We start from the raw sequence: 72,089 nt of genomic DNA on the forward strand, positions 1-72,089 counted from the left end.
AATCCCACACACACAGCCCAATCCCACACCACAGCCCAATGCCACCAACACAGCCCAATTCCACCCTCACAGAACAATCCCACCCACACAGCCCAATCCCACACTCACAGCCCAATCCCACCAACACAGCCCAATCCCACCCTCACAGCCCAATCCCATCCCCACAGCCCAATCCCCAATCCCACCCCCACAGCCCAATCCCCAATCCCACTCTCACGGCCCAAACCCCAATCCCACTCTCACAGCCCAAACCCCAATCCCACCCTCACAGTCCAATCCCCAATCCCACTCTCACAGTCCAATCCCCAATCCCACTCTCACAGCCCAATCCCACCCTCACAGCCCAATCACAAATCCCACCCTCACAGCCCAATTACACCCCCACAGCCTAATCCCCAATCCCACCCCCACAGCCCAATACCCAATCCCAATCTCACAGCCCAATCCCCAATCCCACCCATACAGCCCATTCCCACTCTCACAGCCCAATCCCACCCACACAGCCCAATCACACCCACACAGCTCAATCCCACACACACAGCCCTATCCCCAATCACACCCTCACAGCCCAATCCCCAATCCCACTCTCACAGCCCAATCCCCAATCCCACTCTCACAGCCCAATCCGACCCCCACAGCCCAATCACCACTCCCACCCACACAGCCCAATCCCCAATCCCACCGTCACAGCCCAATCCCTCCTACACAGCCCAATCCCACCCACAGAGCCCAATCCCACCTCCACAGCCCAATCCCACCCACATAGCCCAATCCCACCAACACAGCCCAATCCCACCCCCAAAGCCCAATCCCACCCTCACAGCCCAATCCCACCCCACACAGCTCAATACAACCTGCACAACCCAATCCCACCCACACAGCACAATCCCACCCAAATGACCCAATCCCACCCTCACAGCCCAATTACACCCCCACAGCCCAATCCCCAATCACACCCTCACAGCCCAATCCCCAAACCCACCCACACAGCCCAATCCCACTCTCACAGCCCAATCCCACCCACACAGGCCAATCCCACCCACACAGCCCAATTCCACCTGCACAGCCCAATCCCCAATCACACCCTCACAGCCCAATCCCCAATCCCAAACTCACAGGCCAATCCCACCACACAGCCCAATCCCACCCACGCAGCCCAATCCCACCCTCACAGCCCAATCCACAATTCCACACTTACAGCCCAATCCCACCCTCACAGCCCAATCCCACCACACAGCCCAATCCCACCCACGCAGCCCAATCCACAATTCCACACTTACAGCAAAATCCCAACCTCACAGCCCAATCCCAGCCCCACAGCCCAATCCCCAATCCCACACACACAGCCCAATCCCACACCACAGCCCAAAGCCACCCACACAGCCCAATCCCACCCTCATAGAACAATCCCACCCACACAGCATAATCCCACCCACACAGCCTAATCCCACACACACAGCCCAATCCCACCTGCACAGCCCAATCCCCAATCACACCCTCACAGCCCAATCCCCAATCCCAAACTCACAGCCCAATCCCACCACACAGCCCAATCCCACCCACGCAGCCCAATCCCACCCTCACAGCCCAATCCACAATTCCACACTTACAGCCCAATCCCACCCTCACAGCCCAATCACACCACACAGCCCAATCCCACCTACGCAGCCCATTCCACAATTCCACACTTACAGCACAATCCCAACCTCACAGCCCAATCCCAGCCCCACAGCCCAATCCCCAATCCCAGCCCAAAGCCCAATCCCACCCTCACAGCCCAATCCCCAATCCCACTCTCACAGCCCAAACCCCAATCCCACTCTCACAGCCCAAACCCCAATCCCACCCTCACAGCCCAAACCCCAATCCCACTCTCTCAGCCCAATCCCCAATCCCTCTCTCACAGCCCAATCCCACCCTCACAGCCCAATCCCAAATCCCACCCTCACAGCCCAATCCCACCCCCACAGCCCAATCCCCAATCCCACCCCCACAGCCCAATACCCAATCCCAATCTCACAGCCCAATCCCCAATCCCACACCCACAGCCCAATCCCACCACTCAGCCCAATCCCACCCACGCAGCCCAATCCACAATTCCACACTTACAGCCCAATCCCACCCTCACAGCCCAATCCCAGCCCCACAGCCCAATCCCCAATCCCACACACACAGCCCAATCCCACACCACAGCCCAATGCCACCAACACAGCCCAATCCCACCCTCACAGAACAATCCCACCCACACAGCCCAATCCCACACTCACAGCACAATTCCACCCACACAGCCTAATCCCACTCTCACAGCCCAATCCCACCCTCACAGCCCAATCCCACTCTCACAGCCCAATCCCCAATCCCACTCTCACAGCCCAATCCCACCCTCACAGCCCAATCCCAAATCCCACCCTCACAGCCCAATTACACCCCCACAGCCTAATCCCCAATCCCACCCCCACAGCCCAATACCCAATCCCAATCTCACAGCCCAATCCCCAATCCCACCCACACAGCCCATTCCCACTCTCACAGCCCAATCCCACCCACACAGCCCTATCACACCCACACAGCTCAATCCCACCCACACAGCCCATTCCCACTCTCACAGCCCAATCCCACCCACACAGCCCTATCACACCCACACAGCTCAATCCCACACACACAGCCCTATCCCCAATCACACCCTCACAGCCCAATCCCCAATCCCACTCTCACAGCCCAATCCCCAATCCCACTCTCACAGCCCAATCCGACCCCCACAGCCCAATCCCCACTCCCACCCTCACAGCCCAATCCCCAATCCCACCGTCACAGCCCAATCCCTCCTACACAGCCCAATCCCACCCACAGAGCCCAATCCCACCTCCACAGCCCAATCCCACCCACACAGCCCAATCCCACCAACACAGCCCAATCCCACCCCCAAAGCCCAATCCCACCCTCACAGCCCAATCCCACCCCACACAGCTCAATACAACCTGCACAAGCCAATCCCACCCACACAGCACAATCCCACCCAAATGACCCAATCCCACCCTCACAGCCCAATTACACCCCCACAGCCCAATCCCCAATCACACCCTCACAGCCCAATCCCCAAACCCACCCACACAGCCCAATCCCACTCTCACAGCCCAATCCCACCCACACAGCCCAATCCCACCCACACAGCCCAATCCCACCCCCACAGCCCAATACCCAATCCCAATCTCACAGCCCAATCCCCAATCCCACACACACAGCCCAATCCCACCTGCACAGCCCAATCCCCAATCACACCCTCACAGCCCAATCCCCAATCCCACCCTCACAGCCCAATCCCAATCTCACAGCCCAATCCCACCCACACAGCCCAATACCACCCACACAGCCCAATCCCCAATCCCACTCTCACAGCCCAAACCTCAATCCCACTCTCACAGCCCAAACCCCAATCCCACCCTCACAGCACAATCCCCAATCCACTCTCACAGCCCAATCCCAAATCCCACCCTCAGAGCCCAATCCCACCCCCACAGCCCAATCCCAAATCCCATACCCACAGCCCAATACCCAATCCCAATCTCACGGCCCAATCCCCAATCACACCTCCACAGCCCAATCCCACTCTCACAGCCCAATCCCACCCACACAGCCCAATCCCACCCCCAAAGCCCAATCCCACCCTCACAGTCCAATCCCACCCCACACAGCTCAATACAACCTGCACAACCCAATCCCACCCCCACAGCACAATCCCACCCACACGACCCAATCCCACCCTCACAGCCCAATCCCACCCACACAGCCCAATCCTACCCTCACAGCTCAATCCCACCCTCGCAGCTCAATCCCACCCACACAGCCCAATCCCACGCTGACAGCCCAATCCCACTCACACGGCCCAATCCCACCCACACAGCCCAATCCCAACAAGACAGCCCAATCCCACCCTCACAGCCCAATCCCATCCACACAGCCCAATACCACCCGCAAAACTGAATCCCACCCACACAGCCCAATTCCCAATCCCACCCACACAGCACAATCCCATCCTCACAACCCAATCCCACTCGCACAGCTCAATCCCACTCACACAGGCCAATCCCACCCACACAGCCCAATCCCACCCACACTGCCCAATCCCACCCTGACACCCCAATCCCACCCACACACCCCAATACAACTCACACAGCCCAATCAGATCCGCAATGCCCAATCCCACACACAGAGCCCAATCCCACACTCACAGCCCAATCCCATCCACAGAGCCCAATCCCACCCACACAGGCCGATCCCGCACGCACAACCCAATCCCACCCACACAGGCCAATCCCACCCTGACAGCCCAATTCCGCCCTCACAGCCCAATCCCACTCAAACAGCCCAATCCCACCCTCACAGTCCAATCCCAGACGCACATCGCAATCCCACAGAGCCCAATCCCACCCTAACAGCCCCATCCCACCCACACAGCACAATACCACCCTCACAGCACAATCCCACCCTCAACACCCAATCCCACCCACACAGGCCAATCACACCCCCACAGCCCAATCCCACGCACAGCCCAATCCCACCCTCACAGCCCAATTCCTCCCGCAAAACCCAATCCCACCCACAGAGCCCAATCCCACACTAACAGCACAATCCCACCAACACAGCCCAATACCACTCACACAGCCCAATCAGATCCGCAATGCCCAATCCCACCCTCACAGCCCAATCCCAAACTAACAGCCCAATTCCACCCACACAGCCCAATCCCCCAGAGTCCAATCCCACCCTGACAGCCCAATCCCACCCTCAAATCCCAATCGCACTGCACAGCCCACTCCCACCCTCACAGCCCAATCCCACCCTCACAGACTAAACCCAGCCACAAAGCTCAAACCCACCCCCACTACCCAATCCCACCCACACAACCCAATCCCGCCCTCACAGCCCAATCCAGCCCACACAGCCCAATCCAGCCCACACAGCCCAATCCGACCCTCACAGCCAAAACCCACACCAGCAATGCAATCGCACCCACACAGTCCAATTCCACCCGCACAACCCAATCCCACCTACACAGCCCAATCCAACTCACACAGCCCAATCCGACCCTCACAGACCAATCCCACTCACACAGCACAATCCCACTCACACAGCCCAATCCCACCCTCACAGCCCAATCCCACCCTCACAGCCCAATCCCACCCACACAGCCCAATCCCACCCACACAGCCCAATCCCACCCACACAGCCCAATCCCACCCACACAGCCCAATTTTACCCACACAGACCAATCCCAACAACACAGCCCAATTCTACCCACATAGCCGAATCCCACCTACACAGGCCAATCCCACCCACACAGCTCAATCCCACTCACACAGGCCAATCCCACCCTCACCGCTCAATCCAACTCACACAGTCCATTCCCACCTACACAGCCCAATCCCAACCTCACAGCCCAATAACACCCTCACAATCCAATCCCACCCTCACAGACCAATCCCACCCACAAGCCCAATCCCACCCGCAGAACCCAATCCCACCCACACAGCCCAATCCCACCCGCAAAACTGAATCCCACCCACACAGCCCAATTCCCAATCCCACCCACACAGCACAATCCCATCCTCACAACCCAATCCCACTCGCACAGCTCATTCCCACTCTCACAGCCCAAACCCCAATCCCACCCTCATAGCCCAATCCCCAATCCCACTCTCACAGCCCAATCCCTAATCCCACTCTCACAGCCCAATCCCACCCTCACAGCCCAATCCCAAATCCCACCCTCAGAGCCCAATCCCACCCCCACAGCCCAATCCCAAATCCCATACCCACAGCCCAATACCCAATCCCAATCTCACGGCCCAATCCCCAATCACACCTCCACAGCCCAATCCCACTCTCACAGCCCAATCCCACCCACACAGACCAATCCCACCCCCAAAGCCCAATCCCACCCTCACAGCCCAATCCCACCCCACACAGCTCAATACAACCTGCACAACCCAATCCCACCCACACAGCACAATCCCACCCACACGACCCAATCCCACCCTCACAGCCCAATCCCACCCACACAGCCCAATCCCACCCTCACAGCTTAATCCCACCCTCACAGCTCAATCCCACCCACACAGCCCAATCCCACGCTGACAGCCCAATCCCACTCACATGGCCCAATCCCACCCACACAGCCCAATCCCAACAAGACAGCCCAATCCCATCCACACAGCCCAATACCACCCGCAAAACTGAATCCCACCCACACAGCCCAATTCCCAATCCCACCACACAGCACAATCCCATCCTCACAACCCAATCCCACTCGCACAGCTCAATCCCACTCACACAGGCCAATCCCACCCACACAGCCCAATTCTACCCACACAGCCCAATCCCCACAACACAGCCCAATTCCACCCACATAGCCGAATCCCACCTACACAGGCCAATCCCACCCACACAGCTCAATCCCACTCACACAGGCCAATACAACCCTTACCGCTCAATGCATCTCACACAGCCCATTCCCACCCACACAGCCCAATCCCAACCTCACAGCACAATACCACCCTCACAGTCCAATCCCACCCTCACAGCCCAATCCCACCCACAAGCCCAATCCCACCCGCAGAACCCAATCCCACCCACACAGACCAATCCCACCCATACAGCCCAATTCCCAATCCCACCCACACCTCCCAATTCCATCCTCACAGCCCAATCCCACCCTCACAGCTCTATCCCACTCACACAGTCCAATCCCACCCTCAGTGCTCAATCCAACTCACACAGCCCAATCCCAAGCACACAGTCCAATCCCACCCTCACAGCCCAATCCCACCCGCACAACCCAATCCCACCCACGCAGCCCCATTCCCAATCACACTCGCACAGCCCAAACCCACCCACACAGCCCATTCCCAATTCCACCCGCACAGCCCAATCCCACCCTCAGAGCCCAATCCTACCCTCACAGCCCAAACCCACCCCCCACAACCCAATCCCACCCACACAATCCAATCCCACCCTCACAGCCCAATCCAACCCACACAGCCCAATCCCACCCACACAGTCCAATCCCACCCACACAGCCCAATCCCAACCAAACGGACCAATCCCATTCACACAGCCCAATCCCACGCACACAGCCCAATCCCACCCTCACAGACCAATCCCACCCGCAAAGCCCAATCCCACCCATGAAGGCCAATCCCCAATCCCACCCACACAGACCAATCACACCCTCACAGCCTAATCCCACCCACACAGGCCAATCCCACCCACACAGCCCAATCCAACTCACACAGCCCAATCCCACCTACACAGGCCAATCCCACCCACACAGCTCAATCCCACTCACACAGGCCAATCCCACCCTCACCACTCAATCCAACTCACACAGCCCATTCCCACCCACACAGCCCAATCCCAACCTCACAGCCCAATACCACCCTCACAGTCCAATCCCACCCTCACAACCCAATCCAACCCACAAGCCCAATCCCACCCGCAGAACCCAATCCCACCCACACAGACCAATCCCACCCTCACAGCCCAATCTCACTCACACAGTCCAATCCCACCCACACAGCCCAATCCCACCCACACTGCCCAATTCCCAATCCCACCCACACATCCCAATCCCATCCTCACAGCCCAATCCCACCCTCACAGCTCAATCCCACTCACACAGTCCAATCCCACCCTCACAGCCCAATCCCACCCGCACAACCCAATCCCACCCACACAGCCCAATCCCACTCACAAGGCCCAATCCCACCCACACAGCCCAATCCCAGCAAGACAGCCCAATCCCACCCTCACAGCCCAATCCCACCCGCAAAACTGAATCCCACCCACGCAGCCCCATTCCCAATCACACTCGCACAGCCCAATCCCACCCACACAGCCCAATTCCCAATTCCACCCACACAGCCCAATCCCATCCACACAGTCCAATCCCACCCTCACAGCCCAATCCCACCCACACTGCCCAATCCCACCCTCACAGCCCAATCCCACCCACACTGCCCAATCCCACCCTGACACCCCAATCCCACCCACACACCCCAATACAACTCACACAGCCCAATCAGATCCGCAATGCCCAATCCCACACACAGAGCCCAATCCCACACTCACAGCCCAATCCCATCCACAGAGCCCAATCCCACCCACACAGGCCAATCCCACCCTCACAGCCCAATCTCACTCACACAGTCCAATCCCACCCACACAGCCCAATCCCACCCTCACAGCCCAATCTCACTCACACAGTCCAATCCCACCCACACAGCCCAATCCTACCCACACAGCCCAATTCCCAATCCCACCCACACATCCCAATCCCATCCTCACAGCCTAATCCCACCCTCACAGCTCAATCCCACTCACACAGTCCAATCCCACCCTCACAGCCCAATCCCACCCGCACAACCCAATCCCACCCACACAGCCCAATCCCACTCACAAGGCCCAATCCCACCCACACAGCCCAATCCCAACAAGACAGCCCAATCCCACCCTCACAGCCCAATCCCAGCCGCAAAACTGAATCCCACCCATGCAGCCCCATTCCCAATCACACTCGCACAGCCCAATCCCACCCACACAGCCCAATTCCCAATTCCACCCACACAGCCCAATCCCATCCACACAGTCCAATCCCACCCTCACAGCCCAATCCCACCCACACTGCCCAATCCCACCCTCACAGCCCAATCCCACCCACACTGCCCAATCCCACCCTGACACCCCAATCCCACCCACACACCCCAATACAACTCACACAGCCCAATCAGATCCGCAATGCCCAATCCCACACACAGAGCCCAATCCCACACTCACAGCCCAATCCCATCCACAGAGCCCAATCCCACCCACACAGGCCAATCCCGCACGCACAACCCAATCCCACCCACACAGCCCAATCCCACCCTGACAGCCCAATTCCACCCTCACAGCCCAATCCCACCCAAACAGCCCAATCCCACCATCACAGCCCAATCCCAGACGCACATCCCAATCCCACAGAGCCCAATCCCACCCTAACAGCCCCATCCCACCCACACAGCATAATACCACCCTCACAGCACAATCCCACCCTCAACACCCAATCCCACCCACACAGGCCAATCACACCCACACAGCCCAATCCCACGCACACAGCCCAATCAGATCCGCAATGCCCAATCCCACCCTCACAGCCCAATCCCAAACTAACAGCCCAATTCCACCCACACAGCCCAATCCCCCAGAGTCCAATCCCACCCTGACAGCCCAATCCCACCCTCAAATCCCAATCGCACTGCACAGCCCACTCCCACCCTCACAGCCCAATCCCACCCTCACAGACAAAACCCAGCCACAAAGCCCAAACCCACCCCCACTACCCAATCCCACCCACACAACCCAATCCCACCCACACAGCCCAATCCAACTCACACAGCCCAATCCGACCCTCACAGACCAATCATACTCACACAGCACAATCCCACCCTCACAGCCCAATCCCACCCTCACAGCCCAATCCCACCCACACAGCCCAATCCCACCCACACAGACCAATCCCACCCACACAGCCCAATCCCACCCTCACAGCCCAATTCTACCCACACAGCCCAATCCCAACAACACAGCCCAATTCTACCCACATAGCCGAATCCCACCTACACAGGCCAATCCCACCCACACAGCTCAATCCCACTCACACAGGCCAATCCCACCCTCACCGCTCAAACCAACTCACACAGTCCATTCCCACCCACACAGCCCAATCCCAACCTCACAGCCCAATAACACCCTTACAATCCAATCCCACCCTCACAGCCCAATCCCACTCAAACAGCCCAATCCCACCCTCACAGTCCAATCCCAGACGCACATCGCAATCCCACAGAGCCCAATCCCACCCTAACAGCCCCATCCCACCCACACAGCACAATACCACCCTCACAGCACAATCCCACCCTCAACACCCAATCCCACCCACACAGGCCAATCACACCCCCACAGCCCAATCCCACGCACAGCCCAATCCCACCCTCACAGCCCAATTCCTCCCGCAAAACCCAATCCCACCCACAGAGCCCAATCCCACACTAACAGCACAATCCCACCAACACAGCCCAATACCACTCACACAGCCCAATCAGATCCGCAATGCCCAATCCCACCCTCACAGCCCAATCCCAAACTAACAGCCCAATTCCACCCACACAGCCCAATCCCCCAGAGTCCAATCCCACCCTGACAGCCCAATCCCACCCTCAAATCCCAATCGCACTGCACAGCCCACTCCCACCCTCACAGCCCAATCCCACCCTCACAGACTAAACCCAGCCACAAAGCTCAAACCCACCCCCACTACCCAATCCCACCCACACAACCCAATCCCGCCCTCACAGCCCAATCCAGCCCACACAGCCCAATCCAGCCCACACAGCCCAATCCGACCCTCACAGCCAAAACCCACACCAGCAATGCAATCGCACCCACACAGTCCAATTCCACCCGCACAACCCAATCCCACCTACACAGCCCAATCCAACTCACACAGCCCAATCCGACCCTCACAGACCAATCCCACTCACACAGCACAATCCCACTCACACAGCCCAATCCCACCCTCACAGCCCAATCCCACCCTCACAGCCCAATCCCACCCACACAGCCCAATCCCACCCACACAGCCCAATCCCACACACACAGCCCAATCCCACCCACACAGCCCAATTTTACCCACACAGACCAATCCCAACAACACAGCCCAATTCTACCCACATAGCCGAATCCCACCTACACAGGCCAATCCCACCCACACAGCTCAATCCCACTCACACAGGCCAATCCCACCCTCACCGCTCAATCCAACTCACACAGTCCATTCCCACCTACACAGCCCAATCCCAACCTCACAGCCCAATAACACCCTCACAATCCAATCCCACCCTCACAGACCAATCCCACCCACAAGCCCAATCCCACCCGCAGAACCCAATCCCACCCACACAGCCCAATCCCACCAGCAAAACTGAATCCCACCCACACAGCCCAATTCCCAATCCCACCCACACAGCACAATCCCATCCTCACAACCCAATCCCACTCGCACAGCTCATTCCCACTCTCACAGCCCAAACCCCAATCCCACCCTCATAGCCCAATCCCCAATCCCACTCTCACAGCCCAATCCCTAATCCCACTCTCACAGCCCAATCCCACCCTCACAGCCCAATCCCAAATCCCACCCTCAGAGCCCAATCCCACCCCCACAGCCCAATCCCAAATCCCATACCCACAGCCCAATACCCAATCCCAATCTCACGGCCCAATCCCCAATCACACCTCCACAGCCCAATCCCACTCTCACAGCCCAATCCCACCCACACAGACCAATCCCACCCCCAAAGCCCAATCCCACCCTCACAGCCCAATCCCACCCCACACAGCTCAATACAACCTGCACAACCCAATCCCACCCACACAGCACAATCCCACCCACACGACCCAATCCCACCCTCACAGCCCAATCCCACCCACACAGCCCAATCCCACCCTCACAGCTTAATCCCACCCTCACAGCTCAATCCCACCCACACAGCCCAATCCCACGCTGACAGCCCAATCCCACTCACATGGCCCAATCCCACCCACACAGCCCAATCCCAACAAGACAGCCCAATCCCATCCACACAGCCCAATACCACCCGCAAAACTGAATCCCACCCACACAGCCCAATTCCCAATCCCACCACACAGCACAATCCCATCCTCACAACCCAATCCCACTCGCACAGCTCAATCCCACTCACACAGGCCAATCCCACCCACACAGCCCAATTCTACCCACACAGCCCAATCCCCACAACACAGCCCAATTCCACCCACATAGCCGAATCCCACCTACACAGGCCAATCCCACCCACACAGCTCAATCCCACTCACACAGGCCAATACAACCCTTACCGCTCAATGCATCTCACACAGCCCATTCCCACCCACACAGCCCAATCCCAACCTCACAGCACAATACCACCCTCACAGTCCAATCCCACCCTCACAGCCCAATCCCACCCACAAGCCCAATCCCACCCGCAGAACCCAATCCCACCCACACAGACCAATCCCACCCATACAGCCCAATTCCCAATCCCACCCACACCACCCAATTCCATCCTCACAGCCCAATCCCACCCTCACAGCTCTATCCCACTCACACAGTCCAATCCCACCCTCAGTGCTCAATCCAACTCACACAGCCCAATCCCAAGCACACAGTCCAATCCCACCCTCACAGCCCAATCCCACCCGCACAACCCAATCCCACCCACGCAGCCCCATTCCCAATCACACTCGCACAGCCCAAACCCACCCACACAGCCCATTCCCAATTCCACCCGCACAGCCCAATCCCACCCTCAGAGCCCAATCCTACCCTCACAGCCCAAACCCACCCCCCACAACCCAATCCCACCCACACAATCCAATCCCACCCTCACAGCCCAATCCAACCCACACAGCCCAATCCCACCCACACAGTCCAATCCCACCCACACAGCCCAATCCCAACCAAACGGACCAATCCCATTCACACAGCCCAATCCCACGCACACAGCCCAATCCCACCCACACAGCCCAATCCCACCCTCACAGACCAATCCCACCCGCAAAGCCCAATCCCACCCATGAAGGCCAATCCCCAATCCCACCCACACAGACCAATCACACCCTCACAGCCTAATCCCACCCACACAGGCCAATCCCACCCACACAGCCCAATCCAACTCACACAGCCCAATCCCACCTACACAGGCCAATCCCACCCACACAGCTCAATCCCACTCACACAGGCCAATCCCACCCTCACCACTCAATCCAACTCACACAGCCCATTCCCACCCACACAGCCCAATCCCAACCTCACAGCCCAATACCACCCTCACAGTCCAATCCCACCCTCACAACCCAATCCAACCCACAAGCCCAATCCCACCCGCAGAACCCAATCCCACCCACACAGACCAATCCCACCCTCACAGCCCAATCTCACTCACACAGTCCAATCCCACCCACACAGCCCAATCCCACCCACACTGCCCAATTCCCAATCCCACCCACACATCCCAATCCCATCCTCACAGCCCAATCCCACCCTCACAGCTCAATCCCACTCACACAGTCCAATCCCACCCTCACAGCCCAATCCCACCCGCACAACCCAATCCCACCCACACAGCCCAATCCCACTCACAAGGCCCAATCCCACCCACACAGCCCAATCCCAGCAAGACAGCCCAATCCCACCCTCACAGCCCAATCCCACCCGCAAAACTGAATCCCACCCACGCAGCCCCATTCCCAATCACACTCGCACAGCCCAATCCCACCCACACAGCCCAATTCCCAATTCCACCCACACAGCCCAATCCCATCCACACAGTCCAATCCCACCCTCACAGCCCAATCCCACCCACACTGCCCAATCCCACCCTCACAGCCCAATCCCACCCACACTGCCCAATCCCACCCTGACACCCCAATCCCACCCACACACCCCAATACAACTCACACAGCCCAATCAGATCCGCAATGCCCAATCCCACACACAGAGCCCAATCCCACACTCACAGCCCAATCCCATCCACAGAGCCCAATCCCACCCACACAGGCCAATCCCACCCTCACAGCCCAATCTCACTCACACAGTCCAATCCCACCCACACAGCCCAATCCCACCCTCACAGCCCAATCTCACTCACACAGTCCAATCCCACCCACACAGCCCAATCCTACCCACACAGCCCAATTCCCAATCCCACCCACACATCCCAATCCCATCCTCACAGCCTAATCCCACCCTCACAGCTCAATCCCACTCACACAGTCCAATCCCACCCTCACAGCCCAATCCCACCCGCACAACCCAATCCCACCCACACAGCCCAATCCCACTCACAAGGCCCAATCCCACCCACACAGCCCAATCCCAACAAGACAGCCCAATCCCACCCTCACAGCCCAATCCCAGCCGCAAAACTGAATCCCACCCATGCAGCCCCATTCCCAATCACACTCGCACAGCCCAATCCCACCCACACAGCCCAATTCCCAATTCCACCCACACAGCCCAATCCCATCCACACAGTCCAATCCCACCCTCACAGCCCAATCCCACCCACACTGCCCAATCCCACCCTCACAGCCCAATCCCACCCACACTGCCCAATCCCACCCTGACACCCCAATCCCACCCACACACCCCAATACAACTCACACAGCCCAATCAGATCCGCAATGCCCAATCCCACACACAGAGCCCAATCCCACACTCACAGCCCAATCCCATCCACAGAGCCCAATCCCACCCACACAGGCCAATCCCGCACGCACAACCCAATCCCACCCACACAGCCCAATCCCACCCTGACAGCCCAATTCCACCCTCACAGCCCAATCCCACCCAAACAGCCCAATCCCACCATCACAGCCCAATCCCAGACGCACATCCCAATCCCACAGAGCCCAATCCCACCCTAACAGCCCCATCCCACCCACACAGCATAATACCACCCTCACAGCACAATCCCACCCTCAACACCCAATCCCACCCACACAGGCCAATCACACCCACACAGCCCAATCCCACGCACACAGCCCAATCAGATCCGCAATGCCCAATCCCACCCTCACAGCCCAATCCCAAACTAACAGCCCAATTCCACCCACACAGCCCAATCCCCCAGAGTCCAATCCCACCCTGACAGCCCAATCCCACCCTCAAATCCCAATCGCACTGCACAGCCCACTCCCACCCTCACAGCCCAATCCCACCCTCACAGACAAAACCCAGCCACAAAGCCCAAACCCACCCCCACTACCCAATCCCACCCACACAACCCAATCCCACCCACACAGCCCAATCCAACTCACACAGCCCAATCCGACCCTCACAGACCAATCATACTCACACAGCACAATCCCACCCTCACAGCCCAATCCCACCCTCACAGCCCAATCCCACCCACACAGCCCAATCCCACCCACACAGACCAATCCCACCCACACAGCCCAATCCCACCCTCACAGCCCAATTCTACCCACACAGCCCAATCCCAACAACACAGCCCAATTCTACCCACATAGCCGAATCCCACCTACACAGGCCAATCCCACCCACACAGCTCAATCCCACTCACACAGGCCAATCCCACCCTCACCGCTCAAACCAACTCACACAGTCCATTCCCACCCACACAGCCCAATCCCAACCTCACAGCCCAATAACACCCTTACAATCCAATCCCACCCTCACAGACCAATCCCACCCACAAGCCCAATCCCACCCGCAGAACCCAATCCCACCCACACAGCCCAATCCCACCCGCAAAACTGAATCCCACCCACACAGCCCAATTCCCAATCCCACCCACACAGCACAATCCCATCCTCACAACCCAATCCCACTCGCACAGCTCAATCCCACTCACACAGGCCAATCCCACCCACACAGCCCAATCAGACTCGCACAGCCCAATCCCACTCACGCAGCCCAATTCTACCCACACAGCCCAATCCAAACAACACAGCCCCATCCCACCCACACAGCTCAATCCCACTCACACAGGCCAATACAACCCTCACCGCTCAATGCATCTCACACAGCCCATTCCCACCCTCACAGTCCAATCCCACCCTCACAGCCCAATCCCACCCACAAACCCAATCCCACTCGCAGAACCCAATCCCACCCACACAGACCAATCCCACCCTCACAGCATAATCCCACCCACACAGCCTAATCCCACACACACAGCCCAATCCCACCTGCACAGCCCAATCCCCAATCACACCCTCACAGCCCAATCCCCAATCCCAAACTCACAGCCCAATCCCACCACACAGCCCAATCCCACCCACGCAGCCCAATCCCACCCTCACAGCCCAATCCACAATTCCACACTTACAGCCCAATCCCACCCTCACAGCCCAATCACACCACACAGCCCAATCCCACCCACGCAGCCCAATCCACAATTCCACACTTACAGCACAATCCCAACCTCACAGCCCAATCCCAGCCCCACAGCCCAATCCCCAATCCCACCCCCACAGCCCAATCCCACCCTCACAGCCCAATCCCCAATCCCACTCTCACAGCCCAATCCCCAATCCCACTCTCACAGCCCAAACCCCAATCCCACTCTCACAGCCCAAACCCCAATCCCACCCTCACAGCCCCATCCCCAATCCCACTCTCACAGCCCAATCCCCAATCCCACTCTCACAGCCCAATCCCCAATCCCACTCTCACAGCCCAAACCCCAATCCCACTCTCACAGCCCAATCACCAATCCCACTCTCACAGCCCAATCCCCAATCCCACTCTCACAGCCCAATCCCACCCTCACAGCCCAATCCCAAATCCCACCCTCACAGCCCAATCCCACCCCCACAGCCCAATCCCCAATCCCACCCCCACAGCCCAATACCCAATCCCACTCTCACAGCCCAATCCCCAATCGCACCCACACAGCCCAATCCCACCCACACAGCCCAATCCCACACACACAGCCCAATCCCACCCACACAGCCCAATCCCACCTGCACAGCCCAATCCCCAATCACAGCCTCACAGCCCAATCCCCAATCCCACCCTCACAGCCCAATCCCCAATCCCACACTCACATCCCAATCCCACCCCCACAGCCCAATCCCACCCTCACAGCCCAATCCCCAATCCCACTCTCACAGCCCAAACCCCAATCCCACTCTCACAGCCCAAACCCCAATCCCACCCTCACAGCCCAATCCCCAATCCCACTCTCACAGCCCAATCCCTAATCCCACCCTCACAGCCCAATCCCAAATCACACCCTCAGAGCCCAATCCCACCCCCACAGCCCAATCCCAAATCCCATACCCACAGCCCAATACCCAATCCCAATCTCACGGCCCAATCCCCAATCACACCTCCACAGCCCAATCCCACTCTCACAGCCCAATCCCACCCACACAGCCCAATCCCACCCCCAAAGCCCAATCCCACCCTCACAGCCCAATCCCACCCACACAGCCCAATCCCACCCTCACAGCTCAATACCACCCTCACAGCTCAATCCCACCCACACAGCCCAATCCCAAGCTGACAGCCCAATCCCACTCACACAGCCCAATCCCACCCACACAGCCCAATCCCAACAAGACAGCCCAATCCCACCCGCACAGCCCAATCCCATCCACACAGCCCAATACCACCCGCAAAACTGAATCCCGCCCACACAGCCCAATTCCCAATCCCACCACACAGCACAATCCCATCCTCACAACCCAATCCCACTCGCACAGCTCAATCCCACTCACACAGGCCAATCCCACCCACACAGCCCAATTCTACCCACACAGCCCAATCCCCACAACACAGCCCAATTCTACCCACATAGCCGAATCCCACCTACACAGGCCAATCCCACCCACACAGCTCAATCCCACTCACACAGGCCAATACAACCCTTACCGCTCAATGCATCTCACACAGCCCATTCCCACCCACACAGCCCAATCCCAACCTCACAGCACAATACCACCCTCACAGTCCAATCCCACCCTCACAGCCCAATCCCACCCACAAGCCCAATCCCACCCGCAGAACCCAATCCCACCCACACAGGCCAATCCCACCCATACAGCCCAATTCCCAATCCCACCCACACCTCCCAATTCCATCCTCACAGCCCAATCCCACCCTCACAGATCAATCCCACTCACACAGTCCAATCCCACCCTCAGTGCTCAATCCAACTCACACAGCCCAATCCCAAGCACACAGTCCAATCCCACCCTCAAAGCCCAATCCCACCCGCACAACCCAATCCCACCCACGCAGCCCCATTCCCAATCACACTCGCACAGCCCAAACTCACCCACACAGCCCATTCCCAATTCCACCCGCACAGCCCAATCCCACCCTCAGAGCCCAATCCTACCCTCACAGCCCAAACCCACCCCCCACAACCCAATCCCACCCACACAATCCAATCCCACCCTCACAGCCCAATCCAACCCACACAGCCCAATCCCACCCACACAGTCCAATCCCACCCACACAGCCCAATCCCAACCAAACGGACCAATCCCATTCACACAGCCCAATCCCACGCACACAGCCCAATCCCACCCACACAGCCCAATCCCACCCTCACAGACCAATCCCACCCGCAAAGCCCAATCCCACCCATGAAGGCCAATCCCCAATCCCACCCACACAGACCAATCACACCCTCACAGCCTAATCCCACCCACACAGGCCAATCCCACCCACACAGCCCAATCCAACTCACACAGCCCAATCCCACCTACACAGGCCAATCCCACCCACACAGCTCAATCCCACTCACACAGGCCAATCCCACCCTCACCACTCAATCCAACTCACACAGCCCATTCCCACCCACACAGCCCAATCCCAACCTCACAGCCCAATACCACCCTCACAGTCCAATCCCACCCTCACAACCCAATCCAACCCACAAGCCCAATCCCACCCGCAGAACCCAATCCCACCCACACAGACCAATCCCACCCTCACAGCCCAATCTCACTCACACAGTCCAATCCCACCCACACAGCCCAATCCCACCCACACTGCCCAATTCCCAATCCCACCCACACATCCCAATCCCATCCTCACAGCCCAATCCCACCCTCACAGCTCAATCCCACTCACACAGTCCAATCCCACCCTCACAGCCCAATCCCACCCGCACAACCCAATCCCACCCACACAGCCCAATCCCACTCACAAGGCCCAATCCCACCCACACAGCCCAATCCCAACAAGACAGCCCAATCCCACCCACACAGCCCAATCCCACCCGCAAAACTGAATCCCACCCACGCAGCCCCATTCCCAATCACACTCGCACAGCCCAATCCCACCCACACAGCCCAATTCGCAATTCCACCCACACAGCCCAATCCCACCCACACAGTCCAATCCCACCCTCACAGCCCAATCCCACCCGCACAACCCAATCCCACCCACGCAACCCCATTCCCAATCACACTCGCACAGCCTAAACCCACCCACACAGCCCATTCCCAATTCCACCCGCACAGCCCAATCCCACCCTCAGAGCCCAATCCTACCCTCACAGCCCAAACCCACCCCCACAACCCAATCCCACCCACACAATCCAATCCCACCCTCACAGCCCAATCCAACCCACACAGCCCAATCCCACCCACACAGTCCAATCCCACCCACACAGCCCAATCCCACCCACACAGCCCAATCCCACCCTCACAGACCAATCCCACCCGCAAAACCCAATCCCACCCATGAAGCCCAATCCCCAATCCCACCACTCACAGACCAATCACACCCTCACAGCCCAATCCCACCTACACAGGCCAATCCCACCCACACAGCTCAATCCCACTCACACAGGCCAATCCCACCCTCACCACTCAATCCAACTCACACAGCCCATTCCCACCCACACAGCCCAATCCCAACCTCACAGCCCAATACCACCCTCACAGTCCAATCCCACCCTCACAACCCAATCCAACCCACAAGCCCAATCCCACCCACAGAACCCAATCCCACCCACACAGACCAATCCCACCCTCACAGCCCAATCTCACTCACACAGTCCAATCCCACCCACACAGCCCAATCCCACCCTCACAGCCCAATACCACCCTCACAGTCCAATCCCACCCTCACAACCCAATCCAACCCACAAGCCCAATCCCACCCGCAGAACCCAATCCCACCCACACAGACCAATCCCACCCTCACAGCCCAATCTCACTCACACAGTCCAATCCCACCCACACAGCCCAATCCCACCCACACTGCCCAATTCCCAATCCCACCCACACATCCCAATCCCATCCTCACAGTCCAATCCCACCCTCACAGCTCAATCCCACTCACACAGTCCAATCCCACCCTCACAGCCCAATCCCACCCGCACAACCCAATCCCACCCACACAGCCCAATCCCACTCACAAGGCCCAATCCCACCCACACAGCCCAATCCCAACAAGACAGCCCAATCCCACCCTCACAGCCCAATCCCACCCGCAAAACTGAATCCCACCCACGCAGCCCCATTCCCAATCACACTCGCACAGCCCAATCCCACCCACACAGCCCAATTCGCAATTCCACCCACACAGCCCAATCCCACCCATACAGTCCAATCCCACACGCACATCCCAATCCCACAGAGCCCAATCCCACCCTAACAGCCGCATCCCACCCACACAGCACAATACCACCCTCACAGCACAATCCCACCCTCAACACCCAATCCCACCCACACAGGCCAATCACACCCACACAGCCCAATCCCACGCACACAGCCCAATCAGATCCGCAATGCCCAATCCCACCCTCACAGCCCAATCCCAAACTAACAGCCCAATTCCACCCACACAGCCCAATCCCCCAGAGTCCAATCCCACCCTGACAGCCCAATCCCACCCTCAAATCCCAATCGCACTGCACAGCCCACTCCCACCCTCACAGCCCAATCCCACCCTCACAGACAAAACCCAGCCACAAAGCCCAAACCCACCCCCACTACCCAATCCCACCCACACACCCCAATCCCGCCCTCACAGCCCAATCCAGCCCACACAGCCCAATCCGACCCTCACAGCCAAAACCCACACCAGCAATGCAATCGCACCCACACAGTCCAATTCCACCCGCACAACCCAATCCCACCCACACAGCCCAATCCAACTCACACAGCCCAATCCGACCCTCACAGACCAATCCCACTCACACAGCACAATCCCACCCTCACAGCCCAATCCCACCCTCACAGCCCAATCCCACCCACACAGCCCAATCCCACCCACACAGCCCAATCCCACCCACACAGCCCAATTTTACCCACACAGCCCAATCCCAACAACACAGCCCAATTCTACCCACATAGCCGAATCCCACCTACACAGGCCAATCCCACCCACACAGCTCAATCCCACTCACACAGGCCAATCCCACCCTCACTGCTCAATCCAACTCACACAGTCCATTCCCACCCACACAGCCCAATCCCAACCTCACAGCCCAATAACACCCTCACAATCCAATCCCACCCACGCAACCCCATTCCCAATCACACTCGCACAGCCTAAACCCACCCACACAGCCCATTCCCAATTCCACCCGCACAGCCCAATCCCACCCTCAGAGCCCAATCCTACCCTCACAGCCCAAACCCACCCCCACAACCCAATCCCACCCACACAATCCAATCCCACCCTCACAGCCCAATCCAACCCACACAGCCCAATCCCACCCACACAGTCCAATCCCACCCACACAGCCCAATCGCACCCACACAGCCCAATCCCACCCTCACAGACCAATCCCACCCGCAAAACCCAATCCCACCCATGAAGCCCAATCCCCAATCCCACCACTCACAGACCAGTCACACCCTCACAGCCCAATCCCACCTACACAGGCCAATCCCACCCACACAGCTCAATCCGACTCACACAGGCCAATCCCACCCTCACCACTCAATCCAACTCACACAGCCCATTCCCACCCACACAGCCCAATCCCAACCTCACAGCCCAATACCACCCTCACAGTCCAATCCCACCCTCACAACCCAATCCAACCCACAAGCCCAATCCCACCCACAGAACCCAATCCCACCCACACAGACCAATCCCACCCTCACAGCCCAATCTCACTCACACAGTCCAATCCCACCCACACAGCCCAATCCCACCCTCACAGCCCAATCTCACTCACACAGTCCAATCCCACCCACACAGCCCAATCCTACCCACACAGCCCAATTCCCAATCCCACCCACACATCCCAATCCCATCCTCACAGCCTAATCCCACCCTCACAGCTCAATCCCACTCACACAGTCCAAACCCACCCTCACAGCCCAATCCCACCCGCACAACCCAATCCCACCCACACAGCCCAATCCCACTCACAAGGCCCAATCCCACCCACACAGCCCAATCCCAACAAGACAGCCCAATCCCACCCTCACAGCCCAATCCCACCCGCAAAACTGAATCCCACCCACGCAGCCCCATTCCCAATCACACTCGCACAGCCCAATCCCACCCACACAGCCCAATTCCCAATTCCACCCACACAGCCCAATCCCATTCACACAGTCCAATCCCACCCTCACAGGCCAATCCCACCCACACAGCACAATCTCACCCACACAGCCCAATCCCACCCTCACTGCTCAATCCAACTCACACAGTCCATTCCCACCCACACAGCCCAATCCCAACCTCACAGCCCAATAACACCCTCACAATCCAATCCCACCCTCACAGACCAATCCCACCCACAAGCCCAATCCCACCCGCAGAACCCAATCCCACCCACACAGCCCAATCCCACCTGCAAAACTGAATCCCACCCACACAGCCCAATTCCCAATCCCACCCACACAGCACAATCCCATCCTCACAACCCAATCCCACTCGCACAGCTCAATCCCACTCACACAGGCCAATCCTACCCACACCGCCCAATCAGACTCGCACAGCCCAATCCCACCCACACAGCCCATTTCTACCCACACAGCCCAATCCCAACAACACAGCCCAATTCTACCCACATAGCCGAATCCCACCTACACAGGCCAATCCCACCCACACAGCTCAATCCCACTCACACAGGCCAATACATCCCTCACCGCTCAATGCATCTCACACAGTCCATTCCCACACTCACAGTCCAATCCCACCCTCACAGCCCAATCCCACCCACAAACCCAATCCCACCCGCATAACCCAATCCCACCCAAACAGCCCAATCCCACCCGCAAAACTGAATCCCACCCACACAGCCCAATTCCCAATCCCACCCACACAGCACAATCCCATCCTCACAACCCAATCCCACTCGCACAGCTCAATCCCACTCACACAGGCCAATCCTACCCACACAGCCCAATCAGACTCGCACAGCCCAATCCCACCCACACAGCCCAATTCTACCCACACAGCCCAATCCCAACAACACAGCCCAATTCTACCCACATAGCCGAATCCCACCTACACAGGCCAATCCCACCCACACAGCTCAATCCCACTCACACAGGCCAATAGATCCCTCACCGCTCAATGCATCTCACACAGTCCATTCCCACACTCACAGTCCAATCCCACCCTCACAGCCCAATCCCACCCACAAACCCACTCCCACCCGCAGAACCCAATCCCACCCACACAGACCAATCCCACCCACACAGCCCAATCTCACTCACACAGTCCAATCCCACCCACACAGCCCAATCCCACCCATAAAGCCCAATTCCCAATCCCACCCACACCTCCCAATCCCACGCTCACAGCTCAATCCCAGTCACACAGGCCAATCCCACCATCAGTGCTCAATCCAACTCACACAGCCCAATCCCAAGCACACTGTCCAATCCCACCCTCACAGCCCAATCCCACCCGCACAACCCAATCCCACCCACACAGCCCAATCCCACTCACACGGCCCAATCCCACCCACACAGCCCAAACCCAACAAGACAGCCCAAACCCACCCACACAGCCCAATTCCCAATTCCACCCACACAGCCCAATCCCACCCTCAGAGCCCAATCCTACCCTCACAGCCCAAACCCACCCCCACAACCCAATCCCACCCACACAATCCAATCCCACCCTCACAGCCCAATCCAACCCACACAGCCCAATCCCACCCATACAGTCCAATCCCACCCACACAGCCCAATCCCACCCAAACGGACCAATCCCATTCACACAGCCCAATCCACCCACACAGCCCAATCCCACCCTCACAGACCAATCCCACCTCCAAAACCCAATCCCACCCATTAAGCCCAATCCCCAATCCCACCCACACAGACCAATCACACCCTCACAGCCTAATCTCACCAACACAGCCCAATCCAACTCACACAGCCCAATCTGAACCTCACAGACCAATCCCACTCACACAGCACAATCCCACCCTCACAGCCCAATCCCACCCACACAGCCCAATCCCACCGTCACAGCCCAATCCCACCCACACAGCCCAATCCCACCCACACAGCCCAATTCTACCCACACAGCCCAATCCCACTCACACAGGCCAATCCCACACTCACCGCTCAATCCAACTCACACAGCGCATTCCCACCCACACAGCCCAATCCCAACCTCACAGCCCAATCCCACCCACAAGCCCAATCCCACCCGCAGAACCCAATCCCACCCACACAGCCCAATCCCACCCGCAAAACTGAATCCCACCCACACAGCCCAATTCCCAATCCCACCCACACAGCACAATCCCATCCTCACAACCCAATCCCACTCGCACAGCTCAATCCCAGTCACACAGGCCAATCCCACCCACACAGCCCAATCAGACTCGCACAGCCCAATCCCACCCACACAGCCCAATTCTACCCACACAGCCCAATCCCACCAACACAGCCCAATTCTCCCCATATAGCCGAATCCCACCCACACAGGCCAATCCCACTCACACAGCCCAATCCCACTCACACAGGCCAATCCCACCCACACAGCCCAATGAGACTCGCACAGCCCAATCCCACCCACACAGCCCAATTCTACCCACACAGCCCAATCCCAACAACACAGCCCAATTCTACCTACATAGCCGAATTCCACCTACACAGGCCAATCCCACCCACACAGCTCAATCCCACTCACACAGGCCAATACAACCCTCACCGCTCAATGCATCTCACACAGCCCATTCCCACCCACACAGCCCAATCCCAACCTCACAGCCCAATACCACCCTCACAGTCCAATCCCACCCTCACAGCCCAATCCCACCCACAAGCCCAATCCCACCCGCAGAACCCAATCCCACTCACACAGTCCAATCCCACCCACACAGCCCAATACCACCCATACAGCCCAATTCCCAATCCCACCCACACCTCCCAATCCCATCCTCACAGACCAATCCCACCCTCACAGCTCAATCCCACTCACACAGGCCAATCCCATCATCAGTGCTCAATCCAACTCACACAGCCCAATCCGAAGCACACTGTTCAATCCCACCCTCACAGCCCAATCCCACCCGCACAACCCAATCCCACCCACACAGCCCAATCCCACTCACACGGCCCAATCCCACCCACACAGCCCAAACCCAACAAGACAGCCCAATCCAACCCTCACAGCCCAATCCCACCCACAAAACTGAATCCCACCCACGCAACCCCATTCCCAATCACACTCGCACAGCCCACACCCACCCACACAGCCCAATTCCCAATTCCACCCACATAGCCCAATCCCACCCTCAGAGCCCAATCCTACCCTCACAGCCCAAACCCACCCCCACAACCCAATCCCACCCACACAATCCAATCCCACCCTCAGAGCCCAATCCAACCCACACAGCCCAATCCCACCCACACAGTCCAATCCCACCCACACAGACCAATCCCACCCAAACGGACCAATCCCATTCACACAGCCCAATCCCATGCACACGGCCCAATCCCACCCACACAGCCCAATCCCACCCTCACAGACCAATCCCACCCGCAAAGCCCAATCCCACCCATGAAGCCCAATCCCCAAACCCACCCACACAGACCAATCACACCCTCACAGATTAATCTCACCCACACAGGCCAATCCCACCCACACAGCCCAATCCAACTCACACAGCCCAATCCGACCATCACAGACCAATCCCACTCACACAGCACAATCCCACCCTCACAGCCCAATCCCACTCTCACAGCCCAATCCCACCCACACAGCCCAATCCCACCCTCACAGCCCAATCCCACCCACACAGACCAATCCCACCCACACAGCCCAATTCTACCCACACAGCCCAATCCCAACAACACAGCCCAATTCTACCCACATAGGCGAATCCTACCAACACAGGCCAATCCCACCCACACAACTCAATCCCACTCACACAGGCCAATCCCACCCTCACCGCTCAATCCAACTCACACAGCCCTTTCCCACCCACACAGCCCAATCCCAACCTCACAGCCCAATACCACCCTCACAGTCCAATCCCACCCTCACAGCCCATTCCCACCCACAAGCCCAATCCCACCCGCAGAACCCAATCCCACCCACACAGCCCAATCCCACCCGCAAAACTGAATCCCACCCACACAGCCCAATTCCCAATCCCACCCACACAGCACAATCCCATCCTCACAACCCAATCCCACTCGCACAGCTCAATCCCACACACACAGGCCAATCCCACCCACACAGCCCAATCAGACTCGCACAGCCCAATCCCACCCACACAGCCCAATTCAACCCACACAGCCCAATCCCAACAACACAGCCCAATTCTACCCACATAGCCGAATCCCACCTACACAGGCCAATCCCACCCACGCAGCTCAATCCCACTCACACAGGCCAATACAACCCTCACCGCTCAATGCATCTCACACAGCCCATTCCCACCCACACAGCCCAATCCCAACCTCACAGCCCAATACCACCCTCACAGTCCAATCCCACCCTCACAGCCCAATCCCACCCACAAGACCAATCCCACCTGCAGAACCCAATCCCACCCACACAGACCAATCCCACCCTCACAGCCCAATCTCACCCACACAGTCCAATCCCACCCACACAGCCCAATCCCACCCATACAGCCCAATTCCCAATCCCACCCACACCTCTCAATCCCATCCTCACAGACCAATCCCACCCTCACAGCTCAATCCCACTCACACAGGCCAATCCCATCATCAGTGCTCAATCCAACTCACACAGCCCAATCCCAAGCACACTGTCCAATCCCACCCTCACAGCCCAATCCCACCCGCACAACCCAATCCCACCCACACAGCCCAATCCCACTCACACGGCCCAATCCCACCCACACAGCCCAAACCCAACAAGACAGCCCAATCCCACCCTCACAGCCCAATCCCACCCGCAAAACTGAATCCCACCCACGCAACCACATTCCCAATCACACTCGCACAGCCCAAACCCACCCACACAGCCCAATTCCCAATTCCACCCACACAGCCCAAACTCACCCTCAGAGCCCAATCCTACCCTCACAGCCCAAACCCACTCTCACAACCCAATCCCACCCAAACAATCCAATCCCACCCTCACAGCTCAATCCAACCCACACCGCCCAATCCCACCCACACAGTCCAATCCCATCCACACAGCCCAATCCCACCCACACAGCCCAATCCCACCCAAACGGACCAATCCCATTCACACAGCCCAATCCCACGCACACAACCCAATCCCACCCTCACAGCCCAATCCCACCCTCACAGAACAATCCCACCCGCAAAGCCCAATCCCACCCATGAAGCCCAATCCCCAATCCCACCCACACAGACCAATCACAACCTCACAGCCTAATCCCACCCACACAGGCCAATCCCACCCACACAGCCCAATCCAACTCACACAGCCCAATCCGACCCTCACAGACCAATCCCACTCACACAGCACAATCCCACCCTCAAAGCCCAATCCCGCCCTCACAGCCCAATCCCCCCCACACAGCCCAATCCCACCCTCACAGCCCAATCCCAACATCACACCCCAATTCTACCCACATAGCCGAATCCCACCTACACAGGCCAATCCCACCCACACAGCTCAATCCCACTCACACAGGCCAATCCCACCCTCAGAGCTCAATCCAACTCACACAGCCCATTCCCACCCACACAGCCCAATCCCAGCCTCACAGCCAATTACCACCCTCACAGTCCAATCCCACCCTCACAGCCCAATCCAACCCACAAGCCCAATCCCACCCGCAGAACCCAATCCCACGCACACAGACCAATCCCACCCTCACAGCCCAATCTCACTCACACAGTCCAATCCCACCCACACAGCCCAATCCCACCCACACTGCCCAATTCCCAATCCCACCCACACATCCCAATCCTATCCTCACAGCCCAATCCCACCCTCACAGCTCAATCCCACTCACACAGGCCAATCCCACCCTCAGTGCTCAATCCACCTCACACAGACCAATCCCAAGCACACAGTCCAATCCCACCCTCACAGCCCAATCCCACCCGCACAACCCAATCCCACCCACACAGCCCAATCCCAACAAGACAGCCCAATCCCACCCTCACAGCCCAATCCCACCCGCAAAACTGCATCCCACCCACGCAGCCCCATTCCCAATCACACTCACACAGCCCGATCACACCCACACAGCCCAATTCCCAATTCCACACACACAGCCCAATCCCACCCACACAGTCCAATCCCACTCTCACAGCCCAATCCCACCCACACAGCACAATCCCACCCACACAGCCCAATCCCACTCTCACAGCCCAATCCCACCCACACTGCCCAATCCCACTCTGACACCCCAATCCCACCCACACAGCCCAATACCACTCACACAGCCCAATCATATCCGCAATGCCCAATCCCACACACAGAGCCCAATCCCACACTCACAGCCCAATCCCATCCACAGAGCCCAATCCCACCCACACAGGCCGATCCCACACGCACAACCCAATCCCACCCACACAGCCCAATCCCACCCTGACTGCCCAATCCCACCCTCACAGCCCAATCTCACTCACACAGTCCAATCCCACCCACACAGCCCAATCCCACCCACACTGCCCAATTCCCAATCCCACCCACACATCCCAATTCTATCCTCACAGCCCAATCCCACCCTCACAGCTCAATCCCACTCACACAGGCCAATCCCACCCTCAGTGCTCAATCCACCTCACACAGACCAATCCCAAGCACACAGTCCAATCCCACCCTCACAGCCCAATCCCACCCGCACAACCCAATCCCACCCACACAGCCCAATCCCAACAAGACAGCCCAATCCCACCCTCACAGCCCAATCCCACCCGCAAAACTGCATCCCACCCACGCAGCCCCATTCCCAATCACACTCGCACAGCCCAATTACACCCACACAGCCCAATTCCCAATTCCACACACACAGCCCAATCCCACCCACACAGTCCAATCCCACTCTCACAGCCCAATCCCACCCACACAGCACAATCCCACCCACACAGCCCAATCCCACTCTCACAGCCCAATCCCACCCACACTGCCCAACCCCACTCTGACACCCCAATCCCACCCACACAACCCAATACCACTCACACAGCCCAATCATATCCGCAATGCCCAATCCCACACACAGAGCCCGATCCCACACTCACAGCCCAATCCCATCCACAGAGCCCAATCCCACCCACACAGGCCGATCCCACATGCACAACCCAATCCCACCCACACAGCCCAATCCCACCCTGACTGCCCAATCCCACCCTCACAGCCCAATCTCACTCACACAGTCCAATCCCACCCACACAGCCCAATCCCACCCACACTGCCCAATTCCCAATCCCACCCACACATCCCAATCCTATCCTCACAGCCCAATCCCACCCTCACAGCTCAATCCCACTCACACAGGCCAATCCCACCCTCAGTGCTCAATCCACCTCACACAGACCAATCCCAAGCACACAGTCCAATCCCACCCTCACAGCCCAATCCCACCCGCACAACCCAATCCCACCCACACAGCCCAATCCCAACAAGACAGCCCAATCCCACCCTCACAGCCCAATCCCACCCGCAAAACTGCATCCCACTCACGCAGCCCCATTCCCAATTACACTCGCACAGCCCAATCACACCCACACAGCCCAATCCCACCCACACAGTCCAATCCCACTCTCACAGCCCAATCCCACCCACACAGCACAATCCCACCCACACAGCCCAATCCCACTCTCACACCCCAATCCCACCCACACAGCCCAATACCACTCACACAGCCCAATCATATCCGCAATGCCCAATCCCACACACAGAGCCCAATCCCACACTCACAGCCCAATCCCATCCACAGAGCCCAATCCCACCCACACAGGCCGATCCCACACGCACAACCCAATCCCACCCACACAGCCCAATCCCACCCTGACTGCCCAATCCCACCCTCACAGCCCAATTCCATCCTCACAGCCCAATCCCACCCTCACAGCCCAATCCCACCCTCACAACCCTTTCCGACCCACTCAGCCCAATCCCACCATCACAGCCCAATCCGACCCTCACAGACCAATCCCACTCACACAGCACAATCCCACCCTCACAGCCCAATCCCACCCTCACAGCCCAATCCCACCCACACAGCCCAATCACACCCTCACAGCCCAATCCCACCCACACAGCCCAATCCCACCCTCACAGCCCAATCCCACCCACACAGCCCAATCACACCCTCACAGCCCAATCCCACCCACACAGCCCAATCCCAACAACACAGCCCAATTCTACCCACATAGCCGAATCCCACCTACACAGGCTAATCCCACCCTCACCGCTCAATCCAACTCACACAGCACATTCCCACCCACACAGCCCAATCCCAAACTCACAGCCCAATACCACCCTCACAGTCCAATCCCACCTTCACAGCCCAATCCCACCCACAAGCCCAATCCCACCCGCAGCACCCAATCCCACCCACACAGACCAATCCCACCCTCACAACCCAATCTCACTCACACAGTCCAATCCCACCCACACAGCCCAATCCCACCCACACTGCCCAATTCCCAATCCCACCCACACATCCCAATCCCATCCTCACAGCCCAATCCCACCCTCACAGCACAATCCCAGCCACACAGCCCAATCCCACCCTCACAGCCCAATCCCACCCACACTGCCCAATCCCACCCTGACACCCCAATCCACCCACACAGCCCAATACCACTCACACAGCCCAATCAGATCCGCAATGCCCAATCCCACACACAGAGCCCAATCTCACACTCACAGCCCAATCCCATCCACAGAGCCCAATCCCACCCACACAGGCCGATCCCACACGCACAACCCAATCCCACCCACACAGCCCAATCCCACCCTGACTGCCCAATCCCACCCTCACAGCCCAATCTCACTCACACAGTCCAATCCCACCCACACAGCCCAATCCCACCCACACTGCCCAATTCCCAATCCCACCCACACATCCCAATTCTATCCTCACAGCCCAATCCCACCCTCACAGCTCAATCCCACTCACACAGGCCAATCCCACCCTCAGTGCTCAATCCACCTCACACAGACCAATCCCAAGCACACAGTCCAATCCCACCCTCACAGCCCAATCCCACCCGCACAACCCAATCCCACCCACACAGCCCAATCCCAACAAGACAGCCCAATCCCACCCTCACAGCCCAATCCCACCCGCAAAACTGCATCCCACCCACGCAGCCCCATTCCCAATCACACTCGCACAGCCCAATTACACCCACACAGCCCAATTCCCAATTCCACACACACAGCCCAATCCCACCCACACAGTCCAATCCCACTCTCACAGCCCAATCCCACCCACACAGCACAATCCCACCCACACAGCCCAATCCCACTCTCACAGCCCAATCCCACCCACACTGCCCAACCCCACTCTGACACCCCAATCCCACCCACACAACCCAATACCACTCACACAGCCCAATCATATCTGCAATGCCCAATCCCACACACAGAGCCCGATCCCACACTCACAGCCCAATCCCATCCACAGAGCCCAATCCCACCCACACAGGCCGATCCCACATGCACAACCCAATCCCACCCACACAGCCCAATCCCACCCTGACTGCCCAATCCCACCCTCACAGCCCAATCTCACTCACACAGTCCAATCCCACCCACACAGCCCAATCCCACCCACACTGCCCAATTCCCAATCCCACCCACACATCCCAATCCTATCCTCACAGCCCAATCCCACCCTCACAGCTCAATCCCACTCACACAGGCCAATCCCACCCTCAGTGCTCAATCCACCTCACACAGACCAATCCCAAGCACACAGTCCAATCCCACCCTCACAGCCCAATCCCACCCGCACAACCCAATCCCACCCACACAGCCCAATCCCAACAAGACAGCCCAATCCCACCCTCACAGCCCAATCCCACCCGCAAAACTGCATCCCACTCACGCAGCCCCATTCCCAATTACACTCGCACAGCCCAATCACACCCACACAGCCCAATTCCCAATTCCACACACACAGCCCAATCCCACCCACACAGTCCAATCCCACTCTCACAGCCCAATCCCACCCACACAGCACAATCCCACCCACACAGCCCAATCCCACTCTCACACCCCAATCCCACCCACACAGCCCAATACCACTCACACAGCCCAATCATATCCGCAATGCCCAATCCCACACACAGAGCCCAATCCCACACTCACAGCCCAATCCCATCCACAGAGCCCAATCCCACCCACACAGGCCGATCCCACACGCACAACCCAATCCCACCCACACAGCCCAATCCCACCCTGACTGCCCAATCCCACCCTCACAGCCCAATTCCATCCTCACAGCCCAATCCCACCCTCACAGCCCAATCCCACCCTCACAACCCTTTCCGACCCACTCAGCCCAATCCCACCATCACAGCCCAATCCGACCCTCACAGACCAATCCCACTCACACAGCACAATCCCACCCTCACAGCCCAATCCCACCCTCACAGCCCAATCCCACCCACACAGCCCAATCACACCCTCACAGCCCAATCCCACCCACACAGCCCAATCCCACCCTCACAGCCCAATCCCACCCACACAGCCCAATCACACCCTCACAGCCCAATCCCACCCACACAGCCCAATCCCAACAACACAGCCCAATTCTACCCACATAGCCGAATCCCACCTACACAGGCTAATCCCACCCTCACCGCTCAATCCAACTCACACAGCACATTCCCACCCACACAGCCCAATCCCAAACTCACAGCCCAATACCACCCTCACAGTCCAATCCCACCTTCACAGCCCAATCCCACCCACAAGCCCAATCCCACCCGCAGCACCCAATCCCACCCACACAGACCAATCCCACCCTCACAACCCAATCTCACTCACACAGTCCAATCCCACCCACACAGCCCAATCCCACCCACACTGCCCAATTCCCAATCCCACCCACACATCCCAATCCCATCCTCACAGCCCAATCCCACCCTCACAGCACAATCCCAGCCACACAGCCCAATCCCACCCTCACAGCCCAATCCCACCCACACTGCCCAATCCCACCCTGACACCCCAATCCCACCCACACAGCCCAATACCACTCACACAGCCCAATCAGATCCGCAATGCCCAATCCCACACACAGAGCCCAATCTCACACTCACAGCCCAATCCCATCCACAGAGCCCAATCCCACCCACACAGGCCGATCCCACACGCACAACCCAATCCCACCCACACAGCCCAATCCCACCCTGACTGCCCAATCCCACCCTCACAGCCCAATCTCACTCACACAGTCCAATCCCACCCACACAGCCCAATCCCACCCACACTGCCCAATTCCCAATCCCACCCACACATCCCAATTCTATCCTCACAGCCCAATCCCACCCTCACAGCTCAATCCCACTCACACAGGCCAATCCCACCCTCAGTGCTCAATCCACCTCACACAGACCAATCCCAAGCACACAGTCCAATCCCACCCTCACAGCCCAATCCCACCCGCACAACCCAATCCCACCCACACAGCCCAATCCCAACAAGACAGCCCAATCCCACCCTCACAGCCCAATCCCACCCGCAAAACTGCATCCCACCCACGCAGCCCCAATCCAATCACACTCGCACAGCCCAATTACACCCACACAGCCCAATTCCCAATTCCACACACACAGCCCAATCCCACCCACACAGTCCAATCCCACTCTCACAGCCCAATCCCACCCACACAGCACAATCCCACCCACACAGCCCAATCCCACTCTCACAGCCCAATCCCACCCACACTGCCCAACCCCACTCTGACACCCCAATCCCACCCACACAACCCAATACCACTCACACAGCCCAATCATATCCGCAATGCCCAATCCCACACACAGAGCCCGATCCCACACTCACAGCCCAATCCCATCCACAGAGCCCAATCCCACCCACACAGGCCGATCCCACATGCACAACCCAATCCCACCCACACAGCCCAATCCCACCCTGACTGCCCAATCCCACCCTCACAGCCCAATCTCACTCACACAGTCCAATCCCACCCACACAGCCCAATCCCACCCACACTGCCCAATTCCCAATCCCACCCACACATCCCAATCCTATCCTCACAGCCCAATCCCACCCTCACAGCTCAATCCCACTCACACAGGCCAATCCCACCCTCAGTGCTCAATCCACCTCACACAGACCAATCCCAAGCACACAGTCCAATCCCACCCTCACAGCCCAATCCCACCCGCACAACCCAATCCCACCCACACAGCCCAATCCCAACAAGACAGCCCAATCCCACCCTCACAGCCCAATCCCACCCGCAAAACTGCATCCCACTCACGCAGCCCCATTCCCAATTACACTCGCACAGCCCAATCACACCCACACAGCCCAATCCCACCCACACAGTCCAATCCCACTCTCACAGCCCAATCCCACCCACACAGCACAATCCCACCCACACAGCCCAATCCCACTCTCACACCCCAATCCCACCCACACAGCCCAATACCACTCACACAGCCCAATCATATCCGCAATGCCCAATCCCACACACAGAGCCCAATCCCACACTCACAGCCCAATCCCATCCACAGAGCCCAATCCCACCCACACAGGCCGATCCCACACGCACAACCCAATCCCACCCACACAGCCCAATCCCACCCTGACTGCCCAATCCCACCCTCACAGCCCAATTCCATCCTCACAGCCCAATCCCACCCTCACAGCCCAATCCCACCCTCACAACCCTTTCCGACCCACTCAGCCCAATCCCACCATCACAGCCCAATCCGACCCTCACAGACCAATCCCACTCACACAGCACAATCCCACCCTCACAGCCCAATCCCACCCTCACAGCCCAATCCCACCCACACAGCCCAATCACACCCTCACAGCCCAATCCCACCCACACAGCCCAATCCCACCCTCACAGCCCAATCCCACCCACACAGCCCAATCACACCCTCACAGCCCAATCCCACCCACACAGCCAATCCCAACAACACAGCCCAATTCTACCCACATAGCCGAATCCCACCTACACAGGCTAATCCCACCCTCACCGCTCAATCCAACTCACACAGCACATTCCCACCCACACAGCCCAATCCCAAACTCACAGCCCAATACCACCCTCACAGTCCAATCCCACCTTCACAGCCCAATCCCACCCACAAGCCCAATCCCACCCGCAGCACCCAATCCCACCCACACAGACCAATCCCACCCTCACAGCCCAATCCCACCCACACTGCCCAATTCCCAATCCCACCCACACATCCCAATCCCATCCTCACAGCCCAATCCCACCCTCACAGCACAATCCCAGCCACACAGCCCAATCCCACCCTCACAGCCCAATCCCACCCACACTGCCCAATCCCACCCTGACACCCCAATCCCACCCACACAGCCCAATACCACTCACACAGCCCAATCAGATCCGCAATGCCCAATCCCACACACAGAGCCCAATCTCACACTCACAGCCCAATCCCATCCACAGAGCCCAATCCCACCCACACAGGCCGATCCCACACGCACAACCAAATCCCACCCACACAGCCCAATCCCACCCTGACAGCCCAATCCCACCCTCACAGCCCAATTCCACCCTCACAGCCCAATCCCACCCACACAGTCCAATCCCACCATCACAGCCCAAGCCCACACGCACAGCCCAATCCCACAGAGCCCAATCCCACCCTAACAGCCCCATCCCACCCACACAGCACAATACCACCCTCACAGCACAATCCCACCCTCAACACCCAATCCCACCCACACAGGCCAATCACACCCAAACAGCCCAATCCCACGCACACAGCCCAATCCCACCCTCACAGCCCAATTCCTCCCGCAAAACCCAATCCCACCCACAGAGCCCAATCCCACCCTAACAGCACAATCCCACCAACACAGCCCAATACCACTCACACAGCCCAATCAGATCCGCAATGCCCGATCCCACCCTCACAGCCCAATCTCAAACTCACAGCCCAATTCCACCCACACAGCTCAATCCCATAGAGTCCAATCCCACCCTGACAGCCCAATCCCACCCTCAAATCCCAATCGCACTGCACAGCCCACTCCCACCCTCACAGCCCAATCCCACCCTCACAGACCAAACCCAGCCACAAAGCCCAAACCCACCCCCACTACCCAATCCCACCCACACAGCCCAATCCCACCCTCACAGCCCAATCCAGCCCACAGCCCAATCCGACCCTCACAGCCAAAACCCACACCCGCAACGCAATCCCACCCTCAGAGCCCAATCCCACCCACACAGACCAATCCCACCCACACAGCCCAATTCTACCCACACAGCCCAATCCCAACAACACAGTCCAATTCTACGCACAGAGCCGAATCTCACCTACACAGGCCAATCCCACCCACACAGCTCAATCCCACTTACACAGTCCAATCCCACACTCACAGCTCAATCCAACTCACACAGCCCATTCCCACCCACACAGCCCAATCCCAACCTCACACCCAATCCCACACTCACAGTCGAATCCCACCCTCACAGCCCAGTTCGACCCACACAGCACAATCCCACCCGCAGAATCCAATCCCACGCACACAGCCCAATCCCACCCTCACAGCCCAATCCCACTCACACAGCACAATCCCACCCACACAGCCCAATCCCACCCACACAGCCCAATTCCCAATCCCACCCACACATCCCAATCCCATCCTCACAGCCCAATCCCACCCACACAGCTCAATCCCACTCACACAGGCCAATCCCACCCTCAGAGCTCAATGCAATCCACACAGCTCAATCCAACTCACACAGCCCAATCCCACCCACACAGCCCAATCCCACCCACACAGCCCAATCCCACCCTAACAGCCCCATCCCACCCACACAGCACAATCCCACCCTCAACACCCAATCCCACCCACACAGGCCAATCACACCCAAACAGCCCAATGCCACGCACACAGCCCAATCCCACCCTCACAGCCCAATTCCTCCCGCAAAACCCAATCCCACCCACAGAGCCCAATCCCACCCTAACAGCACAATCCCACCAACACAGCCCAATACCACTCACACAGCCCAATCAGATCCGCAATGCCCGATCCCACCCTCACAGCCCAATCTCAAACTCACAGCCCAATTCCACCCACACAGCTCAATCCCCCAGAGTCCAATCCCACCCTGACAGCCCAATCCCACCCTCAAATCCCAATCGCACTGCACAGCCCACTCCCACCCTCACAGCCCAATCCCACCCTCACAGACCAAACCCAGCCGCAAAGCTCAAACCCACCCCCACTACCCAATCCCACCCACACAGCCCAATCCAGCCCACACAGCCCAATCCGACCCTCACAGCCAAAACCCACACCCGCAACGCAATCCCACCCTCGGAGCCCAATCCCACCCACATAGTCCAATTCCACCCGCACAACCCATTCCCACCCACACAGCCCAATCCCACCCAAACAGACCAAACCCATTCACACAGCCCAATCCCACGCACACAGCCCAATCCCACGCACACAGCCCAATTCCACCCACACAGACCAATCCCACCCACACAGACAAATCCCACCAGCAAAACCCAATCCCACCCTCACATCCCAATCCCTAATCCCACCCACACAGACCAATCTCATCCACACAGCCCAATCCCACCAACAAAACCCAATCCCACCCTCACATCTCAATCCCTAATCCCACCCACACAGCCCAATCCCATCCACACAGCCCAATCCCACCAACAAAACCCAATCCCACCCTCACATCCCAATCCATAATCCCACACACACAGCCCAATCCCACCCACACAGCCCAATCCCACCCTCACAGCCCAATCCCACCCGCACAGCCCAATCCCACTCGCACAGCCCAATCCCACCCGCAGAACCCAATCCCACCCGCAGAACCCAATCCCACCCACACAGCCCAATCCCACCCACACATCCCAAACCTACCCTCACAGCCCAATTCACACACACAGCCCAATTCCACACTCACAGCCTAATCCCATCCAGAGAGCCCAATCGCACCCACACAGGCCAATCCCACCCACACAGTCTAATCCCACTCACACAGCCCAATCCCCCCCTCACAGAACAATCCCACTCACACAGCCCAATCCCACCCACACATGCCCAATCTCACCATCACAGCCAAATCCCACACGCACAACCCAATCCCACCCACAGAGCCCAATCCCACCCTAACAGCCCCATTCCACCCACACAGCACAATCCCACCCTCAAATCACAATCCCACCCTCAACACCCAATCCCACCCACACAGGCCAATCACACCCACACAGCCCAATCCCAACAAGACAGCCCAATCCCACCCTCACAGCCGAATCCCATCCACACAGCCCAATCCCACCAGCAAAACCCAATCCCACCCTCACATCCCAATCCCTAATCCCACCCACACAGCCCAATCTCATCCACACAGCCCAATCCCACCAGCAAAACCCAATCCCACCCTCACATCCCAATCCCTAATCCCACCCACACAGCCCAATCCCATCCACACAGCCCAATCCCACCAGCAAAACCCAATCCCACCCTCACATCCCAATCCATAATCCCACCCACACAGCCCAATCCCATCCTCACAGCCCAATCCCACCCTCACAGCCCAATCCCACCCACACAGCCCAATCCCACTCGCACAGCCCAATCCCACCAACACCGCTCAATTGTACCCACACAGCCCAATCCCAACAACACAGCACAATTCGACCCACACAGCCGAGTCCCACCCACACAGCCCAATCCCACCCACACATGCCCAATCTCACCATCACAGCCAAATCCCACACGCACAACCCAATCCCACCCACAGAGCCCAATCCCACCCTAACAGCCCCATTCCACCCACACAGCACAATCCCACCCTCAAATCACAATCCCACCCTCAACACCCAATCCCACCCACACAGGCCAATCACACCCACACAGCCCAATCCCAACAAGACAGCCCAATCGCACCCTCACAGCTCAATCCAACTCACACAGCCCATTCCCACCCACACAGCCCAATCCCAACCTCACAGCCCAATCCCACCCACACAGTCCAGTCCCACCCACACAGCCCAATCCCACCCACACAGCCCAATTACACCCACACAGCCCAATCCCACCCGCAGAACCCAATCCCACCCACACAGCCCAATCCCACTCTCACAGCCCAATCCCACTCACACAGCCCAATCCCACCCACACATGCCCAATCTCACCATCACAGCCAAATCCCACACGCACAACCCAATCCCACCCACAGAGCCCAATCCCACCCTAACAGCCCCATTCCACCCACACAGCACAATCCCACCCTCAAATCACAATCCCACCCTCAACACCCAATCCCACCCACACAGGCCAATCACACCCACACAGCCCAATCCCAACAAGACAGCCCAATCCCACCCTCACAGCCGAATCCCATCCACACAGCCCAATCCCACCAGCAAAGCCCAATCCCACCCTCACATCCCAATCCCTAATCCCACCCACACAGCCCAATCTCATCCACACAGCCCAATCCCACCAGCAAAACCCAATCCCACCCTCACATCTCAATCCCTAATCCCACCCACACAGCCCAATCCCATCCACACAGCCCAATCCCACCAGCAAAACCCAATCCCACCCTCACATCCCAATCCATAATCCCACACACACAGCCCAATCCCATCCTCACAGCCCAATCCCACCCTCACAGCCCAATCCCACCCACACAGCCCAATCCCACTCGCACAGCCCAATCCCACCAACACCGCTCAATTGTACCCACACAGCCCAATCCCAACAACACAGCACAATTCGACCCACACAGCCGAGTCCCACCCACACAGCCCAATCCCACCCACACATGCCCAATCTCACCATCACAGCCAAATCCCACACGCACAACCCAATCCCACCCACAGAGCCCAATCCCACCCTAACAGCCCCATTCCACCCACACAGCACAATCCCACCCTCAAATCACAATACCACCCTCAACACCCAATCCCACCCACACAGGCCAATCACACCCACACAGCCCAATCCCAACAAGACAGCCCAATCGCACCCTCACAGCTCAATCCAACTCACACAGCCCATTCCCACCCACACAGCCCAATCCCAACCTCGCAGCCCAATCCCACCCACACAGTCCAGTCCCACCCACACAGCCCAATCCCACCCACACAGCCCAATTACACCCACACAGCCCAATCCCACCCGCAGAACCCAATCCCACCCACACAGCCCAATCCCACTCTCACAGCCCAATCCCACTCACACAGCCCAATCCCACCCACACAGCCCAATTCCCAATCCCACCCACACATCCCAATTCCATCCTCACAGCCCAATCCCACACACAGAGACCAATTCTACCCACACAGCCCAATCCCACCAACACAGCACAATTCTACCCACATTGCCGAATCCCACCCTAACAGGACAATCCCACCCACACAGCTCAATCCCACTCACACAGCCCAATCCCACCCTCACAGAACAATCCCACTCACACAGCCCAATCCCACCCACACAGCCCAATCTCACCATCACAGCCAAATCCCACACGCACAACCCAGTCCCACCCACAGAGCCCAATCCCACCCTGACAGCCCAATCCCACCCTCACAGACCAATCCCACCCACACAGTCCAGTCCCACCCACACAGCCCAATCCCACCCACACAGCCCAATTACACCCACACAGCCCAATCCCACCCGCAGAACCCAATCCCACCCACACAGCCCAATCCCACTCTCACAGCCCAATCCCACTCACACAGCCCAATCCCACCCACACATGCCCAATCTCACCATCACAGCCAAATCCCACACGCACAACCCAATCCCACCCACAGAGCCCAATCCCACCCTAACAGCCCCATTCCACCCACACAGCACAATCCCACCCTCAAATCACAATCCCACCCTCAACACCCAATCCCACCCACACAGGCCAATCACACCCACACAGCCCAATCCCAACAAGACAGCCCAATCCCACCCTCACAGCCGAATCCCATCCACACAGCCCAATCCCACCAGCAAAGCCCAATCCCACCCTCACATCCCAATCCCTAATCCCACCCACACAGCCCAATCTCATCCACACAGCCCAATCCCACCAGCAAAACCCAATCCCACCCTCACATCCCAATCCCTAATCCCACCCACACAGCCCAATCCCATCCACACAGCCCAATCCCACCAGCAAAACCCAATCCCACCCTCACATCCCAATCCATAATCCCACACACACAGCCCAATCCCATCCTCACAGCCCAATCCCACCCTCACAGCCCAATCCCACCCACACAGCCCAATCCCACTCGCACAGCCCAATCCCACCAACACCGCTCAATTGTACCCACACAGCCCAATCCCAACAACACAGCACAATTCGACCCACACAGCCGAGTCCCACCCACACAGCCCAATCCCACCCACACATGCCCAATCTCACCATCACAGCCAAATCCCACACGCACAACCCAATCCCACCCACAGAGCCCAATCCCACCCTAACAGCCCCATTCCACCCACACAGCACAATCCCACCCTCAAATCACAATACCACCCTCAACACCCAATCCCACCCACACAGGCCAATCACACCCACACAGCCCAATCCCAACAAGACAGCCCAATCGCACCCTCACAGCTCAATCCAACTCACACAGCCCATTCCCACCCACACAGCCCAATCCCAACCTCACAGCCCAATCCCACCCACACAGTCCAGTCCCACCCACACAGCCCAATCCCACCCACACAGCCCAATTACACCCACACAGCCCAATCCCACCCGCAGAACCCAATCCCACCCACACAGCCCAATCCCACTCTCACAGCCCAATCCCACTCACACAGCCCAATCCCACCCACACAGCCCAATTCCCAATCCCACCCACACATCCCAATTCCATCCTCACAGCCCAATCCCACACACAGAGACCAATTCTACCCACACAGCCCAATCCCACCAACACAGCACAATTCTACCCACATTGCCGAATCCCACCCTAACAGGACAATCCCACCCACACAGCTCAATCCCACTCACACAGCCCAATCCCACCCTCACAGAACAATCCCACTCACACAGCCCAATCCCACCCACACAGCCCAATCTCACCATCACAGCCAAATCCCACACGCACAACCCAGTCCCACCCACAGAGCCCAATCCCACCCTGACAGCCCAATCCCACCCTCACAGACCAATCCCACCATCACAGCCCAATCCCACACGCACAGCCCAATCCCAAAGAGCCCAATCCCACCCTAACAGCCCCATTCCACCCACACAGCACAATCCCACCCTCACATCACAATCCCACCCTCAACACCCAATCCCACCCACACAGGCCAATCACACCCACACAGCCCAATCCCAACAAGACAGCCCAACCCCACCCTCACAGCCAAATCCCATCCACACAGCCCAATCCCACCAGCAAAACCAATCCGACCCTCACATCCCAATCCCTAATCCCACGCACACAGCCCAATCTCATCCACACAGCCCAATCCCACCCACACCGCTCAATTCTACCCACACAGCCGAATCCCACCTATACAGGCCAATCCCACCCACACAGGCCAATCGCACCCTCACAGCTCAATCCAACTCACACTGCCCATTCCCACCCACACAGCCCAATCCCAAACTCACAGCCCAATCCCACCCACACAATCCAATCCCACCCACACAGCCCAATTCCACCCAAACAGCCCAATCCCAAACTCAAAGCCCAATCCCACCCACACAGTCCAATCCCACCCACACAGCCCAATCCCACCCTCACAGCCCAATTACACCCACACAGCACAATCCCAACCGCAGAACCCAATCCCACCCACACAGCCCAATCCCGCTTCACAGCCCAATCCCACTCACACAGCCCAATCCCACCCACACAGTCCAATCCCACCCACACAGCCCAATTCCCAATCCCACACACACATCCCAATCCCATCTTCATAGCCCAATCCCATACACAGAGCCCAATCCCACCCACACAGCCCAATCCAACCCACAGAGCCCAGTCCCACCCACACAGACCAATCCCACCCACAGAGCCCAATCACACCCTCACAGCCCAATCCCACTCACACAGCCCAATCCCACCTTCACAGACCAATCCCACCCTCACAGCACAATCCCACCCACACAGCCCAATCCCACCCACACAGCCCAATCCCACCCTCACAGCCCAATCACACCCACACTGCCCATTCCCACCCTGACACCACAATCCCACCCACACAGCCCAATACCACTCACACAGCCCAATCAGATCCGCAATGCCCAATCCCACACACACAGCCCAATCCCACACTCACAGCCTAATCCCATCCACAGAGCCCAATCGCACCCACACAGGCCAATCCCACCCACACAGTCCAATCCCACTCACACAGCCCAATCTCACCATCACATCCAAATCCCACACGCACAACCCAATCCCACCCATAGAGCCCAATCCCACCCTGACAGCCCAATGCCCCCCTCACAGCCCAATTCCAATTGCACAGCTCAATCCCACTCACACAGGCCAATGCCACCCACACAGCCCAATCCCACTCGCACAGCCCAATCCCACCCACACAGCCCAATTCTACCCACACAGCCCAATTCTACCCACACAGCCCAATCCCAACAACACAGCCCAATTCTACCCACATAGCCGAATCCCACCTACACAGGCTAATCCCACCCACACAGCTCAATCCCACCCTGACAGCCCAATCCCACCCTCACAGCCCAATCCCACCATCACAGCCCAATCCCACACGCATAGCCCAATCCCACAGAGCACAATCCCACCCTAACAGCCACATCCCACCCACATAGCACAGTCCCACCCTCACAACACAATCCCACCCTCAACACCCAAACCCACCCACACAGGCCAATCACACCCACACAGACCAATCCCACTCATACAGTCCAATGCCATTCACACAGCCCAATCCCACCCTCACAGGCCAATCCCACCCACACAGCCCAATCCCAACAAGACAGCCCAATCCCACCCTCACATCCCAATCCCTAATCCCACGCACACAGCCCAATCCCACCAGCAAAACCCAATCCCACCAGCAAAACCCAATCCCACCCTCACATCCCAATCCATAACCCCACACACACAGCCCAATCCCATCCTCACAGCCCAATCCCACCCACACAGCCCAATCCCACTCGCACAGCCCAATCCCACCCACACCGCTCAATTCTACCCACACAGCCCAATTCCAACAACACAGCACAATTCTACCCACACAGCCGAATCCCACCGACACAGGCCAATCCCACCCACACAGGCCAATCCCACCCTCACAGCTCAATCCAACTCACACAGCCCATTCCCACCCACACAGCCCAATCCCAACCTCACAGCCCAATCCCACCCATACAGTCAAATCCCACCCACACAGCCCAATCCCACCCTCACAGCCCAATTACACCCACACAGCCCAATCCCACCCGCAGAACCCAATCCCACCCACACAGCCCAATCCCACTCTCACAGCCCAATCCCACTCACACAGCCCAATCCCACTCACACAGCCCAATTCCCAATCCCACCCACACATCCCAATCCCATCCTCACAGCCTAATCCCACACACAGAGACCAATTCTACCCACACAGCCCAATCCCACCAACACAGCACAATTCTACCCACATTGCCGAATCCCACCCTCACAGGATAATCCCACCCACACAGCTCAATCCCACCCACACAGGCCAATCCCACCCTCAGAGCTCAATCCAACTCACACAGCCCAATCCCACCCACACAGCCCAATCCCACCCTCACAGCCCAATCCCACCCACACAGACCAATCCCACCCTCACCACCCAATCCCACCCACACAGCCCAATCCTACCCACACAGCCCAATCCCACTCAAACAGCCCAATCCCATTCACACAGCCCAATCCCACGCACACAGCCCAATCCCACCCAATCAGCCCAATCCCACGCTCACAGCCCATTTCCACCCGCAAAACCCAATCCCACCCACACAGGCAAATCCCCAATCCAACCCACAGAGCCCAGTCCCACCCTCACAGCCCAATCCCACCAACAGAGCCCAATCCCACCCTCACAGACCAATCCCACTCACACAGCAAAATCCCACCCACACAGTCCAATCCCACCTTCACAGCCCAATCCCACCCTCACAGCCCAATCCCACCCACACAGCCCAATCCCACCCACACAGCCCAATCCCACCCTCACAGCCCAATCCCACCCACACTGCCCAATCCCACCCTGACACCCCAATCCCACCCACACAGCCCAATACCACTCACACAGCCCAATCAGATCCGCAATGCCCAATCCCACACACACAGCCCAATCCCACACTCACAGCCTAATCCCATCCACAGAGCCCAATCGCACCCACACAGGCCAATCCCACCCACACAGCCCAATCCCAACCTCACAGAACAATCCCACTCACACAACCCAATCCCACCCACAGAGCCCAATCCCGCCCTAACAGCCCCATTCCACCCACACAGCACAATCCCACCCTCACATCACAATCCCACCCTCAACACCCAATCCCACCCACACAGGCCAATCACACCCACACAGCCCAATCCCAACAAGACAGCCCAATCCCACCCTCACAGCCGAATCCCATCCACACAGCCCAATCCCACCAGCAAAACCCAATCCCACCCTCACATCCCAATCCCTAATCCCACCCACACAGCCCAATCTCATCCACACAGCCCAATCCCACCAGCAAAACCCAATCCCACCCTCACATCTCAATCCCTAATCCCACCCACACAGCCCAATCCCACCCACACAGCCCAATCCCACCCTCACAGCCCAATCCCACCCACACTGCCCAATCCCACCCTGACACCCCAATCCCACCCACACAGCCCAATACCACTCACACAGCCCAATCAGATCCGCAATGCCCAATCCCACACACACAGCCCAATCCCACACTCACAGCCTAATCCCATCCACAGAGCCCAATCGCACCCACACAGGCCAATCCCACCCACACAGCCCAATCCCACCCTCACAGAACAATCCCACTCACACAACCCAATCCCACCCACAGAGCCCAATCCCGCCCTAACAGCCCCATTCCACCCACACAGCACAATACCACCCTCACATCACAATCCCACCCTCAACACCCAATCCCACCCACACAGGCCAATCACACCCACACAGCCCAATCCCAACAAGACAGCCCAATCCCACCCTCACAGCCGAATCCCATCCACACAGCCCAATCCCACCAGCAAAACCCAATCCCACCCTCACATCCCAATCCATAATCCCACACACACAGCCCAATCCCACCCGCACAGCCCAATCCCACTCGCACAGCCCAATCCCACCCGCAGAACCCAATCCCACCCGCAGAACCCAATCCCACCCACACAGCCCAATCCCACTCTCACAGCCCAATCCCACTCACACAGCCCAATCCCACCCACACAGCCCAATTCCCAATCCCACCCACACATCCCAATCCCATCCTCACAGCCCAATCCCACACACAGAGACCAATTCTACCAACACAGCCCAATCCCACCAACACAGCACAATTCTACCCACATTGCCGAATCCCACCCTCACAGGCCAATCCCACCCACACAGCTCAATCCCACCCACACAGCCCAATCCCACCCTCTCAGCTCGATCCCACCCGCACAGAACAATCCCACCCTCACCACCTAATCCCACCCAAACAGGCCAATCCCACCCTCACAGCCCAATCCCACCAACACAGACCAATCCCACCCTCACCACCCAATCCCACCCACACAGCACTATCCCACCCTCACAGCCCAATCCCACCCACACAGCCCAATCCCACCCTCACAGCCCAATCCCACTCACACAGCCCAATCCCACCCACACAGCCCAATCCCGCCTTCACAGCCCAATCCCACCCTCACAGCCCAATCCCACCCACACAGCCCAATCCCGCCTTCACAGCCCAATCCCACCTACACTGCCCAATCCCACCCTGACACCCCAATCCCACCCACACAGCTCAATACCACTCATACAGCCCAATCAGATCCGCAATGCCCAATCCCACACACACAGCCCAATCCCACACACACAGCCCAATCCCACACAAACAGCCCAATCCCACCCTCACAGCCCATTTCCACCCGCAAAACCCAATCCAACCCACACAGGCAAATCCCCAATCCAACCCACAGAGCCCAATCCCACCCACACAGCCCAATTCCGCCTTCACAGCCCAATCCCACCCACACAGCCAAATCCCGCCTTCACAGCACTATCCCACCCTCACAGCCCAATCCCACCCACACAGCCCAATCCCACCCTCACAGCCCAATCCCACTCACACAGCCCAATCCCACCCACACAGCCCAATCCCGCCTTCACAGCCCAATCCCACCCTCACAGCCCAATCCCACCCACACAGCCCAATCCCACCCACACAGGATAATCCCACCCTCAAAGCCCAATCCCACCTACACTGCCCAATCCCACCCTGACAACCCAATCCCACCCACACAGCTCAATACCACTCACACAGCCCAATCAGATCCGCAGTGCCCAATCCCACACACACAGCCCAATTCCACACTCACAGCCTAATCCCATCCAGAGAGTCCAATCCCACCCACACAGGCCAATCCCACCCACACAGTCTAATCGCACTCACACAGCCCAATCCCACCCTCACAGAACAATCCCACTCACACAGCCCAATCCCACCCACACATGCCCAATCTCACCATCACAGCCAAATCCCACACGCACAACCCAATCCCACCCACAGAGCCCAATCCCACCCTAACAGCCCCATTCCACACACACAGCACAATCGCACCCTCACAGCACAATCCCACCCTCAACACCAATCCCACCCACACAGGCCAATCACACCCACACAGCCCAATCCCAACAAGACAGCCCAATCCCACCCTCACAGCTGAATCCCATCCACACAGCCCAATCCCACCAGCAAAACCCAATCCCACCCTCACATCCCAATCCCTAATCCCACCCACACAGCCCAATCTCATCCACACAGCCCAATCCCACCAGCAAAACCCAATCCCACCCTCACATCCCAATCCCTAATTCCACCCACACAGCCCAATCCCATCCACACAGCCCAGTCCCACCAGCAAAACCCAATCCCACCCTCATAACCCAATCCATAATCCCACACACACTGCCCAATCCCATCCTCACAGCCCAATCCCACCCTCACAGCCCAATCCCACCCATACAGCCCAATCCCACTCGCACAGCCCAATCCCACCAACACCGCTCAATTGTACCCACACAGCCCAATCCCAACAACACAGCACAATTCGACCCACACAGCCGAGTCCCACCTACACAGGCCAATCCCACCCTCACAGCTCAATCCAACTCACACAGCCCATTCCCACCCACACAGCCCAATCCCAACCTCACAGCCCAATCCCACCCACACAGTCCAATCCCACTCACACAGCCCAATCCCACCCACACAGCCCAATTACACCCACACAGCACAATCCCACCCGCAGAACCAAATCCCACCCACACAGCCCAATCCCACTCTCACAGCCCAATCCTACTCACACAGCCCAATCCCACCCACACAGCCCAATTCCCAATCCCACCCACACATCCCAATTCCATCCTCACAGCCCAATCCCACACACAGAGACCAATTCTACCTACACAGCCCAATCCCACCAACACAGCACAATTCTACCCACATTGCCGAATCCCACCCTCACAGGACAATCCCACCCACACAGCTCAATCCCACTCACACAGCCCAATCCCACCCTCACAGAACAATCCCACTCACACAGCCCAATCCCAACCACACAGCCCAATCTCACCATCACAGCCAAATCCCACACGCACAACCCAATCCCACCCACAGAGCCCAATCCCACCCTGACAGCCCAATCCCACCCTCACAGACCAATCCCACCATCACAGCCCAATCCCACACGCACAGCCCAATCCCAAAGAGCCCAATCCCACCCTAACAGCCCCATTCCACCCACACAGCACAATCCCACCCTCACATCACAATCCCACCCTCAACACCCAATCCCACCCACACAGGCCAATCACAGCCACACAGCCCAATCCCAACAAGACAGCCCAACCCCACCCTCACAGCCAAATCCCATCCACACAGCCCAATCCCACCAGCAAAACCAATCCGACCCTCACATCCCAATCCCTAATCCCACGCACACAGCCCAATCTCATCCACACAGCCCAATCCCACCCACACCGCTCAATTCTACCCACACAGCCCAATCCCAACAACACAGCACTATTCTACCCACACAGCCGAATCCCACCTACACAGGCCAATCCCACCCACACAGGCCAATCCCACCCTCACAGCTCAATTCAACTCACACTGCCCATTCCCACCCACACAGCACAATCCCAAACTCACAGCCCAATCCCACCCACACAGTCCAATCCCACCCACACAGCCCAATTCCACCCACACAGCCCAATCCCAAACTCAAAGCCCAATCCCACCCACACAGTCCAATCCCATCCACACAGCCCAATCCCACCCTCACAGCCCAATTACACCCACACAGCACAATCCCAACCGCAGAACCCAATCCCACCCACACAGCCCAATCCCGCTCTCACAGCACAATCCCACTCACACAGCCCAATCCCACCCACACAGCCCAATCCCGCTCTCACAGCCCAATCCCACTCACACAGCCCAATCCCACCCACACAGCCCAATTCCCAATCCCACCCACACATCCCAATCCCATCTTCATAGCCCAATCCGATACACAGAGCCCAATCCCACCCACACAGCCCAATCCAACCCACAGAGCCCAGTCCCACCCTCACAGCCCAATCCCACCCACAGAGCCCAATCCCACCCTCACAGCCCAATCCCACTCACACAGCCCAATCCCACCCACACAGCCCAATCCCACCTTCACAGACCAATCCCACCCTCACAGCACAATCCCACCCACACAGCCCAATCCCACCCACACAGCCCAATCCCACCCTCACAGCCCAATCACACCCACACTGCCCATTCCCACCCTGACACCACAATCCCACCCACACAGCCCAATACCACTCACACAGCCCAATCAGATCCGCAATGCCCAATCCCACACACACAGCCCAATCCCACACTGACAGCCTAATCCCATCCACAGAGCCCAATCGCACCCACACAGGCCACTCCCACCCACACAGTCCAATCCCACTCACACAGCCCAATCCCACCCTCACAGAACAATCCCACTCACACAGCCCAATCCCACCCACACAGCCCAATCTCACCATCACATCCAAATCCCACCTACACAGGCCAATCCCACCCACACAGCTCAATCCCACCCTGACAGCCCAATCCCACCCTCACAGCCCAATCCCACCATCACAGCCCAATCCCACACGCACAGCCCAATCCTACAGAGCACAATCCCACCCTAACAGCCCCATCCCACCCACATAGCACAGTCCCACCCTCACAGCACAATCCCACCCTCAACACCCAAACCCACCCACACAGGCCAATCACACCCACACAGAACAATCCCACTCATACAGTCCAATCCCATTCACACAGCCCAATCCCACCCTCACAGGCCAATCCCACCCACAGCATCCACAAGACAGCCCAATCCCACCCTCACATCCCAATCCCTAATCCCACGCACACAGCCCAATCCCATCCACACAGCCCAATCCCACCAGCAAAACCCAATCCCACCCTCACATCCCAATCTATAATCCCACACACACAGCCCAATCCCATCCTCACAGCCCAATCCCACCCACACAGCCCAATCCCACTCGCACAGCCCAATCCCACCCACACCGCTCAATTCTACCCACACAGCCCAATTCCAACAACACAGCACAATTCTACCCACACAGCCGAATCCCACCGACACAGGCCAATCCCACCCACACAGGCCAATCCCACCCTCACAGCTCAATCCTACTCACACAGCCCATTCCCACCCACACAGCCCAATCCCAACCTCACAGCCCAATCCCACCCATACAGTCAAATCCCACCCACACAGCCCAATTCCACCCTCACAGCCCAATTACACCCACACAGCCCAATCCCACCCGCAGAACCCAATCCCACCCACACAGCCCAATCCCACTCTCACAGCCCAATCCCACTCACACAGCCCAATTCCCAATCCCACCCACACATCCCAATCCCATCCTCACAGCCCAATCCCACACACAGAGACCAATTCTACCCACACAGCCCAATCCCACCAACACAGCACAATTCTACCCACATTGCCGAATCCCACCCTCACAGGACAATCCCACCCACACAGCTCAATCCCACCCACACAGGCCAATCCCACCCTCAGAGCTCAATCCAACTCACACAGCCCAATCCCACCCACACAGCCCAATCCCACCCTCACAGCCCAATCCCACCCACACAGACCAATCCCACCCTCACAGCCCAATCCCATTCACACAGCCCAATCCCACGCACACAGCCCAATCCCACCCAATCAGCCCAATCCCACGCTCACAGCCCATTTCCACCCGCAAAACCCAATCCCACCCACACAGGCAAATCCCCAATCCAACCCACAGAGCCCAGTCCCACCCTCACAGCCCAATCCCACCAACAGAGCCCAATCCCACCCTCACAGACCAATCCCACTCACACAGCAAAATCCCACCCACACAGTCCAATCCCACCTTCACAGCCCAATCCCACCCTCACAGCCCAATCCCACCCACACAGCCCAATCCCACCCACACAGCCCAATCCCACCCTCACAGCCCAATCCCACCCATACTGCCCAATCCCACCCTGACACCCCAATCCCACCCACACAGCCCAATACCACTCACACAGCCCAATCAGATCCACAATGCCCAATCCCACACACACAGCCCAATCCCACACTCACAGCCTAATCCCATCCACAGAGCCCAATCGCACCCACACAGGCCAATCCCACCCACACAGCCCAATCCTACCCTCACAGAGCAATCCCACTCACACAACCCAATCCCACCCACAGAGCCCAATCCCGCCCTAACAGCCCCATTCCACCCACACAGCACAATCCCACCCTCACATCACAATCCCACCCTCAACACCCAATCCCACCCACACAGGCCAATCACACCCAGACAGCCCAATCCCAACAAGACAGCCCAATCCCACCCTCACAGCCGAATCCCATCCACACAGCCCAATCCCACCAGCAAAACCCAATCCCACCCTCACATCCCAATCCCTAATCCCACCCACACAGCCCAATCTCATCCACACAGCCCAATCCCACCAGCAAAACCCAATCCCACCCTCACATCTCAATCCCTAATCCCACCCACACAGCCCAATCCCATCCATACAGCCCAATCCCACCAGCAAAACCCAATCCCACCCTCACATCCCAATCCATAATCCCACACACACAGCCCAATCCCACCCGCACAGCCCAATACCAATCGCACAGCCCAATCCCACCCGCAGAACACAATCCCACCCGCAGAACCCAATCCCACCCACACAGCCCAATCCCACTCTCACAGCCCAATCCCACTCACACAGCCCAATCCCACCCACACAGCCCAATTCCCAATCCCACCCACACATCCCAATCCCATCCTCACAGCCCAATCCCACACACAGAGACCAATTCTACCAACACAGCCCAATCCCACCAACACAGCACAATTCTACCCACATTGCCGAATCCCACCCTCACAGGCCAATCCCACCCACACAGCTCAATCCCACCCACACAGCCCAATCCCACCCTCACATCTCGATCCCACCCACACAGACCAATCCCACCCTCACCACCATTCCCACCCACACAGCCCAATCCCACCCTCACAGCCCAATCCCACCAACACAGACCAATCCCACCCTCACCACCCAATCCCACCCACACAGCACTATCCCACCCTCACAGCCCAATCCCACCCACACAGCCCAATCCCACCCTCACAGCCCAATCCCACTCACACAGCCCAATCCCACCCACACAGCCCAATCCCGCCTTCACAGCCCAATCCCACCCTCACAGCCCAATCCCACCCACACAGCCCAATCCCACCCACACAGCATAATCCCACCCTCACAGCCCAATCCCACCTACACTGACCAATCCCACCCTGACACCCCAATCCCACCCACACAGCTCAATACCACTCATACAGCCCAATCAGATCCGCAATGCCCAATCCCACACACACAGCCCAATCCCACACACACAGCCCAATCCCACACAAACAGCCCAATCCCACCCTCATAGCCCATTTCCACGCGCAAAACCCAATCCAACCCACACAGGCAAATCCCCAATCCAACCCACAAAGCCCAGTCCCACCCTCACAGCCCAATCCCACCCACAGAGCCCAATCCCACCCACACAGCCCAATCCCGCCTTCACAGCCCAATCCCACCCTCACAGCCCAATCCCACCAACACAGACCAATCCCACCCTCACCACCCAATCCCACCCACACAGCCCAATCCCACTCTCATAGGCCAATCCCACTCACACAGCCCAATCCCACCCACACAGCCCAATTCCCAATCCCACCCACACATCCCAATCCCATCCTCACAGCCCAATCCCACACACAGAGACCAATTCTACCAACACAGCCCAATCCCACCAACACAGCACAATTCTACCCACAATTCCGAATCCCACCCTCACAGGCCAATCCCACCCACACAGCTCAATCCCACCCACACAGCCCAATCCCACCCTCACAGCTCGATCCCACCCACACAGACCAATCCCACCCTCACCACCTAATCCCACCCACACAGCCCAATCCCACCCTCACAGCCCAATCCCACCAACACAGACCAATCCCACCCTCACCACCCAATCCCACCCACACAGCACTATTCCACCCTCACAGCCCAATCCCACCCACAAAGCCCAATCCCACCCTCACAGCCCAATCCCACTCACACAGCCCAATCCCACCCACACAGCCCAATCCCGCCTTCACAGCCCAATCCCACCCTCACAGCCCAATCCCACCCACACAGCCCAATCCCACCCACACAGCATAATCCCACCCTCACAGCCCAATCCCACCTACACTGCCCAATCCCACCCTGACACCGCAATCCCACCCACACAGCTCAATACCACTCATACAGCCCAATCAGATCCGCAATGCCCAATCCCACACACACAGCCCAATTCCACACTCACAGCCTAATCCCATCCAGAGAGCCCAATCGCACCCACACAGGCCAATCCCACCCACACAGTCTAATCCCACTCACACAGCCCAATCCCACCCTCACAGAACAATCCCACTCACACAGCCCAATCCCACCCACACATGCCCAATCTCACCATCACAGCCAAATCCCACACGCACAACCCAATCCCACCCACAGAGCCCAATCCCACCCTAACAGCCCCATTCCACCCACACAGCACAATCCCACCCTCACAGCACAATCCCACCCTCAACACCCAATCCCACCCACACAGGGCAATCACACCCACACAGCCCAATCCCAACAAGACAGCCCAATCCCAACCTCACAGCCGAATCCCATCCACACAGCCCAATCCCACCAGCAAAACCCAATCCCACCCTCACATCCCAATCCCTAATCCCACCCACACAGCCCAATCTCATCCACACAGCCCAATCCCACCAGCAAAACCCAATCCCACCCTCACATCCCAATCCCTAATCCCACCCACACAGCCCAATCTCATCCACACAGCACAATCCCACCAGCAAAACCCAATCCCACCCTCACATCCCAATCCCTAATCCCACCCACACAGCCCAATCCAATCCACACAGCCCAATCCCACCCTCACAGCCCAATCCCACCCATACAGCCCAATCCCACTCGCACAGCCCAATCCCACCAACACCGCTCAATTGTACCCACACAGCCCAATCCCACCCACACAGCCCAATTACACCCACACAGCACAATCCCAACCGCAGAACCCAATCCCACCCACACAGCCCAATCCCACTCTCACAGCCCAGTCCCACTCACACCGCCCAATCCCACCCACACAGCCCAATTCCCAATCCCACCCACACGTCCCAATTCCATCCTCACAGCCCAATGCCACACACAGAGACCAATTCTACCCACACAGCCCAATCCCACCAACACAGCACAATTCTACCCACATTGCCGAATCCCACCCTCACAGGACAATCCCACCCACACAGCTCAATCCCACTCACACAGCCCAATCCCACCCTCACAGAAAAATCCCACTCACACAGCCCAATCCCACCCACACAGCCCAATCTCACCATCACAGCCAAATCCCACACGCACAACCCAATCCCACCCACAGAGCCCAATCCCACCCTGACAGCCCAATCCCACCCTCACAGACCAATCCCACCATCACAGCCCAATCCCACACGCACAGCCCAATCCCAAAGAGCCCAATCCCACCCTAACAGCCCCATTCCTCCCACACAGCACAATCCCACCCTCACATCACAATCCCACCCTCAACACCCAATCCCACCCACACAGGCCAATCACACCCACACAGCCCAATCCCACCATCACAGCCCAATCCCACACGCACAGCCCAATCCCAAAGAGCCCAATCCCACCCTAACAGCCCCATTCCACCCACACAGCACAATCCCACCCTCACATCACAATCCCACCCTCAACACCCAATCCCACCCACACAGGCCAATCACACCCACACAGCCCAATCCCAACAAGACAGCCCAACCCCACCCTCACAGCCAAATCCCATCCACACAGCCCAATCCCACCAGCAAAACCAATCCGACCCTCACATCCCAATCCCTAATCCCACGCACACAGCCCAATCTCATCCACACAGCCCAATCCCACCCACACCGCTCAATTCTACCCACACAGCCCAATCCCAACAACACAGCACAATTCTACCCACACAGCCGAATCCCACCTACACAGGCCAATCCCACTCACACAGGCCAATCCCACCCTCACAGCTCAATCCAACTAACACTGCCCATTCCCACCCACACAGCCCAATCCCAAACTCACAGCCCAATCCCACCCACACAGTCCAATCCCACCCACACAGCCCAATTCCACCCACACAGCCCAATCCCAAACTCAAAGCCCAATCCCACCCACACAGTCCAATCCCACCCACACAGCCCAATCCCACTCTCACAGCCCAATTACACCCACACAGCACAATCCCAACCGCAGAACCCAATCCCACCCACACAGCCCAATCCCGCTCTCACAGCCCAATCCCACTCACACAGCCCAATCCCACCCACACAGTCCAATCCCACCCACACAGCCCAATTCCCAATCCCACACACACATCCCAATCCCATCTTCATAGCCCAATCCCATACACAGAGCCCAATCCCACCCACACAGCCCAATCCAACCCACAGAGCCCAGTCCCACCCTCACAGCCCAATCCCACCCACAGAGCCCAATCCCACCCTCACAGCCCAATCCCACTCACACAGCCCAATCCCACCCACACAGCCCAATCCCACCCTCACAACCCAATCACACCCACACTACCCATTCCCACCCTGACACCACAATCCCACCCACACAGCCCAATACCACTCACACAGCCCAATCAGATCCGCAATGCCCAATCCCACACACACAGCCCAATCCCACACTGACAGCCTAATCCCATCCACAGAGCCCAATCGCACCCACACAGGCCAATCCCACCCACACAGTCCAATCCCACTCACACAGCCCAATCCCACCCTCACAGAACAATCCCACTCACACAGCCCAATCCCACCCACACAGCCCAATCTCACCATCACATCCAAATCCCACACGCACAACCCAATCCCACCCACAGAGCCGAATCCGACCCTGACAGCCCAATGCCACCCTCACAACCCAATTCCAATTGCACAGATCAATCCCACTCACACAGGCCAATGCCACCCACACAGCCCAATCCCACCCACACAGCCCAATTCTACCCACACAGCCCAATCCCACCCACACAGCCCAATTCTACCCACACAGCCCAATCCCAACAACACAGCCCAATTCTACCCACATAGCCGAATCCCACCTACACAGGCCAATCCCACCCACACAGCTCAATCCCACCCTGACAGCCCAATCCCACCCTCACAGCCCAATCCTAGCATCACAGCCCAATCCCACACGCACAGCCCAATCCCACAGAGCACAATCCCACCCTAACAGCCCCATCCCACCCACATAGCACAGTCCCACCCTCACAGCACAATCCCACCCTCAACACCCAAACCCACCCACACAGGCCAATCACACCCACACAGACCAATCCCAATCATACAGTCCAATCCCATTCACACAGCCCAATCCCACCCTCACAGCCCAATCTACACGAACAGCCCAATCCCACAGATCCCAGTCCCACCCTCACAGCCCAATCCCACCCACACATCCCAATCCCATCCTCACAGCCCAATCCCACACACAGAGACCAATTCTACCAACACAGCCCAATCCCACCAACACAGCACAATTCTACCCACATTGCCGAATCCCACCCTCACAGGCCAATCCCACCCACACAGCTCAATCCCACCCACACAGCCCAATCCCACCCTCACATCTCGATCCCACCCACACAGACCAATCCCACCCTCACCACCATTCCCACCCACACAGCCCAATCCCACCCTCACAGCCCAATCCCACCAACACAGACCAATCCCACCCTCACCACCCAATCCCACCCACACAGCACTATCCCACCCTCACAGCCCAATCCCACCCACACAGCCCAATCCCACCCTCACAGCCCAATCCCACTCACACAGCCCAATCCCACCCACACAGCCCAATCCCGCCTTCACAGCCCAATCCCACCCTCACAGCCCAATCCCACCCACACAGCCCAATCCCACCCACACAGCATAATCCCACCCTCACAGCCCAATCCCACCTACACTGCCCAATCCCACCCTGACACCCCAATCCCACCCACACAGCTCAATACCACTCATACAGCCCAATCAGATCCGCAATGCCCAATCCCACACACACAGCCCAATCCCACACACACAGCCCAATCCCACACAAACAGCCCAATCCCACCCTCACAGCCCATTTCCACGCGCAAAACCCAATACAACCCACACAGGCAAATCCCCAATCCAACCCACAGAGCCCAGTCCCACCCTCACAGCCCAATCCCACCCACAGAGCCCAATCCCACCCACACAGCCCAATCCCGCCTTCACAGCCCAATCCCACCCTCACAGCCCAATCCCACCAACACAGACCAATCCCACCCTCACCACCCAATCCCACCAACACAGCCCAATCCCACTCTCATAGCCCAATCCCACTCACACAGCCCAATCCCACCCACACAGCCCAATTCCCAATCCCACCCACACATCCCAATCCCATCCTCACAGCCCAATCCCACACACAGAGACCAATTCTACCAACACAGCCCAATCCCACCAACACAGCACAATTCTACCCACAATTCCGAATCCCACCCTCACAGGCCAATCCCACCCACACAGCTCAATCCCACCCACACAGCCCAATCCCACCCTCACAGCTCGATCCCACCCACACAGACCAATCCCACCCACACCACCTAATCCCACCCACACAGCCCAATCCCACCTTCACAGCCCAATCCCACCAACACAGACCAATCCCACCCTCACCACCCAATCCCACCCACACAGCACTATTCCACCCTCACAGCCCAATCCCACCCACACAGCCCAATCCCACCCTCACAGCCCAATCCCACTCACACAGCCCAATCCCACCCACACAGCCCAATCCCGCCTTCACAGCCCAATCCCACCCTCACAGCCCAATCCCACCCACACAGCCCAATCCCACCCACACAGCATAATCCCACCCTCACAGCCCAATCCCACCTACACTGCCCAATCCCACCCTGACACCCCAATCCCACCCACACAGCTCAATACCACTCATACAGCCCAATCAGATCCGCAATGCCCAATCCCACACACACAGCCCAATTCCACACTCACAGCCTAATCCCATCCAGAGAGCCCAATCGCACCCACACAGGCCAATCCCACCCACACAGTCTAATCCCACTCACACAGCCCAATCCCACCCTCACAGAACAATCCCACTCACACAGCCCAATCCCACCCACACATGCCCAATCTCACCATCACAGCCAAATCCCACACGCACAACCCAATCCCACCCACAGAGCCCAATCCCACCCTAACAGCCCCATTCCACCCACACAGCACAATCCCACCCTCACAGCACAATCCCACCCTCAACACCCAATCCCACCCACACAGGGCAATCACACCCACACAGCCCAATCCCAACAAGACAGCCCAATCCCAACCTCACAGCCGAATCCCATCCACACAGCCCAATCCCACCAGCAAAACCCAATCCCACCCTCACAACCCAATCCCTAATCCCACCCACACAGCCCAATCTCATCCACACAGCCCAATCCCACCAGCAAAACCCAATCCCACCCTCACATCCCAATCCCTAATCCCACCCACACAGCCCAATCTCATCCACACAGCCCAATCCCACCAGCAAAACCCAATCCCACCCTCACATCCCAATCCCTAATCCCACCCACACAGCCCAATCCCATCCACACAGCCCAATCCCACCCTCACAGCCCAATCCCACCCATACAGCCCAATCCCACTCGCACAGCCCAATCCCACCAACACCGCTCAATTGTACCCACACAGCCCAATCCCAACAACACAGCACAATTCGACCCAAACAGCCGAGTCCCACCTACACAGGCCAATCCCACCCTCACAGCTCAATCCAACTCACACAGCCCATTCCCACCCACACAGCCCAATCCCAACCTCACAGCCCAATCCCACCCACACAGCCCAATCCCAACCTCACAGCCCAATCCCACCCACACAGTCCAATCCCACCCACACAGCCCAATCCCACCCACACAGCCCAATTACACCCACACAGCACAATCCCACCCGCAGAACCCAATCCCACCCACACAGCCCAATCCCACTCTCACAGCCCAATCCCACTCACACAGCCCAATCCCACCCACACAGCCCAATTCCCAATCCCACCCACACGTCCCAATTCCATCCTCACAGCCCAATGCCACACACAGAGACCAATTCTACCCACACAGCCCAATCCCACCAACACAGCACAATTCTACCCACATTGCCGAATCCCACCCTCACAGGACAATCCCACCCACACAGCTCAATCCCACTCACACAGCCCAATCCCACCCTCACAGAACAATCCCACTCACACAGCCCAATCCCACCCACACAGCCCAATCTCACCATCACAGCCAAATCCCACACGCACAACCCAATCCCACCCACAGAGCCCAATCCCACCCTGACAGCCCAATCCCACCCTCACAGACCAATCCCACCATCACAGCCCAATCCCACACGCACAGCCCAATCCCAAACAGCCCAATCCCACCCTAACAGCCCCATTCCACCCACACAGCACAATCCCACCCTCACATCACAATCCCACCCTCAACGCCCAATCCCACCCACACAGGCCAATCACACCCACACAGCCCAACCCCACCCTCACAGCCAAATCCCATCCACACAGCCCAATCCCACCAGCAAAACCAATCCGACCCTCACATCCCAATCCCTAATCCCACGCACACAGCCCAATCTCATCCACACAGCCCAATCCCACCCACACCGCTCAATTCTACCCACACAGCCCAATCCCAACAACACAGCACAATTCTACCCACACAGCCGAATCCCACCTACACAGGCCAATCCCACCCACACAGGCCAATCCCACCCTCACAGCTCAATCCAACTAACACTGCCCATTCCCACCCACACAGCCCAATCCCAAACTCACAGCCCAATCCCACCCACACAGTCCAATCCCACCCACACAGCCCAATTCCACTCACACAGCCCAATCCCAAACTCAAAGCCCAATCCCACCCACACAGTCCAATCCCACCCACACAGCCCAATCCCACTCTCACAGCCCAATTACACCCACACAGCACAATCCCAACCGCAGAACCCAATCCCACCCACACAACCCAATCCCGCTCTCACAGCCCAATCCCACTCACACAGCCCAATCCCACCCACACAGTCCAATCCCACCCACACAGCCCAATTCCCAATCCCACACACACATCCCAATCCCATCTTCATAGCCCAATCCCATACACAGAGCCCAATCCCACCCACACAGCCCAATCCAACCCACAGAGCCCAGTCCCACCCTCACAGCCCAATCCCACCCACAGAGCCCAATCCCACCCTCACAGCCCAATCCCACTCACACAGCCCAATCCCACCCACACAGCCCAATCCCACCCTCACAGCCCAATCACACCCACACTACCCATTCCCACCCTGACACCACAATCCCACCCACACAGCCCAATACCACTCACACAGCCCAATCAGATCCGCAATGCCCAATCCCACACACACAGCCCAATCCCACACTGACAGCCTAATCCCATCCACAGAGCCCAATCGCACCCACACAGGCCAATCCCACCCACACAGTCCAATCCCACTCACACAGCCCAATCCCACCCTCACAGAACAATCCCACTCACACAGCCCAATCCCACCCACACAGCCCAATCTCACCATCACATCCAAATCCCACACGCACAACCCAATCCCACCCACAGAGCCCAATCCGACCCTGACAGCCCAATGCCACCCTCACAGCCCAATTCCAATTGCACAGCTCAATCCCACTCACACAGGCCAATGCCACCCACACAGCCCAATCCCACCCACACAGCCCAATTCTACCCACACAGCCCAATCCCACCCACACAGCCCAATTCTACCCACACAGCCCAATCCCAACAACACAGCCCAATTCTACCCACATAGCCGAATCCCACCTACACAGGCCAATCCCACCCACACAGCTCAATCCCACCCTGACAGCCCAATCCCACCCTCACAGCCCAATCCTAGCATCACAGCCCAATCCCACACGCACAGCCCAATCCCACAGAGCACAATCCCACCCTAACAGCCCCATCCCACTCACATAGCACAGTCCCACCCTCACAGCACAATCCCACCCTCAACACCCAAACCCACCCACACAGGCCAATCACACCCACACAGACCAATCCCACTCATACAGTCCAATCCCATTCACACAGCCCAATCCCATCCTCACAGCCCAATCTACACGAACAGCCCAATCCCACAGATCCCAGTCCCACCCTCACAGCCCAATCCCACCCACACAGACCAATCCCACCCTCACCACCCAATCCCACCCACACAGCCCAATCCTACCCACACAGCCCAATCCCACTCAAACAGCCCAATCCCATTCACACAGCTCAATCCCACGCACACAGCCCAATCCCACCCAATCAGCCCAATCCCACGCTCACAGCCCCTTTCCACCCGCAAAACCCAATCCCACCCACACAGGCAAATCCCCAATCCAACCCACAGAGCCCAGTCCCACCCTCACAGCTCAATCCCACCAACAGAGCCCAATCCCACCCTCACAGCCCAATCACACTCACACAGCAAAATCCCACCCACACAGCCCAATCCCACCCTCACAGCCCAATCCCACCCACACAGCCCAATCCCGCCTTCACAGCCCAATCCCACCCTCACAGCCCAATCCCACCCACACAGCCCAATCCCACCCACACAGCATAATCCCACCCTCACAGCCCAATCCCACCTACACTGCCCAATCCCACCCTGACACCCCAATCCCACCCACACAGCTCAATACCACTCATACAGCCCAATCAGATCCGCAATGCCCAATCCCACACACACAGCCCAATCCCACACACACAGCCCAATCCCACACAAACAGCCCAATCCCACCCTCACAGCCCATTTCCGCGCGCAAAACCCAATACAACCCACACAGGCAAATCCCCAATCCAACCCACAGAGCCCAGTCCCACCCTCACAGCCCAATCCCACCCACAGAGCCCAATCCCACCCACACAGCCCAATCCCGCCTTCACAGCCCAATCCCACCCTCACAGCCCAATCCCACCAACACAGACCAATCCCACCCTCACCACCCAATCCCACCAACACAGCCCAATCCCACTCTCATAGCCCAATCCCACTCACACAGCCCAATCCCACCCACACAGCCCAATTCCCAATCCCACCCACACATCCCAATCCCATCCTCACAGCCCAATCCCACACACAGAGACCAATTCTACCAACACAGCCCAATCCCACCAACACAGCACAATTCTACCCACAATTCCGAATCCCACCCTCACAGGCCAATCCCACCCACACAGCTCAATCCCACCCACACAGCCCAATCCCACCCTCACAGCTCGATCCCACCCACACAGACCAATCCCACCCTCACCACCTAATCCCACCCACACAGCCCAATCCCACCTTCACAGCCCAATCCCACCAACACAGACCAATCCCACCCTCACCACCCAATCCCACCCACACAGCACTATTCCACCCTCACAGCCCAATCCCACCCACACAGCCCAATCCCACCCTCACAGCCCAATCCCACTCACACAGCCCAATCCCACCCACACAGCCCAATCCCGCCTTCACAGCCCAATCCCACCCTCACAGCCCAATCCCACCCACACAGCCCAATCCCACCCACACAGCATAATCCCACCCTCACAGCCCAATCCCACCTACACTGCCCAATCCCACCCTGACACCCCAATCCCACCCACACAGCTCAATACCACTCATACAGCCCAATCAGATCCGCAATGCCCAATCCCACACACACAGCCCAATTCCACACTCACAGCCTAATCCCATCCAGAGAGCCCAATCGCACCCACACAGGCCAATCCCACCCACACAGTCTAATCCCACTCACACAGCCCAATCCCACCCTCACAGAACAATCCCACTCACACAGCCCAATCCCACCCACACATGCCCAATCTCACCATCACAGCCAAATCCCACACGCACAACCCAATCCCACCCACAGAGCCCAATCCCACCCTAACAGCCCCATTCCACCCACACAGCACAATCCCACCCTCACAGCACAATCCCACCCTCAACACCCAATCCCACCCACACAGGGCAATCACACCCACACAGCCCAATCCCAACAAGACAGCCCAATCCCAACCTCACAGCCGAATCCCATCCACACAGCCCAATCCCACCAGCAAAACCCAATCCCACCCTCACATCCCAATCCCTAATCCCACCCACACAGCCCAATCTCATCCACACAGCCCAATCCCACCAGCAAAACCCAATCCCACCCTCACATCCCAATCCCTAATCCCACCCACACAGCCCAATCTCATCCACACAGCCCAATCCCACCAGCAAAACCCAATCCCACCCTCACATCCCAATCCCTAATCCCACCCACACAGCCCAATCCCAACCACACAGCCCAATCCCACCCTCACAGCCCAATCCCACCCATACAGCCCAATCCCACTCGCACAGCCCAATCCCACCAACACCGCTCAATTGTACCCACACAGCCCAATCCCAACAACACAGCACAATTCGACCCAAACAGCCGAGTCCCACCTACACAGGCCAATCCCACCCTCACAGCTCAATCCAACTCGCACAGCCCATTCCCACCCACACAGCCCAATCCCAACCTCACAGCCCAATCCCACCCACACAGCCCAATCCCAACCTCACAGCCCAATCCCACCCACACAGTCCAATCCCACCCACACAGCCCAATCCCACCCACACAGCCCAATTACACCCACACAGCACAATCCCACCCGCAGAACCCAATCCCACCCACACAGCCCAATCCCACTCTCACAGCCCAATCCCACTCACACAGCCCAATCCCACCCACACAGCCCAATTCCCAATCCCACCCACACGTCCCAATTCCATCCTCACAGCCCAATGCCACACACAGAGACCAATTCTACCCACACAGCCCAATCCCACCAACACAGCACAATTCTACCCACATTGCCGAATCCCACCCTCACAGGACAATCCCACCCACACAGCTCAATCCCACTCACACAGCCCAATCCCACCCTCACAGAACAATCCCACTCACACAGCCCAATCCCACCCACACAGCCCAATCTCACCATCACAGCCAAATCCCACACGCACAACCCAATCCCACCCACAGAGCCCAATCCCACCCTGACAGCCCAATCCCACCCTCACAGACCAATCCCACCATCACAGCCCAATCCCACACGCACAGCCCAATCCCAAACAGCCCAATCCCACCCTAACAGCCCCATTCCACCCACACAGCACAATCCCACCCTCACATCACAATCCCACCCTCAACGCCCAATCCCACCCACACAGGCCAATCACACCCACACAGCCCAATCCCACCATCACAGCCCAATCCCACACGCACAGCCCAATCCCAAAGAGCCCAATCCCACCCTAACAGCCCCATTCCACCCACACAGCACAATCCCACCCTCACATCACAATCCCACCCTCAACACCCAATCCCACCCACACAGGCCAATCACACCCACGCAGCCCAATCCCAACAAGACAGCCCAACCCCACCCTCACAGCCAAATCCCATCCACACAGCCCAATCCCACCAGCAAAACCAATCCGACCCTCACATCCCAATCCCTAATCCCACGCACACAGCCCAATCTCATCCACACAGCCCAATCCCACCCACACCGCTCAATTCTACCCACACAGCCCAATCCCAACAACACAGCACAATTCTACCCACACAGCCGAATCCCACCTACACAGGCCAATCCCACCCACACAGGCCAATCCCACCCTCACAGCTCAATCCAACTAACACTGCCCATTCCCACCCACACAGCCCAATCCCAAACTCACAGCCCAATCCCACCCACACAGTCCAATCCCACCCACACAGCCCAATTCCACCCACACAGCCCAATCCCAAACTCAAAGCCCAATCCCACCCACACAGTCCAATCCCACCCACACAGCCCAATCCCACTCTCACAGCCCAATTACACCCACACAGCACAATCCCAACCGCAGAACCCAATCCCACCCACACAACCCAATCCCGCTCTCACAGCCCAATCCCACTCACACAGCCCAATCCCACCCACACAGTCCAATCCCACCCACACAGCCCAATTCCCAATCCCACACACACATCCCAATCCCATCTTCATAGCCCAATCCCATACACAGAGCCCAATCCCACCCACACAGCCCAATCCAACCCACAGAGCCCAGTCCCACCCTCACAGCCCAATCCCACCCACAGAGCCCAATCCCACCCTCACAGCCCAATCCCACTCACACAGCCCAATCCCACCCACACAGCCCAATCCCACCCTCACAGCCCAATCACACCCACACTACCCATTCCCACCCTGACACCACAATCCCACCCACACAGCCCAATACCACTCACACAGCCCAATCAGATCCGCAATGCCCAATCCCACACACACAGCCCAATCCCACACTGACAGCCTAATCCCATCCACAGAGCCCAATCGCACCCACACAGGCCAATCCCACCCACACAGTCCAATCCCACTCACACAGCCCAATCCCACCCTCACAGAACAATCCCACTCACACAGCCCAATCCCACCCACACAGCCCAATCTCACCATCACATCCAAATCCCACACGCACAACCCAATCCCACCCACAGAGCCCAATCCGACCCTGACAGCCCAATGCCACCCTCACAGCCCAATTCCAATTGCACAGCTCAATCCCACTCACACAGGCCAATGCCACCCACACAGCCCAATCCCACCCACACAGCCCAATTCTACCCACACAGCCCAATCCCACCCACACAGCCCAATTCTACCCACACAGCCCAATCCCAACAACACAGCCCAATTCTACCCACATAGCCGAATCCCACCTACACAGGCCAATCCCACCCACACAGCTCAATCCCACCCTGACAGCCCAATCCCACCCTCACAGCCCAATCCTAGCATCACAGCCCAATCCCACACGCACAGCCCAATCCCACAGAGCACAATCCCACCCTAACAGCCCCATCCCACCCACATAGCACAGTCCCACCCTCACAGCACAATCCCACCCTCAACACCCAAACCCACCCACACAGGCCAATCACACCCACACAGACCAATCCCACTCATACAGTCCAATCCCATTCACACAGCCCAATCCCATCCTCACAGCCCAATCTACACGAACTGCCCAATCCCACAGATCCCAGTCCCACCCTCACAGCCCAATCCCACCCACACAGACCAATCCCACCCTCACCACCCAATCCCACCCACACAGCCCAATCCTACCCACACAGCCCAATCCCACTCAAACAGCCCAATCCCATTCACACAGCCCAATCCCACGCACACAGCCCAATCCCACCCAATCAGCCCAATCCCACGCTCACAGCCCCTTTCCACCCGCAAAACCCAATCCCACCCACACAGGCAAATCCCCAATCCAACCCACAGAGCCCAGTCCCACCCTCACAGCTCAATCCCACCAACAGAGCCCAATCCCACCCTCACAGCCCAATCACACTCACACAGCAAAATCCCACCCACACAGCCCAATCCCACCCTCACAGCCCAATCCCACCCACACTGCCCAATCCCACCCTGACACCCCAATCCCACCCACACAGCCCAATACCACTCACACAGCCCAAACAGATCCGCAATGCCCAATCCCACACACACAGCCCGATCCCACACTCACAGCCTAATCCCATCCACTGAGCCCAATCGCACCCACACAGGCCAATCCCACCCACAAAGCCCAATCCCACCCTCACAGAACAATCCCACTCACACAACCCAATCCCACCCACAGAGCCCAATCCCGCCCTAACACCCCCATTCCACCCACACAGCACAATCCCACCCTCACATCACAATCCCACCCTCAACACCCAATCCCACCCACACAGGCCAATCACACCCACACAGCCCAATCCCAACAAGACAGCCCAATCCCACCCTCACAGCCGAATCCCATCCACACAGCCCAATCCCACCAGCAAAACCCAATCCCACCCACACATCCCAATCCCTAATCCCACCCACACAGCCCAATCTCATCCACACAGCCCAATCCTACCAGCAAAACCCAATCCCACCCTCACATCTCAATCCCTAATCCCACCCACACAGCCCAATCCCATCCACACAGCCCAATCCCACCAGCAAAACCCAATCCCACCCTCACAACCCAATCCATAATCCCACACACACAGCCCAATCCCACCCGCACAGCCCAATCCCACTCGCGCAGCCCAATCCCACCCGCAGAACCCAATCCCACCCGCAGAACCCAATCCCACCCACACAGCCGAATCCCACTCTCACAGCCCAATCCCACTCACACAGCCCAATCCCACCCACACAGCCCAATTCCCAATCCCACCCACACATCCCAATCCCATCCTCACAGCCCAATCCCACACACAGAGACTAATTCTACCAACACAGCCCAATCCCACCAACACAGCACAATTCTACCCACATTGCCGAATCCCACACTCACAGGCCAATCCCACCCACACAGCTCAATCCCACCCACACAGCCAAATCCCACCCTCACAGCTCGAACCCACCCACACAGACCAATCCCACTCACACAGCCCAATCCCACCCACATAGCCCAATCTCACCATCACACCCAAATCCCACACGCACAACTCAATCCCACCCACAGAGCCCAATCCCACCCTGACAGCCCAATGCCACCCTCACAGCCCAATTCCAATTGCACAGCTCAATCCCACTCACACAGGCCAATGCCACCCACATAGCCCAATCCCACTCGCACAGCCCAATCCCACCCACACAGCCCAATTCTACCCACACAGCCCAATTCTACCCACACAGCCCAATCCCAACAACACAGCCCAATTCTACCCACATAGCCGAATCCCACCTACACAGGCCAATCCCACCCACACAGCTCAATCCCACCCTGACAGCCCAATCCCACCCTCACAGCCCAATCCCACCATCACAGCCCAATCCCACCCTCACAGCACAATCCCACCCTCAACACCCAAACCCACCCACACAGGCCAATCACACCCACACAGACCAATCCCACTCATACAGTCCAATCCCATTCACACAGCCCAATCCCACCCTCACAGGCCAATCCCACCCACACAGCCCAATGCCACCCTCACATCCCAATCCCTAATCCCACGCACACAGCCCAATCCCATCCACACAGCCCAATCCCACCAGCAAAACCCAATCCCACCAGCAAAACCCAATCCCACCCTCACATCCCAATCCATAATCCCACACACACAGCCCAATCCCATCCTCACAGCCCAATCCCACCCACACAGCCCAATCCCACTCGCACAGCCCAATCCCACCCACACCGCTCAATTCTACCCACACAGCCCAATTCCAACAACACAGCACAATTCTACCCACACAGCCGAATCCCACCGACACAGGCCAATCCCACCCACACAGGCCAATCCCACCCTCACAGCTCAATCCAACTCACACAGCCCATTCCCACCCACACAGCCCAATCCCAACCTCACAGCCCAATCCCACCCATACAGTCAAATCCCACCCACACAGCCCAATCCCACCCTCACAGCCCAATCACACCCACACAGCCCAATCCCACCCGCAGAACCCAATCCCACCCACACAGCACAATCCCACTCTCGCAGCCCAATCCCACTCACACAGCCCAATCCCACTCACACAGCCCAATTCCCAATCCCACCCACACATCCCAATCCCATCCTCACAGCCCAATCCCACACACAGAGACCAATTCTACCCACACAGCCCAATCCCACCAACACAGCACAATTCTACCCACATTGCCGAATCCCACCCTCACAGGACAATCCCACCCACACAGCTCAATCCCACCCACACAGGCCAATCCCACCCTCAGAGCTCAATCCAACTCACACAGCCCAATCCCACCCACACAGCCCAATCCCACCCTCACAGCCCAATCCCACCCACATAGCCCAATCCTACCCACACAGCCCAATCCCACTCAAACAGCCCAATCCCATTCACACAGCCGAATCCCACGCACACAGCCCAATCCCACCCAATCAGCCCAATCCCACGCTCACAGCCCATTTCCACCCGCAAAACCCAATCCCACCCACACAGGCAAATCCCCAATCCAACCCACAGAGCCCAGTCCCACCCTCACAGCCCAATCCCACCAACAGAGCCCAATCCCACCCTCACAGACCAATCCCACTCACACAGCAAAATCCCACCCACACAGTCCAATCCCACCTTCACAGCCCAATCCCACCCTCACAGCCCAATCCCACCCACACAGCCCAATCCCACCCACACAGCCCAATCCCACCCTCACAGCCCAATCCCACCCACACTGCCCAATCCCACCCTGACACCCCAATCCCACCCACACAGCCCAATACCACTCACACAGCCCAATCAGATCCGCAATGCCCAATCCCACACACACAGCCCAATCCCACACTCACAGCCTAATCCCATCCACAGAGCCCAATCGCACCCACACAGGCCAATCCCACCCACACAGCCCAATCCCACCCTCACAGAACAATCCCACTCACACAACTCAATCCCACCCACATAGCCCAATCTCACCATCACACCCAAATCCCACACGCACAACCCAATCCCACCCACAGAGCCCAATCCCACCCTGACAGCCCAATGCCACCCTCACAGCCCAATTCCAATTGCACAGCTCAATCCCACTCACACAGGCCAATGCCACCCACACAGCCCAATCCCACTCGCACAGCCCAATCCCACCCACACAGCCCAATTCTACCCACACAGCCCAATTCTACCCACACAGCCCAATCCCAACAACACAGCCCAATTCTACCCACATAGCCGAATCCCACCTACACAGGCCAATCCCACCCACACAGCTCAATCCCACCCTGACAGCCCAATCCCACCCTCACAGCCCAATCCCACCATCACAGCCCAATCCCACCCTCACAGCACAATCCCACCCTCAACACCCAAACCCACCCACACAGGCCAATCACACCCACACAGACCAATCCCACTCATACAGTCCAATCCCATTCACACAGCCCAATCCCACCCTCACAGGCCAATCCCACCCACACAGCCCAATCCCAACAAATGAGCCCAATCCCACCCTCACATCCCAATCCCTAATCCCACGCACACAGCCCAATCCCATCCACACAGCCCAATCCCACCAGCAAAACCCAATCCCACCAGCAAAACCCAATCCCACCCTCACATCCCAATCCATAATCCCACACACACAGCCCAATCCCATCCTCACAGCCCAATCCCACCCACACAGCCCAATCCCACTCGCACAGCCCAATCCCACCCACACCGCTCAATTCTACCCACACAGCCCAATTCCAACAACACAGCACAATTCTACCCACACAGCCGAATCCCACCGACACAGGCCAATCCCACCCACACAGGCCAATCCCACCCTCACAGCTCAATCCAACTCACACAGCCCATTCCCACCTACACAGCCCAATCCCAACCTCACAGCCCAATCCCACCCATACAGTCAAATCCCACCCACACAGCACAATCCCACTCTCGCAGCCCAATCCCACTCACACAGCCCAATCCCACTCACACAGCCCAATTCCCAATCCCACCCACACATCCCAATCCCATCCTCACAGCCCAATCCCACACACAGAGACCAATTCTACCCACACAGCCCAATCCCACCAACACAGCACAATTCTACCCACATTGCCGAATCCCACCCTCACAGGACAATCCCACCCACACAGCTCAATCCCACCCACACAGGCCAATCCCACCCTCAGAGCTCAATCCAACTCACACAGCCCAATCCCACCCACACAGCCCAATCCCACCCTCACAGCCCAATCCCACCCACATAGCCCAATCCTACCCACACAGCCCAATCCCATCCACACAGCCCAATCCCACCAGCAAAGCCCAATCCCACCCTCACATCC

This window comes from Carcharodon carcharias, chromosome 17, assembly GCF_017639515.1.
Source record: "Carcharodon carcharias isolate sCarCar2 chromosome 17, sCarCar2.pri, whole genome shotgun sequence".
Lineage (NCBI taxonomy): Eukaryota > Metazoa > Chordata > Chondrichthyes > Lamniformes > Lamnidae > Carcharodon > Carcharodon carcharias.